At 42.4% G+C, this 70,855-nt stretch overlaps 5 protein-coding genes and 2 non-coding genes across 11 annotated transcripts in view; 4 read left to right on the plus strand and 3 right to left on the minus strand.

Annotated features, from left to right (window-relative positions):
• The first annotated feature begins 5,725 nt into the window (after positions 1–5,725).
• NKAPL (NFKB activating protein like) lies at positions 5,726–7,120 on the plus strand. The gene is given in 4 exon segments (XM_060023435.2): positions 5,726–5,889; positions 5,891–6,604; positions 6,606–6,943; positions 6,945–7,120. Coding segments are annotated over 4 exon segments (1,230 nt in total). The 5' UTR covers positions 5,726–5,775; the 3' UTR covers positions 7,009–7,120.
• Positions 7,121–11,234: 4,114 nt separating this feature from the next.
• Positions 11,235–25,389, plus strand: LOC132432691 (zinc finger and SCAN domain-containing protein 26). Its single transcript, XM_060023419.1, has 4 exons — positions 11,235–11,315; positions 16,220–16,705; positions 17,021–17,138; positions 20,571–25,389. Exons 2-4 carry the CDS (start codon positions 16,286–16,288, stop codon positions 21,470–21,472), a joined length of 1,440 nt encoding a protein of 479 aa, XP_059879402.1. The 5' UTR covers positions 11,235–11,315; positions 16,220–16,285; the 3' UTR covers positions 21,473–25,389.
• On the minus strand, positions 13,291–13,352 carry LOC132432988 (U7 small nuclear RNA). The gene has a single exon (XR_009521042.1). It is a non-coding gene; the product is annotated as a U7 small nuclear RNA (small nuclear RNA).
• On the minus strand, positions 14,022–15,148 carry LOC132432950 (protein BEX3-like). The gene is made up of 2 exons (XM_060023808.2): positions 15,137–15,148; positions 14,022–14,395 (listed from the first exon to the last, which is right to left on the minus strand). Exons 1-2 carry the CDS (start codon positions 15,146–15,148, stop codon positions 14,072–14,074), a joined length of 336 nt encoding a protein of 111 aa, XP_059879791.1. The 3' UTR covers positions 14,022–14,071.
• A 127-nt stretch (positions 25,390–25,516) lies between the features above and the next one.
• PGBD1 (piggyBac transposable element derived 1) lies at positions 25,517–41,392 on the plus strand. Of its 4 annotated transcripts, XM_060023395.1 has the most exons (7): positions 25,517–25,907; positions 27,749–28,158; positions 29,740–29,896; positions 33,439–33,527; positions 35,478–35,607; positions 36,237–36,333; positions 39,510–41,392. In XM_060023395.1, the coding sequence occupies exons 2-7, from the start codon at positions 27,763–27,765 to the stop codon at positions 41,065–41,067; spliced, it is 2,427 nt and encodes an 808-aa protein (XP_059879378.1). In that variant the 5' UTR covers positions 25,517–25,907; positions 27,749–27,762; the 3' UTR covers positions 41,068–41,392. The 4 variants fall into 4 exon arrangements, with proteins under 4 accessions (XP_059879378.1, XP_059879379.1, XP_069397192.1 ...); XM_060023396.1 differs by lacking the exon at positions 29,740–29,896; XM_069541091.1 differs by lacking the exon at positions 25,517–25,907 and having other exon boundaries at positions 27,464–28,158.
• A 10,790-nt stretch (positions 41,393–52,182) lies between these two features.
• On the plus strand, positions 52,183–52,255 carry TRNAD-GUC (transfer RNA aspartic acid (anticodon GUC)). Its single transcript has one exon. It is a non-coding gene; the product is annotated as a tRNA-Asp (tRNA).
• Positions 52,256–59,481: 7,226 nt separating this feature from the next.
• Positions 59,482–70,855, minus strand: part of LOC132432697 (zinc finger and SCAN domain-containing protein 12) — a 49,250-nt gene continuing 37,876 nt past the window's right edge. The window contains exons 2-4 of one of the 2 annotated variants that reach the window (XM_060023434.1): positions 62,974–63,447; positions 62,012–62,162; positions 59,482–61,492 (exon numbers count right to left, since the gene is read on the minus strand). In XM_060023434.1, the coding sequence (XP_059879417.1) occupies positions 60,717–61,492; positions 62,012–62,162; positions 62,974–63,354 (1,308 nt within the window). In that variant the 5' untranslated portion in view covers positions 63,355–63,447 and the 3' untranslated portion in view covers positions 59,482–60,716. The remainder of the gene's footprint in view (positions 61,493–62,011; positions 62,163–62,973; positions 63,448–70,855) is intronic. The other variant, XM_060023404.2, reaches the window with a different exon arrangement.

Genomic DNA, 70,855 nt, shown 5'->3' on the forward strand with positions numbered 1-70,855 from the left:
CATTCAGGTAAATAAAAATCAATTTATCAAGTCAGATCAAAACTATTATGAATCTTGATGAAAATCCTATGATGCGAGAATTCCCTGGCTGTCCAGTGGTTAGGACTTCACACGGCCACTGCTGAGGGCCAGGTTCAATTCTTAGTTCGGGAACTAAAATCCCACAGGCTGTGCAGCCAAAAAAATTTAAAAATTAAGAAAAAAAAAATCCTATGATCCTCAACAGCTTGTTTCTCACCTTTCGGTTGTCTTGGGCCTAACCAAATGCCAAGACACCATCCATATCCCTCTCTCCCAACTTAAAGCCAAGTGTGCATGAAAGCTCATGCCAGCTAAGCTTCAACTCCCTCCAGGTCAGAGGATTCACACCAAACGTTTATAACAAGTATTGTTCATGTTTTTAAAACTGCCCTGTGGTTGGGGAGAGGGAGATTGGGTCAGAGGCAGCCAATGTTGATAGAGACCCAAGTATGGGCAGTAGGAGAAAATGTATCTTTTCAGAAACACATTGGGAGTCCTGGGTATCTGACCAAAACGATTCCACAACATTCAAAGTATCAACCTGTGAAGTCAAGACTCTCAAGAATTTCATGATATCTCCTGTTTTCACCCAGATCACCTTCTGCTAAGTTCTTCAGAGACTGCTACCTTCTTCGTAGGTGCCTGAGTGCCCGTCCCCAGCTTCCAGCTTTAACAAGAATGGGTTCTGCCTCTGAGGAAATCGTCCCCAGCATAGCGTTTTCTTCTGTTCTCAAGTACCCTTGCTGGATTCCTGCTCTGAAGTACCCCTGGCTGACTAGGGACTTTGCAAACGGTGGGGCTCTTCCTTTATCATTTCCCTACAATCTTTCATTGCCTTCATTATCCCCTTGTTGCAGTATAATTTAAAACTTTAGTGTTCTAAAATCCTGTAGACGTCCTCCAGTTAATCTTTTCTAGCCTTTTAAAATTTCCTTTTAAATTAACCGTATTTTTGTTACCTCCGCAAAGCTAGCCATTTCCTCTTGTCTCCTTATCTTTATTTTTCCTAAATATTTGCTAATAGCCCTGATCTTAAACATTGTTCATTTTTCTTTGGTGTTTGTTTCTTATGTCATGTAAAGAGATACATATAAAGCCTTTTACAAACCAGAAAATATTATACACTTAGTAAGTATAATTTATTGAGATCAACAAAGGACCACTGCACCTCCTTTCACTCTTTCTGCTCCTTCCAAACCTAAAAAACTTCTCCGTAGAGGAAGGAAAGATTATAGAAAAATACTTTTGAGTGCCTACTATGCCTGACAATGAAAGCGATAAAGCATACACACACACATACATACATACTTGGGCTTAAGCTTTCAGTATAGTAATATTGATAAGACTTGCACATTAAAATAAGACAGTGCCATGGTAAATAACTTGTGAGTGGTGAACTGAATGCTGTGGAAGTTCAGAGGAGGGAAAGGTTACTTCTGGCTGTGTGCTATTGCATGGACAGGGTGACATGTTAGCTGAAAAGACTAAAGGAATTTGTCAAATTTAGTAACTAAGGCAAGTTTGAAGAGATACATGCATTGTAGCGGCCTTCAATGCCAGAGCAAGGGGTTGAAATTTTATTCAGTAACACTGGGGAGCCACTGACATTTTATGATAAAAATATTATTTAGGAAACTATCTGGCATTATTGTATAATTTCAGATTAAAAAGTTACTTTGCTGATAGTCTTTTAGACACCCCACTTTTGTATATAACAAATGTGTGTTTATAAGTAAGTGAATTATAAAATGGGTTTAACTCTAGCCTATTTAAAAGGATGGTCAAAAAATTATTTTCAGATGAAATTAGACCCCATAGAATAAGCTGCTTAGTTAGATATAAGCAGTATATAAAGTGGAATAAAACGTCACTTTTCATGCTTTTAAAAATTGTATTTAGGAATTTTAGTGTCAATTAGCCATTCTGTTGGATTGGCCAAAAAGTTCATTGGGGTTTTGGAAGTTTTTGGCCAATCCAATACTCCACTTCTCCAATTGAAACAATGCTGAAATCCCCCATTTTCTTTCTTCTTCCTTTTCATTAATAAGTAACTAATTATAGTTATTTTTTCTACTTGGGTAGAAAAAGAGATTTTTGATGAATAGCCCTCCTAGATGGGTTCTTAATTTCGGTAAAGATGTGTGTATTCCTGCAAAAGATTCTGTTTCTTTTCCTTCTCCGGCTGCGTTGGGTCTTCGTTGCTGCGCACGGGCTTACTCTACTTGCGGGTGAGCGGGGGCTACTCTTTGTTGCGGTGCATGGGCTTCTCATCGTGGTGGCTTCTCTTGTTGCAGAGCATGGGCTCTAGGCGCCCGGGCTTCAGTTATGGTGCAGGGGCTCAGTAGTAGTTGCTCACGGGCTCTAGAGCATAGGCTCAGTAGTTGTAGCACACGGGCTTAGTTGCTCCGGGGCACGTGGGATCTTCCCATGTCCCCTTCATTGGCAGGCGGATTCTTAACCACTGCGCCACCAGGGAAGTCCCTCTTCCTCCTCCTTTAGTGGGAAAAAAAATAGTAGGAGTGCCAACTTACCTGACAGGCTTGTGAGGATCTGCTCATACAAATAAGAAGTGCTGGATAAATAATCTGAAAACGTTAATATTGATAGAGAAATGGAGGTTAAACACTTTGTTAGCCAAAACCTCTATATATTGGAATGACAATTGTTTAGTAGTAAAGGCTCTCTAAAAAAAGTGTCCTGACACAAGCGTGTGACAGTGTTGATCTTATCTTGTAGTGATGTCCCAAATCATCTGTGTGGTTCCATCTCAATTATTCATAATGAGAACTTTACTCAGTAAACTTAACTTATCTACTTTTCTCTAAACACACTTTTTAGTCTATCTTTTGTTACTCCTTGTGATAGCTAAAATTGGGTCTGACGAATTCAAATGCAGGAACTTTTTTTCAGTCAGCTCTGTAGATGTGGTACCTGTTTTGTACGTTTTAAATGGAGTTGCTGCTACAGAAATATCTGGGGATGACTACTTTCCTGTGGACTTTTTTTGTTAACATAACATTTTATTGTAGAAATATCCTTTTATTTCTGCATCTACCCACATTTCTCACTTTGTCTGTAGCATTAGCAAGTCCTTTCTATTTACCACATCAATCTAAGACCTTGGAATTTGAACATAGCAAGTGCTCCTGGTCTCCTTTCCCAATTAATGGCTGAATACTGTGATATATTCCTGCCTGTTCCATGTATTTTGTTTATTAGGAATTGGGTTGTCATCCAAAATCCTCTGCACAACTTTCCAAATTCCCATTTTTATTCAAATTTCTAAGCTACTTCAAGATTTTTAAGGGTCTAGGAAAGAAAAAATCTGAACAACCCTAATGTAACTTATTTGTATAATAGTAATAAACCATGTGATTATTCCTTTCATCTGAGCGAATTCTTAAACAGCTAACACATTGCATAATTTCCAAGCTGTCAGAAAATAACTATAGTTTCAGGTATTAACTAAAGTGTTAAAAATTTTAACCGTTTTCTTCCCTCTGTTCCTCACCAATTCTGCCCATCAGCATTGGGATCCTCGGAAATGAAGTTTGTAGCCTTTCAGACCCGCTACAGCAGGGGGTATAGAAGGGCTGAGACATATGTGTGAGATAAATGACAGGCTTACCAGAGCATCCTTAGCCCCTAGCAGAGTTCCTATTAAATGAGTGAATCTGGAAATTGATCCAGCTTGTTCTTTTGTATTATTTGTGAAATAAAATTCATATTTTATGGCAAGACAAGGAAAACTTAAACATAAAAAATTTTCTCTGGGGACTTCCCTGGCAGTCCAGTGGTTAAGACTCTGCATTTCCACTGCAGGGGGCCTGGGTTCGATCCCTGGTCGGGGAACTAAGATCCCTCATGCCACGTGGTGTGGCCAAAAGAAAAAAAAATTTTTTTTTTCTCTGCCCTTTGGCCTCCTCTCTTTCCTCTACTGTGCATTGTGTATCTGCATTATGCATCAACCAAACCTCCCCATCAGCAGAAATACCTGTTCAACCATAAAGAGAAACATTCTAGCACCAACAAGGTACTCCTTAAAAGGTAACATTCCTTCTTAATGGGAAAAAAAGCTCCTTAAAATGAAATGTAGAGAAAAGCTCTCTCTCCATGTTTGGGCCTCTGTCATCTTTAGAAAAATTCACTCTGGAGTTAGTTTATAAATGTGATCATATTGTCTATGGCGCTGCTTTTGCTCTACAATGGCAGCACTCCAATTAAGCAAAATGTTATTTTCTCAAAAAATTCTTTTCATTCTTCCTATCAGAAGACCTGTATTACGAAAAATTGTACTCAATTATTATAGTTTGAATAAGATAATTATATTTCATTAATAAAAATGTGTGGAAATTTGTTTTCTGTCTTATTATATAAGTGCGTATGTAATATCCTCAATTTTGTCTCTTGGTCCACAAAGTCTAAAATATTTACTATTGGCCTTTTACAGAAAAAGTTTGCTAATCCCTGTTCTAGATAATAGTTTTCTTAAGGAACAAAACTATATTCTAAAACTAATTTTCCCATATATTATCTGAAAGAGATATTCCATCAATCAATCAATATTTGAAAACCCCATCTAATACTAAGTGGCTTAATTTTATCCAAAAGAATATTTTTTTACATATAATATGACATTTTTACTTACAGAGAATCTGTAATACTTTATCCATTGTGATATTTTCACCATACATGTGACCATTCATTTTTAATACTCCCTCCTATTTGCCAGTTCCTAAGGTAGCATAGTTTATGGCAGGGCACCATGCCAGTCCTTGTCTCCTTCAATCACATTACTAAAATTTTACTTAGATCAAATGACCTCATTTGGTTCTATTTAATTTCTCCATTTTATTCATTTAGACGCCTAGCATCAGGAAAGCACCATTCCTAAGTTCTGACTTAACTTTTCTGTCACTTTCCAAGTCTGTCAACTAACTGAGCAGGTCAACTTAACTATAGAGAACCAAGATGACGGTAATGTCTATGCACATTTAAGATCCAGGGGAAGTAATCTTGCATGAAATGTTTGCCATTTTAGAGAGTGAACAAAGTGTCTGCAGAACGTGGTTCCCAAACAACAGTTTCTGAAAAGCTCAACTAGATAAGGAGACATCTACAAGCCTGGGTTAGATGCTTCCCTGTGTTTTGCGAATTTAAGAATACAAATCATGACTCCAGTCCTCACTTAACTCAGGCTGAGCTCAAGCTTTGATTTTAAAATAAGTTCTGGGTCTTGCTTCCAAGTGGGATTTGGTAGTCATTAATAAACGTAAACGTATCTCTGCCATGAAGATGGTGGACAAGGTCCTTTTTAAGGAGTTAACAAGAGGAGCGTGAGAAGTAGGGAAACTTCACCAAGGGGTAAAGATAAAGAGGGCGGAAGTGAGAATGATAGGAGAGAGGGTATCAAGATGCTTAACGGCAAGTAACCATGTAGAGAAGGGAGTGTTTGAACAGTAGAGGGATTCATTGATGCGAATTCCTCTTTTTACGTTCCCACGGGGCTCAGGATGGGGAATGTAAATCCTGACAACAGGCGCGGCCACGCCCCCTTTATCCGCTCTTGCGAAGAGGCCATCACGCAGCCTCAACCAAAACAGTGGCCTCACAGCCCACATGCTGATTGGGTTTTCTTCTGGCAAGCGCCGGAACCGGAAGTCGTGCGCCGGACCGTTGCTAGAGCGCTTGCGTGGTCGGGGATCGCCGTCAGTCCCGGTCTTTGTAGTAACTGCCCTTGTGAAAGCGCGGCTTATGGTGCCAGTGTCCCGGTCGCGCTACCCCGAGGACACCCCAGCCTCTAGGAGACGGCGACGCAGCTCGTCGGGGAGCCTGCCTTCCGCGCAGACCAGACCATCCCCGTGGGGGCAGCCGTTCCCAATCCCACTCGCACTCCCGCGGCCGCGAGGGCCTCAGGCCTCAGTGGGGTGGGTCGGGCGTCGGCGCTCCTTGTACCTTTAGCTGCTCTGGATCTCGGGAGCGGCCCACCAGGCTCCGCAACTACGCTTTCTCGTCCTCTTCTGTCTACTATGGCAGATACCGCTACCATCACCACCACTATGCGGGCGACAGGCAGTGGGTGGAAGACTATGAGAAGGAGAAGGAGGAGAGCTATCGTCAGGGGAGGCTGAAAGAGAGAGAAAGGACTGGGGAGTTGGGAGCACCTGAGGTGTGGGAGCTGGGAGCACCTGAGGTGTGGGAGCTGTCTCCAGAGTTTCCTGAGCCAGATTCTGGTGAACACACCCCAGTTGAGGATGAAGAGGTAAAGACTAAGAAGAACAGCAGTTCACGTTCCCGCTCCGAAGAAAAAAGGAAAAAGGCCAGTAGTTCAAAAAATAAGAAAAGAAAGAAAAAGTCCAAAGGAAAACAGAGGAAATATTCTGATAATAGCGACAGTAATTCAGACTATGACACTAGCTCTGATGATGATAAAAAGAGAGCAACAAAAGCCAAGAAAGAGAAGAAAAAGAAGCACAGAGCTAAAAAGCCCAAGGAAAAGACGAAGAAGACGAAAAAAGAATCCAGTGTCAAAAGGTGTAAGGATTCAGAAGGGGAGTTGCCAGAAGATATCTGGATTGAGCAGTCAAAAGATTGCAGATAACATGGCTCTAATAGGTCCAGAGGCACCTATAATACACACCTCTCAAGATGAGGAACCTTTGAACTACGGCCATGCTCTGCTTCCAGGTGAAGGTGCAGCTATGGCTGAGTATGTAAAAGCTGGAAAGCGTATCCCACGAAGAGGTGAAATTGGGCTGAGAAGTGAAGAGATTGCTTCTTTTGAATGCTTAGGTTATGTTATGAGTGGTAGCAGGCATTGCAGAATGGAGGCTGTGCGACTGCGTAAAGAGAACCAGATCTATAGTGCTGATGAGAAGAGAGCCCTTGCATCCTTTAACCAAGAAGAAAGACGGAAGAGAGAATAAGATTCTAGCTAGTTTCAGAGAGATGGTGTACCGAAAGACAAAAAGGAAAGATGACAAATAACTTTTGTTCTATAGCTGGACTTTTAAGAATTTTATCTGACCAAAATTAAAAGGCTTTATGATGCTGCTGTACCTACTATAAGTTCCTCAAGAAAAAACTGCTTTTTGAGATCTCTTTAGCAATTTATTTTTTGTTATTTTTAATTCTAAAAGTAAAATGTGCACGTTTTTAAAAATATTCAAACACTACAGGAGGAAAGTCAGTAAAATGTAAGTCTTTTACCCCAGCCCCTGATCCTTCTCCCCAAAGAAATCTCTTTTTGGAATCTTCTATATCTGTCCATAAGTTCTGTGTATATACAAGCATGTATGTTGCAGGCTAAAAATTGGATCTGTTAACCTGAAGGGTTTTTTGTTTTTTTCCCTGTTGCTCCGACTTTTCTCTCTTTGAGGGCTTCATTGCCTCATGGAGCCGTTCATTTACCCCAGGGAGAACCAGAAGAACCCCAGAAAGAACAAAGGATTCAATTGAGTGTATATTTCTGGTTTCCATTTAACACTGAGTTAAAAAGTAGAGGTTTATTGGCTCATTTTCCTCTTCAGGCTGGTTTCCCTTAAATAACGAAAAGGCTGCCAAAGTTCCTGAGTTTGGTTATATATTTTCCTGGTCCACCTATGAAGAGAGAACATTTTTGTCCTGGCATTCCAAACAAGAATACGAGATGCAGCCTAATTAGATTAGCTTAGGTCACATGCCCTTCCTCACAAAAGGAATTGTTGCAAGGGAAATAGAATGGCCTACTCCTGAATCTGCAGGTTTTGTCACCCTAATGGGCTACATGGGCAAGGAATGGATACCTGAGTGAAAATCAGAGTAATGTTGGGAAGGGGGGGTAGGCAACCAACAAATGCCCACTACAGTTTTGAATGATTTTTTTTTAAATATAGACTAGAGAGTACAGGTGCTGAAAGCCAAAGTTTTCTTGAAGAAAAGCTTGGCTTTGACTTAGAAGCTGAGTACCTGATTGAAGGGGTGATAGGATTTATCCATAAAAATAGACATAAAAAAGATAACGATCCAGAGTGCTTGAGTATTCCAAAGAGTAGATTAGGCACCAGCTAGACTAGGAGGAGAAAGAACAAAATGAGAATAAAGGAGGAGCTCATGAAAAGGAGATCAGATCAGGTGGGACCAGGTGGGCAAGAGAGTTAGCATTGAGAGACTGGCTAGCACCAATGCTGGAAAAGACTTTTAGAGTGAGCTCCACTCATGTTCTGTGGTAAGGCTTTTGTTGTCATCCAGTGACATCTTCCTGAACTCTGAGACTTCAGCGCTAACCAAGCTAATTTGGATAAGCCCCTTTTCAAGGCTCCAGACCCTGGTAACCCCACAGAGCTGAAGGAGAAGGAGTGCAGTTCTAGAATCTGGCAGGGCAGAGTGATGTAGAAGGGCACTTTTACCCCAGTATGTGACTTGATTGACTCTGGACCACACTAGCTTGAGATTTTCCCCAAAGAGAGTTGGGTGAAAGCCGCCTTGTTACATATGTATATTTCCATTTTTAGAAACAAACCGTACCACACTATACAGATGGATCTATACCTTGCTTTTTTCACTAAACAATATATATTGGAGATATTTTATATCAATGCATGTAAATCTATCTCTTTTTAATGACTTTATAATATTCTATTGTATGGAAGAACCATGTTTTATCCAATGTTTAAGATGTTTTCTGTATTTTGGTATTATACAATACTTGCAGTGAAAATCTTTGTGGATGTATGAGAGTATTATCTGTATCATACTCATCTAGAAATAGAATTAATTATTGGGTCAAAAGTCCTTTGGGTCATCTAAAAATGGCCATCTAGAAGTGGAATTATTGAATCAAAGGGAAGATATTTATAAGTGCTTTCTATGTGCTAGGCACTATAGCAGATATTAGGGATAGACCAAACAGCAAGTTAGGCTTGATCCCTGCCATCAAAGAATTTTACATGCTACTGGGATACTTGTAACTCATGGCTGTAATGCAACAGTGCCTCTGATCATATAGAAAAGGAAGCTTTTATTTTAAATATCCTATGAATGGACCTGATGGAAACATATAGACGACAGTTTTGTTTACAAAAATGAGGATAATCCTGGAAAATGAAAATCTCAAGTTCGAAAATTGATTCGTATTATTAGTGAAATGTAGCTCTGTCCTGGTAAAAATTGCATTTTGATTTGTTCTCACCTTTTCTACCTCTACCCCTTCCAAAAGATACAAACAGACTACATAAAAATGCACACCTTGAATTTTTGTTGAAAAACTCTTGTTTGTCAAGCTACATTAAGTGTATTTATTTTCATGGGATAAACAACGCAATGCCAATAATCTCAGCCTTGATAATATGAGTGACATTTAAGAAGCCAGCCATGGTAGGGAGTTTGAAAGCGGGTAAATGAATTAGAATACATTTACTCCCTTTTAAAATTAAAATTTATGTTTACTCCTTGCATAATTTTTGGGGGGGAAAGCACTAATTTATAAATTTGAAAAATCAGTTGTATGTTTTCCCTTCAGGACAGAATATTAACTTCTAATTAGTAAAATATTTGCATTGACTAGATTTGTTAGCCTAAGGAAAAGTTTGTTTTTTGTGTGTGGTACGCGGGCCTCTCACTGTTGTGGCCTCTCCCGTTGCGCAGCACAGGCTCCGGATGCGCAGGCTCAGCGGCCGTGACTCACGGGCCCAGCCGCTCCGCGGCATGTGGGATCGTTGCGGACCGCGTCACGAACCCGTGTCTTCTGCATCGGCAGGCGGACTCGCAACCACTGCGCCACCAGGGAAACCCAGGAAAAGCTTTTAAGTAAATATATTTTACTTCATTTTTTTTTTTTTTTTTTTTTTTTTTTTTTGCGGTACGCGGGCCTCTCACTGTTGTGGCCTCTCCCGTTGCGGAGAACAGGCTCCGGACACGCCGGCTCAGAGGCCATGGCTCACGGGCCCAGCCGCTCCGCGGCATGTGCCACCAGGGAAGCCCTACTTTAACTTTTAAAAGATATTTTCGAGCTCTGACCCTCAAGGAGAAGATAACTCTCCTGATGATAGAATTTTTTTTTCTTTCCTGTTACGAAAATTTCAGGCTGGAAACAATATGAATTATGTCATAAAACCATGGTTAGTATGATATTTGTTTCAAAATTATCAATGATGAAACCAAAGTTTGTTCAGGTTTTTTAAAGGGTTTATTTTGTTCACAGACTATAAAAATACAGTCTGTGATGAGGTGGGCAAGAGAGGGAATATTTGTTTTCTTCTGCAGAATTTATTTTTGTAGTGATATATGATCCCCTGCACCACCCCTTCACCCCCATACATTGCAGAGAATAATCGTTGATTATTCTCTCCCATAGTAATAGACTGTAACTGAGCAGGACCCTATGGGGCCTCCCCAGGACAGACACCTCCCCCATATCCTCTGCTGTGGCTCCTCTCTGAAGTATAGATACATAGATAATAGTATCTGATGCATTCTTCCTGAGTTGTTTTACAGATGCTAAAATTACCACCAAATGGAAGAAATTAACTACTTGATGATCATGAGCCCCCAGACCTACAGGCGCCTAAGAACTGATAATGTTAACCGCCTTGTTACCGCAACACCAACCAATCAGAGAAGTGTGCAGGAGCTTGACCACCGTCACCTGGCTTTTAAAAAAAATGCTTTGCTGAAAACCTTTGGCGAGTTGGGGGTGTTTTGAGCACGGACCGCGCGTTCTCCTTGCTTGGTCCTGCAATAAACCTTTCTCTGTTCCAGACTCCGACGTTTTGGTTGGTTTGGCCTCACTGTTCGTCCAGCTCACGAACTTGCGTTTTGTAACAATTCTGAATTTTTTATTACCTTAAACCCTTCAATACAAATATACGTTCATTGTTAAATTTAATCTTCAAAATACTTCGACATTTATTTTTTCCACTGTATTTGATGACTTTTTAAATTGGGAAGACATGGTAATATATGTGTCCGTGTTTTAATTACGTGAGTAAGCAAAGTGGAACGCCAGCTGCTTGTGATAACAGTAAAGTGAGCTGGCCCGTTTTTTACATGAATAAAATAAATTTCGGCTTAAAAAATGAAAAAACAGTAAGCGCACAACGGGACGCCCCTCTCAGCTGCGGGGCTTGGAGAACGTTCAGCCAACCGTTGGGAGCTTGGCCGCCTCCTGCGAGGCGGGAGCAGAAGGCCATCGAGCCGCGGTCCTCCGGCAGTCCTAGAGCGACGCTAAAGTGAACCGCGGAGCGAGAGTCGGAGATCAGCAAAGAGCTAAGGAGGGGGTTGACAGCGTTTGGCCCTTCCTGCCGGTCGTTGGAGCGGTGAGTGGTGACTGTGCCCCAGCTTGGGGAGGAACTGCAGCCCGTGGGCTGGGGATTAACTGATTCCCTGAGGGTGGAAGTGCAGGGAAGCCTTACCCGACAGAGAGGCCGTGTGGACTTGGGGCGGGGGCGGGCGAGAGGTGTCAATCCTGGGCCCTAGGAGGGGAATGATGCTGTGGATCTAGTTATTGGGGCACAACCTTCTGCTGCATATTTTTCATCCACTGAGCTCAATTTTAAATACCTATTAAAGGTAAACCTTGGTAACATTTGAGCAGAAACCTGAGGGAGGTTAAAAGATCTGTGTGGCCTTTGGGGGTACGAATTTTCTAAGCAGGGGGAAACAGCAAGTGCAAAGGCCCTAAAGCGGGAGCTTGCTTAACATGTTCGAGGAATAGCAGGGAGACCAGCGTGGTTGGAGCGCAGTGAACAAGGGGGAAGTGTGTAGAAGATGATATCAGAAAGATTGGGGGGTGGGAGGAGGCCTGTAGAAAAAGTGGGCATTGTATTGTGTAAGGAATTTGGTCATTTCTTGGCGTGAAGAGTTGTCGGAAAATTTTAAGCAAAGGAAAAACAGCTGACATGTTTTAAAGCATCTACAGCTGGGAACTCATGATGAGAACAGACTGTAGGAAGGCAGGAAAAAAGCCGGTCCCAGTTTGAAGGCTGTCAGGCAGGGAGAATTCTCTCTTACTAGGGGAAAGTCAGCATTTTTTTTTTTTTTCCTCTATTATGGCCTTCAGCTGATTGGGTGAAGCCCACTCACATTAATGAGAGCGATCTGCTTTACTCAGTCGACTGATTTAAATGTTAATCTCATCCAAAAACGCCTTTACAGAAACACGAGAGTAATGTTTGGCCAAATATCTGGGTACTCGGTGGCCCAGTCAAGTTGTCACATAAAATTAACCATTTTTATTTTCTGTCTAAGAATCATTACTTTCGCAGACTTTTTTTTTCAGTTTCATTAAGAGTTCCATTGCCCCTTGAACAATGCCGGGGTTAAGGGCTCCTACCCCCAGTGCAGTCGAAAATCTGAGTATAACTTTACAGTCAGTCCTCTGTATTCACAAGGCCGCATCGCAGATTCAGCCAACTGCAGATTCAGCCTATTTATTGGAAAAAAAAAAAAATCCATGTATCAGTATAAGTGGACCTGCGCAGTTCAAACTTGTGTTGTTCAAGGGTCAACTGCAGCAGGATTGGCTTTTTGAATTATAAGTCCATTTTTGACAGAAAAATATCAGCTGGGAGTGCTACTCTAATACACATCCAGGAATATATAACAGCTGGGTGATATTTTTCAGCTAGCTGTTATATATTTGGAATTTGGAACCTAACTGGCCACAGCCACTAACTGAGCCTCACGCATATTGGTTCAGAAGTGTGTGCCAGCAATTGGCAGACACTAGTCACTGATTTCTAGAGTCACTCAAGAGTTGTCAAAATCAAGAATGCTGACTCTACACATACCAAGAGCCTGTTTCAAAGGACGATGGTGGAATTCTCTGAGTTCAGTTTTGACATGTTGGGTTTGAAAGGCTTTTGTAAGGTATCCAGAAACCAGATAGCCAGAAGGAAATATAGATCTGGCACTCTTGATGTATCTGGGCTGAAAAATAAAGAAGTCATCAGCATAAAGATAGTAATTGAACTTACAGACATACCTGTCCTCTACATTACCCCCTCCTATCTTATGTCCTATTTCTCTCCTTCCTTTCAATGTCCTATTTTTTGAAAGTAATTTTTGCTTACTCTTGCCATTTTCTCATTCTCCTGTGGCAAGGTGACTGTCCTCCCTATCCCATGACCAGAATTGCCTTCACAGAGGTCACAATGACCTCTTTGTTTTTTAATTAAGTGCATATGTCAGTTTGTAGGTGAACGCACCTTCCTATAACATTTCACTCTCGAACACTGCCTCTTTATAATCCAGTTATAAATCAGTCAGTTGCTATTCTTTTTCTGGGGGTGGGGGGATGTTCCAGTGCGGACCAGAAAACCTGCTAAACAAATTCTAAAAGAGCTGTACCACTATTTAGTTACTATTCTTTACAATTATTATCTCATTTACCTCAAAACATCTCTGTGAATTAGATATTACCTTCATTTTACAAATGAGTAAACAAACAGTGTAAGTGACAGAGCTAGACTAGAACCCAGGCCTGTCTGAGGCCCAGGCTCTTTCCATCACTCCACACTTACAGAAACAGATCCCCTTGGCCTTCTAGATACTACTATCCTTGTTTTCCTACCTCTGCAGTTGTTCCTTCTTACTTCTCTTCCTTACATGTAGGTGTTTCCCAGGGTTCCAGCCCACTTAGCCTTTTCCCAGCCGTAACTAACAACTACCCTGAACATGTGAGGTTTTCCAACAGTTCTGTGCTCAGACTTTTCTGTCTGAAAAACCCTTTCGCGATTTTCTTGCCTAACTTTCACTTGTCTTGTAAGAGTCAGAAGGACTCACCTCCAGAAAACCTTTTCTTTCTTTTTTTTTTTTTTTTTTTTGCTATTTAATTGCTTTATTAGCTTTACATTTTCCCATGCAAATGGGTGAAACTCTACTGTTGACAGAAACTTAGATTGGGTGCCCAGGCAACCTCCAGTGAGAAGCTGGTAACACAGAACCCACCTGACACATGGAAATTACATAAGGTTCACAGCAAACGGATCAGTAAAGGCATATCAGGAAAATGTAAGGAAAAGGAGAATGAAAATGGGAATCACAGTATTAATCTCGTGGAAAATGGCAGGAGTCAAGGCATAAGGCAAAATTCATCATGATGGTCATGGTGATTAGAGAGCTCCCCCATAAGGATACGCAGACAGTTCCTCAACTGCAGCTCCCTAAGTTTTCTCCTGATTTCTCTCATCTCCATGAACATTTCCATATCATCTCCATCTCCACCCATCCCATCGTTGACCTGCCTCTTGGGTATGGCCCATGGGAAATTAGGGGCAAGTCGGCGAGCCTGTCCCTGTCTATTATTTCCTGCTGGCTGGTGGCCTTCGCCCCCTCCCAAAGGGCGGTCTTGCTCTGCATTCTGCACAGGCTGCTCCACTTCTCCGTTTTCCTGGACCTATCCTCGCTGCCTCCTGCTCTTGATTCTTGCCACGAGTGCGCCTCCTAGACGCTTAGTCCCGCAGACCTGCAAGGGGCCGGGGTGGGGGCAGGGGGCTTCAGAAAGCCTTTTCTGACCTGCTAATTCACTTGAGATTTCTTACGGAGCAGAGAGCTGTAAAGGCCAAGGAGTTCTTTTATCTCTGTGTCTCAGCAACTAAGAGAGTCTGGCACATTGTAGACAATCTGTAAATGAGATGAGTTATGAATATCCATATATTCTTTTAGTTAATTCTGAAACTGGCTTTAATTAATGAACCTACAAGCAGTTTTACTCATTTTGTGTCTTTTTTCCCCTCTCAACATTTGGAGAATTTTCAAATCTACTGAAAATTTGAAAGAGTAGTATAATTAATACAATATACCCCTCATATAGCAGCAGCTGTGAACTTCCTGCTACATTTGTGTTCTCTCTCTCTCTCCACACACCACCCCCCATAATCCCCCCTCCCCAAAACATTTGAAAATAAGTTTTAGTACCATCTCCTGAGAATAAGGATATTCTCTTACGTGACCACCTGAGAAAACTCTTAAGATCTACACACTTTTTCTGTAAAGGGCCAGATGGTAAATGTTTTGAGCTTTGCAGGTGATACGATCTCTATGGCAACTACAGTTGACCCTTGAACAGAAGGGTTTGAACTGCATGGGTCCACTTATGTGCGGATTTTTTCAATAAATATATCAATAGTATCAATACCTGTGTTTTCATTTTATAGGTCTTTAAGTGTGGGGAAAAGTTTGTATTTGATTAGAGATCACAATATGTGGAGTCAAAAGAACTAGAGTTTGAATCCTGATCCTATCCAAGCTGTTTCAGCTTCCTACCCTTGGTCATCTACCAGTTCCTTTTGTGTTTGAGGCAGAAATAGTAAGTAGTATACGGATTTTTGACTACACAGGGGTCAGTGCGCCATTGTTCAAGTACTCAGTCCTGCAGTGTATTGTGAAAGCAGATGTAAACACTATCTAAACAAATGGGTTTGGCTGTATTCCAGTAAAGTTTTATGTACAAAAACAGCCTTTGGGCCCTATTTGGTCGGCTGGGCCATAGTTTGCATATATATATATTATTCATATTCAGATTTCTGAATTCTTCAAAACATATTTGTATCTTTTTTTTAACTTAAGAGCAAATTTCACACATTGCATTTTGCTGTATCTCTTTAATCTAGAAAAATACCTTCCCCACACCTTCTTTTTATTTTCACGATATTGATTGTTTGGAAGAGTACATGCCTATTGTAGAGAAGCTGCATTCTGGACATTCTGGATTTATCTGAAAGTTTCCTCATTGTTAGATTCATGTTAAACACTTTTAGTAAAAATGCTACCTAAGTGATAAGGCACAAGCTCAGTTGTCTTGCTGTTGGTGTTACTAGGTTTCATTTGATTAAGTTTGTGACTGCCAGATAGCTCCACTCTTCCCCTTGTAATTCATAAGCAATCAGTGTGGTGATTCTCTGAGACTATAAGCTTGTCCTTTCCCCCTACTCCTGTCACCCAATGATTTCACCCATTTGTGGTCCTTGATTGAAACAGTTATTTCCTCAAGGGCTACAAAATGGTGATTTTTTCAAATCTGTTATTCCTGCTATGTTAGCTGGTAGTCTTCTGTAAAACAGAGTCTTCTCATTTTGTATGGTTGTTTCAGAGAGAAAAAAAAAGGATAGTAATTATTGGAAATGTATAAACCCAACAAAGGGGTGTTGCTATTGTTGTTATTATCATTACTACTACTATACTATTACTGTTTCTGTGATTCTTGTTATTGCATTTTCAGGGGTATCCCTGAGGAGGCAGTCAAAAGAAAGTTCTCCAGAACAGAGAGAGCAGTCTGAAGCTGGGGATGGCAACAGTATTGGTAACCACTCCTTCCCCGGCTCCTCTGAATCTGAAGAAGGAGGGACTTCACTTAGTGAAGGAGGATAACCGCTCTCCTCGGGAACAGGGGGCCAAGCTGCAAGGAAACGGCGCAGGCCTCGGGCAGGAGCCACTGTGCAAACAGTTCAGGCAGTTGCGCTATGAAGAGACCACAGGACCTCGAGAAGCGCTGAGCCGGCTCCGGGAGCTCTGCCGACAGTGGCTGCGGCCCGACGCCCACACCAAGGAGCAGATCCTGGAGCTGCTGGTGCTGGAGCAGCTCCTGACCATCCTGCCCGAGGAGCTGCAGGCCCGGGTGCGGGAGCATCACCCAGAGAGTGGGGAAGATGTGGTTGTTGTACTGGAGGATTTGCAGCCAGAACTGAGAGGAACAGAACAACAGGTGGTAAGGGTCAGATGTGCTCTTTTGTAGGAAAGCAGGAATTGAGACCTCTGGCCAGAGCGGTGGCCATGAGCTCACCAGTGGGAGAATCGCTAAGCTTTGGTTCAGCCAAGCTTTCTTTTCAGTCTGGCTGTTCATTGCTGAAGGTCTTACCTCAGCCTTACCCGTCTCTGGTGGGAGGAAACTGAATGTGCTCCAGCTTCTCCAGCCTCTTTTCTTTGCCCTTCTGTGGTTTCTCTTCGCTCTCTTTTCTAACACAGAAGTGTTTTTCTGAACAGCAGTTTCCTCCTAAACCCACGTGTACCTAATCATCCCTAGGACCCAAACCAGGCAAAGAAACAGAAAATGCTTGTGGAGGAGACGACCCCTCTGAAAGCAGTGCTGAAGCAGCAGGTCCAGCCTGAGGGTGAAATTCCCAAGCCCAAGAGACAGAAGGGTAAGAAGTAGACTGCATCTTCCTGCATGTGAGATGTGGTGGGCTTCATGGTCCCCCCCGCACCCGAGGCCCTGCTCAGCACACTTGGCATTTTGCGTCTTATTCTTGTTTTGAGTCAGGTTTACTGAGGTGTAAATTACATGCAGTAAAATTCACTCTTTGTAAGTGTACAGGCCAATGACTTTTCACAAACATGAAATAATTGTACTTGTCTAATGATCACCACAATCAAGATATAAAAGTTTCCATCACCCCAGACATTTCCTTTTCCCCTAATCCTTCTTTCTGTTTTTGGATGTTTCTAGTTTGGGTGTTTTTTGTTTTGTTTTGTTTTTGCGGTACGTGGGCCTCTCACTGTTGTGGCCTCTCCTGTTGCTGGAGCACAGGCTCCGGACGCGCAGGCTCAGCGGCCATAGCTCACGGGCCCAGCCGCTCCGCGGCATGTGGGATCTTCCCAGACCAGGGCACGAACCCGTGTCCCCTGCATCGGCAGGCGGACTCTCAACCACTGCGCCACCAGGGAAGCCCTGGGGTTTTTTTTTCTTCAGTTAAAACTGAATGCTTCTCCTGTGTAGACGTTCACCTTCCTCTTCTCCCCATTACTGTCGGGGTGAATTAAAAAAGGAGTGCTAGTTTCTTACCCAAGGCAAAGAATTCCAGCCACATGATTCATTACTCATTTTTTCTTACCACATTCAAATTACTGTAAACGACTACTGTCTTTTACTTCTAAATGTTACCTGAATTATTTTATTTTGCTCTACCATATTTTCGTTGACTCTGAATTTCTCTTTCTAATTTCTATCCCTTTCATTTTCTCCTCTTTCCAGTCTGATACAAGCCCTGCTTCTCTTTTTGTTTTACTGTCTGTCATTTTAGTGCTTCCACTGAAGTTAAATTACCTCCTGTTCATTCTCTGTCATTTAAACACATTCATTAATGTTGCTCTCCTCGTTAAAGCCCTTCAGTGAGCTAAGTAATGTTATTCTTTCAATTTTTTTTGATGTTTGAAAAATTCATAATAAAAAGTAAAAAATAAAAACCAACCCACCACCTTCAGTGACTCCCAATAGCCTTTAACAAAGGCCTCACACGGCATGTTCTGGCATTTGCAGACCTTGCAGCCCCATGTCCACTAGCATCACCAGCTTGCTCCGATTTGCTTGCGACTTTTAGCTCCAGCTGTTGCATGTGCTGGGAAACCCCTCAGTCCTAGACACATTGGGCTAATTAATCACCCTTTGTCCCACCTGATCACACTGTGTGTTCCCCTCATGTTGAGTTGCATTCCATTTCCCATTTGCTCCTCTTCTGTCTGGAATACTTTTTCCTCACTCTCCCTGGCTAATTCCTCCTCATCCTTCAGGACCTAGCTCAGATATCACTTTCTTTGTCCTTCCCTAATTTCTCCAAGTCTGGATCAGTTTCCCCACCTCTGCTGCTAGAGCTCCAAGTTTTCTCCTACCACGGAACTGATCGTATTATATTAGAGTTGCTGGTTTACTTCTCTTTTTCTCCCACCAGACCAAAAGGGCATGGGCTTTGTTTTGTTTCCTGAGTCTGCTACTGTCCCTGGACTAGAGTAGACCTTCAGTAAATGTCTATTTGATGAATGGCTGATTTCAATTCTAAAGGCTCCTTTTACCTACTACCTACTCCCCCTGCTCAATTTCTGAGTCTGCTTCAAAAGTCCTCTTCTTCTGGAAGCTTTCTGAGTAAAGCCACTGAAAGAGAGAGGCCTACCTTTTCTAAACAGCCTTGCAGAAATGAATTTATGCCGTGTAATCAGTGATGGGTGTTTAAGTATGAAAAGTAGATTTAGCAATAGTAGATTCTTGAAACTGTTCCTTACCCTCTAGATCTGTTGAAAATGTTATTTTATATTCTTCTTTTATTTATTTATTTACTTTTGGCTGCGTTGGGTCTTCGTTGCAGCATGCGGGCTTTCTCTAGTTGTGGCGAGTGGGGGCTACTCTTCGTTACGGTGCACGGGCTTCTCATCGCGGTGGCTTCTCTTGTTGCGGAGCACAGGCTCTAGGTGCGCGGGCTTCAGTAGTTGTGGTGTGCAGGCTCAGTAGTTGTGGCTTGTGGGCTCTAGAGTGCAGGCTCAGTAGTTGTGGTGCACGGGCTTAGTTGCTCCATGGCATGTGGGATCTTCCCGGACCAGGACTCGAACCCGTGTCCCCTGCATTGGCAGGCAGATTCTTAACCACTGCGCCACTAGGGAAGCCCCATTATTTTATATTCAAGTTCAGGTTGTTTTTCAGTTTTGGAGGCCCCTGCCTCCCCTTTTAGTTGTGTATGTCATTATAAAATCACTGGAAAAGAACTTCTCTTGTTCTCATCCCTTAACTCTCACTCCCTCCCCCATGGAGCCTACTTCATCCTCTTGCAAAAGGCCTTTACACATAGTACATGTTTTTAATCTTCTCTCTCCCACATGTGCTTTTACTTTCCCTGATGTCTCCTTCCTACACCCTTCACTTTCTCATCTACTCTCACTCATTAAATGATCTGCTGCCTTTATCTTGCTTACACGGGGTAACCCTCATTTGCTTGTTATGAGTGCTGCTTAGATGCTCCCTCTTCTGTTTTCTCCATCCATCTCCCCTTTTCCTCTCTCATTCTGACTTTGCATCCCCTTTCAGGCTCCTGGACTTAAAAGACTTATCCTATCTACTCTTCCCTCTCACCCTCTTCCCTGTGTGTCTGAGCTAAGGTTTCATTCAGCACACATTGTTATAATTTGCTTATATGTCTTATGTTCCAGACATATAAGCAAATTATTACAGCACTGAGATATAATAGCTCCATTGAACCACACAGGAAAGCAGTTACTGCCATCCAAGGAGATCAGGAAAGGCTAAGACATTTTTGTGGACTTCATGTTACCCTCAAGGCCTTGTGGCCCAGTGTTTTTGATTTATTAGTGAGGAGACTGAGCCCAGAGGAATTACCTAAGATTACGCAGTTAATCATGATAAAATTGGCACCACGTCTGCATGTCTTCATTTCCAGTTTATTTCTTCATTTCTGGTGCTAGCCCTTTCTTATTGGCCCCAGGGTACTCAGTTGACCTAGCTTTCTAATTTTCCACATGAGGCCATTATCAAGAACATACAGCCATGCCCTTTATGACAGTTTGCTTGCTTGCTAATTTCTGTTTGTGTGTATGTATGTATAGATGTGCGTATCACATGATAAACCTCAAACCATTTAAAATAAGTTGCCTCTCACCATAATCCCCCAAAGGCAGCCACTGTTAAACAGTTTCTTATGTATCATTCCATGTATGTTCTATGCAAACACCAGCACCCACAACATTTCCACTTTGCACACATGGCTTGATTCAATTTTTTTCCTCCTAATTGTAGATTCCTTTTCCTAAGCACCAAAAAACAAGTAACTGGTGGTATATATTTAATGTTTCAGGTGAGGAGACAAGGATTGAGAATGGGAAGCTGGTTGTAGAGACAGACTCCTGTGGAGGAGTGGAATCATCTGGGAAAATATCTGAACCCAAAGAGGCTTATTATGAGGACTCTAACTTGGATAGGCAGCAGGCCAAGGCCAAGGAGAAGACTGACTATAAATGCTCAGAATGTGGGGAGGGGTTCATCCAGCACTCAGACCTGATTAAGCATGAAGGTTCACACAGGGGAGAAAAGCTCTGTGAATCTGAAGTGTGTCAGAGTTCTAGTCTTACTGGACATCAGAAAATCCACTCTAGAGAGAAGGGTCATCAGTGTCATGAGTGTGGGAAAACCTTTCAGAGAAGTTCACACCTTGTCAGACATCAGAAAATCCATCTTGGCGAGAAGCCTTATCAGTGCAAGGAGTGTGAAAAAGTCTTTAGCCAGAATGCAGGCCTTTTGGAACATCTCAGAATCCATACTGGAGAGAAACCTTACCTGTGTATCCACTGTGGAAAGAACTTTCGGCGCAGCTCTCACCTTAATCGACACCAGAGAATTCACAGTCAGGAGGAGCCCTGTGAGTGCAAGGAGTGTGGGAAAACCTTTAGTCAGGCCCTACTCCTCACCCACCATCAGAGAATCCACAGCCACTCCAAAAGCCATCAGTGTAACGAGTGTGGGAAAGCCTTCAGTTTGACCTCAGACCTTATTCGACACCACAGGATTCACACTGGAGAAAAACCTTTCAAGTGTACCATATGCCAGAAGGCCTTCCGACTAAACTCACACCTTACTCAGCACGTGAGAATCCACAACGAGGAAAAACCGTACGAGTGTAATGAATGTGGAGAAGCCTTCAGACAGAGGTCAGGTCTTTTTCAACATCAGAGATATCACCACAAAGACAAACAGGCTTGATGAGGTGTCCTCTCCTTACGGACCATCAGAGACAGTACATTAACAAGCAAGCCGGCACTTCAGGAAAGGCACTCTAGCCAACTCTGGCAGAGAACTCTTGGGGACCAAGTTGGAGGCTATCTGCCTCCTCTCTCTTTCCTTCGTTTTCCTTGTTGTCAGCTTTGGGCCACAGTAATTTTCACCCTAGACCCTGGGGGATCAAAGGTAAATAGCATTCTTTACTGCAGGACTTCTCAGAGCCTTTAGCATGCTAAATGCATAGCTATGCATCTCCAAGTAGTAGAGAGCCTCATGATTGAGTGAGGGCTTTAAGTCAGCAATGAATCAAGTGTCCACAGATTTACAGGCTTAAACAGAAAAAGAGCAGGTTGATATTTTCGCATATGCTACAGCAACAGACTCCTATACAATAAAACCAATGACGTTTGGAAATATATGACACTCAAAGGTATCTTAAAGCACAGGTTAATGGTAAACATTTTCGCCCACTGGTTTTATTACCCTGCCTGCCCCTAGCATTATCCTCTCCTTCCCTACCCCCAATCAGCATTTTGGAAAGCAAAGATGATCTAATTTTACCTTTTGCAGCCCCATCCCTGCCATAATACCTCATTGATTCAAGTTAGAGAGTAAGGTTTTATTTAGACTATGGAAGAGATTTCATAAGCCATTTGAATGAACTGGGCTGAATTAATCCAAGTAGCAACTGTCTTACTTCATAACTCCAGTGTCAGTATAGTGGCTGCTGCATAGAAACTTCAAAAAATGGGGAAAGAAATTGGACTTTTTTCCTTTAATACTGAGGACAGAATTTTAAAATGCTGCTTGTTCTGGAATCTTGAAAGTCAAATCAGAAAAACAGCTTGGAAGAGATCATGATCTTCATGTTGTGAATGCCAAAATGTCATGGTAATGATGAAGAATATTAAGCTTAGGGAAGTCCACTTCTGAATATATCACCAGGATGATAAACATCACTTGCTGATTGGTGGTAGCTGCTTGGGGTACTTCTCACTCTGTCACGTGAGTGGGAAGACTGGTGAGTCCTCATATTTTGCTGAGGTTTCTGTTCAGCTGAGTATAGTTTAAAAACAACAAAAAAAAGTGGGAATGATGTAATAAAAGTTCGTTTTTCTCTTAAATAGAAAAGGCCAGAGACAGCAGTCCAGCACTGGTAAGGTGGTTTCATGACATCACTAGGGAACCCAGCTTCTGCCTTTCATGCCATCATTCCTTAAGGTCATCATCCTTGATGGCTGCTGAAGCTCCAGCCATCACATGCAAAATGTGGACAAAAGGCAGAAGGACAAAAGAGACTCCTCCTGGTCAGTCAGCTCCCTTTAAGCAGCCTTCCTGTAAATCACTTCAGCGGTTGTATCATAGGCCAAATCTTAGAAAAGGGAAGCTGGAAAGTGTGTCTTATTCTGGGTTGCAGAATGCCCGGCTGAAAATCAGTCTTCTGTCACTAAGAGTAAAGGGGAGAGTGAAGGCTGAAATAGGCATTTGGGGGCCTTTTATATAGATATAGATTTTTTTTTTTATTATTTTTGGCTGCGTGGGGTCTTCCATTGCTGCGCGCGGGCTTCCTCTAGTTGAGGAGAGGGGGCTACTCTTTGTTGTGGTGAGCTTCTCATTGTGGTGGCTTCTCTTGCTGCGGAACATGGGCTCTAGGCGTGCGCTTAGTTGCTCCACGGCATGTGGGATCTTCCTGGACCAGGGATCAAACCAGGGTCCCCTGCGTTGACAGGCAGATTCTTAAGCACTGCGTCACCGGGGAGGTGCCTGGCACTTAGGAGTCTTTGGCCCACTTCCCACTCGGATCTGAGTGGATGCAAGCTGAGCAGAGCAACAGTTAATACCATTATCTGGAGGAGGACCAAATCAGCAGGAGAAGCAGCTGTAATTTTTTGAGAAATTAAAGAATTTCATGGAAAGTCAGTCATGTTCCATTGCTTAGGAAACCATAAAGGTATGTGTCTTTATTCTGCCTTTATGAGTAAAATTAAGTTGATAACAGGGATTTTCCAAGAGTTTTGATGGGTGTGCTGAGGTTTGTACCTAAACATTTAGCTCCATGTCATAGTTTAAATCTATTTGATTCTGTTCAGTTTAAGGAAAGAACATGGAATATCTTTATTATTCTCATTAAAAAGCAAAGATAATTAAAAGATTCAAAATATGAACAATTGATATATACCTTAAATATATGGAAAATTTATTTTGGCTTTCTCTTTTCATGATGATTCCATAGTATAGGTATTATAAGCATTCTAAGTTCATTGACACCTTAACCTAATTCTTCCTTATGGTTCCAAAGGAAATGGTGTTCTCATCTGTACCCTGGGGCAGATCCATAACCACCTGGGCAAAATTTTGGATACAGATATATTTAAATAACATGTTTTCCTTATTTATTCCTGAAAATTATAGAAACGTTGAACAAAGGGCAAATGTTATAACAGATCTTGACTGGGGTTTTGCTTGCAATGTAAGACATCCTAGACACCCTAAAAGGCAGTTAAAAATCTTTTCAGAGAGCAGAAGTCCAGGAAGACTAACTGTATTGCAGCAGTGTCTTCTACTGGTCAGCCATTTCTGTTTGGGTCTTTTTTTTTTTTTTAATTAATTAATTACTTATTGGCTGCGTTGGTCTTCGTTGCTGCGCGTGGGCTTTCTCTAGTTGTGGCGAGCGGGGGCTACTCTTCGATGCCCTTGCGGTGTGCGGGCTTCTCATTGCGGTGGCTTCTCTGGTTGCAGAGCATGGGTTCTAGGCACATGGGCTTCAGTAGTTGTGGCATGTGGTCTCAGTAGTTGTGGCTCACAGGCTCTAGAGCGCAGGCTCAGCAGTTGTGGAGCACAGGCTTAGTTGCTCCGCGGCATGTGGGATCTTCCGGGTCCCCTGCATTATCAGGCAGATTCTTAACCACTGCGCCACCAGGGAGGTCCCTGGGTCTGCTTTTTTTTTTTTTTTTTTTTTTTTTTGCGGTACGCGGGCCTCTCCCGTTGCGAAGCAAGGCTCCAGACGCGCAGGCCCAGCGGCCATGGGTCATAGGCCCAGCTGCTCCGCGGTACGTGGGATCCTCCCAGACCGGGGCACGAACCGGCATCCGCTGCATCGGCAGGCGGACTCCCAACCACTGCGCCACCAGGGAAGCCCCCTGGGTCTGCTTTTTAAAGAGTTTTTAAAGAATAGTTTTACTGTCAAAATTGAAAGTCTTTTCACATGTTAATTGGTTGGTAAGTAACATGTTAATTCTGATTTTGAACCGCCATGTTCACCTTGGCTGAATTATTCTATTAGATTCTCCTTTTACTCTTAAACAGCAGTGCCCTTAAAAATTAAATAAGGGAGCTGTATATCAAAATTTAAATGCACATGCCCTTTGACAAATAAATTTCAGTGTGTAGTATTTACCCCAGAAATATACTCATAAAACCATGTAAAGATATTCAATGGTGTTCTCTACTTAACAAAGAAAAAATATAGTAGGAATAGTTAAGTAAATTAACTCATACAATGGAATACTAATTAGCTGTTAAAAGATAAAGTGGTATGGAAAGATCTCCAAGCTTTCTTAACTGAAAAAGATAAGGTGCAAAATTACATTGTGATGCCAGAGGTGTTTTAAAATACATACTTATTAAACAGATGTTTAATGAGCGCTACTATGTGGCTGTTAGCGTCCTGGGAAGATATACACAAAATATTAACAATGGTTAAATGGGGAGTGGGATACTTTTCATTTTATAGTTTCTATGCACCTTGTGTTTTAATTGTACATATATGATCTGTATATTTAAGTTTTTAAAATTTGTGCTGCTTGCTGTATTGTAATCGTTATTAATCTGTTCCCCCAGCAGCCTGTGAGGACTCTAAAGACAGAAACTCAGTTTTGTCTTCATCATCGAGTTGGTTTTTAATTGAAATGATTGCAGAAATGAGGGGCAGGCTGGGAATATCCCCATGGCCTGGTGGGGACTCAGCAACTGAGCAGGGCGGGCGGGGGCTGCGGGGGTCCGCCAGGCGCACCAGTGAGACGTGCGGCCGCATTCCTAGAGAGGCATGGAGCCGGCCGGGCTGAGGTTCGGCTGCTCGCGCGGCAGGAGGGGAAATCTGACCCCGGGTCCCGACGGCCGGAAGCGGCAGACGCCCGGGCCCTGCGGGGACAGGCGACTGGCTCATCCCGACTGTGGAGAGCCGGGCCTCCGCCCTCCGGTCGGCCATGTCTTCGTTGTGCATGTTCCTTGAACTTTTGGTCCGTTAACCAGCAATTAGACGCTCACTCACCGAGTGCCCGCTATATGCCAAGCGCTAGGAGCTGGGGGGCGATCGCAGTAAGATGCGTTCTGGGCCCGTCGCAGGTCCCGGCTACCGACATCCCAGTACATCTACGTGCCTCCGGCAAGACGTCCGCCAGTATTTGTTGAATACCAGGTAAGCCTGGGCTCGCTGAGGTCATGCAAAGATAAACCCCTGTCCTCAAGGGGCAGGGGTGGTGGCGGTGGTGCGGGGTGTGATCCGTAATGCGGGTTGGAGAGGGAAATGGGTTGGTGAGGCAGGTTTGGGCTCACTTCCATGGGAACACCCTCCACCTGAGTGGCTCAGAGGACAGAAGACTGTCTGTACATTAGGTTTGGGGGTGGCATTTGCACGGAGCCTTGGGAATATACCGTTAGAAGACTGGTCGTGGCCATAAACTACAAGGTTGGTGGAACAAATCTGAGTATCAACTGGCAGTGTTACGAGGCATTTGGGAGGACGATGGCTTTCTTGGAGGTAGGGTCTATGTCTTTTATTATGGGGTTAGCGTTATGCTTGGAAAATGACGTGCTTGATAAATGTTTATCGAGTGACAAACACACAAGTCAAACTCAGTTAAGATCAGATCCTGGGGAGTTTGAATTTAGTTCAGCCCGCTTTTTGGTGGGACAGGTGTGTCGAATATGTTTCGAATTGTGCTTTAGGAAATATCGATCCAGTGATGATGGAGTGTGTGGTGCGGCAGGAATACCACACAGAAAATTATTGTAATAGTGAATGTAAATCGTAAAGCAGGAGTAAAAAGGAAGGAGTGGCTGCAAGAGGCGTTGTGGAGGAAGAATTGACTGAACTCAGGGTGATTATATATAATATATGTAAGCTGGTTTTGAGCCTGAATGCATGGAAGGTGGTGGTGATGCCAGTAGAAACTGAAAAATACAGAGTGAGTGCAGCTTTGAGGGGACTCTGATTTCAGTTTGGGGTGTGTTGAAATTACAGTGCAGGAGAGGCCCAAGATGTGAGTTTGGAATACGAAAGGCAAGTCAGAGCCAGACAGAGATTTAAGTGTTCTTAGAATAGAGACATATTGAATTTTGATTGCGATCACAAAAGGAACAGGTGAGAAGAGAAACAGAAGTTGAAGTATTTCTACCGTTTGTTATCTATTGTTACATAAAAAAATAAAGCCCCAAACTTAGTGGCTTAAAACAACCTCAGCTTATTCTTATGATTCTATGGGTTGACTGGGCAGTATTACTGGAGTTACTCATGTGGCTGCTGCTCAATCAGCTGGGGACTGGGCCCAGCTGGGGCTCCGTGGTTCTCTTCCACGTGACCTCTGCATGGCTAGCTTGGGCTTTCTCACAGCATGGAAGTCTCATGGCTGTGTGTCTGGCACTACAAGAGCACTTCCTCTTACACTGTCATTTCTGCCATATTCTGTTGGTTAAAACAAGTCACAGGTCAGCACAGACTCAAGGGAAGGAAAAGTAGACTCCACCTCATGATGAGAAAAGTGACAAAATCTCATCATAACAGGTTTTAGGGGATGGAGGCTTTGGAAACAGTCTACCTCACCTACATTTAAGGTGGAGTATTCTGTGAGAAATATGCAGAGATAGATGAACTTTAAGGGTATATTAATCTGTCCATAAAGGCAGCCATCTGGCTCCTCCATGGATCAAATTATCCCTTCCCTCCATCTAAAGTATAAGCTGCTCAAGCATTCTTATTGTTAACCCTTCTTCCCTGGTGTCCCTTACCTTACATCCCTTGCCTCTGGGCTCAGCTCCCTTAGGATTCAAGGTAGACTTCTCATTAATTTCACTGATAATATTGACAAGCAGGCTCAGTTTTTGAGCATCACTTAGAGTGGGGACAAAAATATAAGTATGTTACATAGAGTTTTGAAGCTCTTATAATTTTTATGTTACTGATCAATTCTTATGCTTCAGATGTACATTTGGAAAAACATTTCTGGAGCATAGACCTCAGCTAAGTGAACCTTTTTCTAGCCTTTAAGGTCAACATGGATGAAGCTTCGCCAGGCCCCGCTCCTGAGAATGGAGACAGCCTTGTGAAAGTGAAGGAGGAAGATCCCACATGGGAGCAGATGTGCAGCTCACAGGACAGCAGCTCCCACACTCTGGAGCTTTGCCGCCTGCGCTTCCGGCGGTTTTGCTACCAGGAGGTAACCGGGCCCCGGGAGGCTCTGGCCCAGCTCCAAGAACTTTGCCATCAATGGCTGCGGCCGGAGACCCACACCAAGGAGCAGATCCTGGAGCTGCTGGTGCTGGAGCAGTTCCTGACCATCCTGCCCCAGGAGCTCCAGGCCTGGGTGCAGGTGTATCCTCTGGAGAGCGGGGAAGATGCAGTGACAGTGCTGGAGAATCTAGAGAAAGACACAGGAGCCTCAGGACAGCAGGTGGGAAGAGAATGTGCGTGGTGGCCTGGGAGATGTAATGGCGAACATTTGTCTGTTAAGTTTTAACTTTTTACTTTGAAGTAATTTACAACTTATAGAAGTTTTGGGAGAGTAGTACAGAGAACTACTGTGTACTCTTCACCCAGATTCACCAGTTGTTAACATTTGTTACAGGATGTGCCCCTCTCGTGTGTGAGCACATGCTCCCTCTCTCTCTCTGTATATGTACATATATGTGTACACACACACACACACACACAGGCTCACACATTTTTTTTCTTGAACCATTTGAGATTGGAGTTAGTTGGAGATACCATACCCCTTTATCTCTAAACACTTCAGTGTGTATTTCTGAAGAAGAAAGATATTCTCTTGTATAACCAGAATACATACTATCAAGTTTTGGGAAATTAAAATTTTTATGATACTATCACCTCAACAGTAGTCCTTGTTTAGATACATCCATGATAGCCCAGTAGGATTCTTTATGACAATTTTGCCCCAATCCAGGATACAGTCCAGCATCACACATTACATTTAGTTGCCGTCTCTTCAGTCTTCTTAGATCTGGAAAGGTTGTTCAGTCTTCCTTTGTCATAACAATGACATTTTTTTTTTTTTTTTTTTTGCGGTACGCGGGCCTCTCACTGCTGTGGCCTCTCCGGTTGCGGAGCACAGGCTCTGGACGCGCAGGCTCAGCGGCCATGGCTCACGGGCCCAGCCGCTTCGCGGCATGTGGGATCTTCCCGGACCGGGGCACGAACCCATGTCCCCTGCATCGGCAGGCGGACTCTCAACCACTGCGCCACCAGGGAAGCCCAACAATGACATTTTTGAAGAGTACAGACCAGTTATTTTTTGGAATGCCCCTCAATTTGGGTTTGCCTTGTATTTTCTCATGATAAGACCCAGGTTGTGCATTTTGGCTAGAATACCACAGAAGTGACATTGTGGTCTCCTCAGTGCATCACATCAGGAGGCACATGGTGATGGATTGTCCCATTACTGATGAGGTCAAGGTGGTATCTGTCAGATTTCTCTACTATAAAGTTACCATTTTCCCCTTTGTAATTAATAAGAAATTTGTGGGAGACATTTTGAGACAGTGTACATATCCTATTTCTCATTGAACTTCCACCCACTAGTTAAGCAACCATCTGGGTTTTTGTTTTGTTTTTCTAGGCAGGGATTTTTGCCTGTCTTGTGTCTCTTCTTTGGCACTATATCCCCAGCACATAGAACAGAGCCTGGCTTTTAGTAGGCATTCAGCCCATATTCGCCAAATGAGTGAAGCAAGTCTCTGTCTTGCTACTCTGTCTTACTTGCTGCTCCTTAAGGATTAAATGGAGCTTCTCTGGTGTTCCCTTGAGGATATCCCTAACTGCTGTTGGGTCCAGTTCCCACCAGGATGCCTTTTCTTTTCTTTTCTTTTTTAATATCTTTATTGGAGTATAATTGCTTTTCAATGTTGTGTTAGTTGCTGCTGTATAACAAAGTGAATCAGCTATATGTATACATATACCCCCATATCTCCTCCCTCTTGTGTCTCCCTCCTTTTCAAAGTGAACCTTTTGTCCCCAGGCTTCTGTCTACACTCAGGGACAGGATATGCACCTACCGGTGACAGAATATCAAGGAACCTCTTTGGGGTGTCAGAGGCCCCAGCTACTGCCTGGGGTAACCACCTTGAAGTGTGAACCCCCAGAGCCCCACCAAGAGGTCGCCCAAGAAGTGAGTGGTGAGTGCCGGAGGGTGAGTTTAGTAAGGACACTGGGAGCAGGCCGCTGGCAGGTGCATGGCCTTCTAAGTAAAGCTTGTTTATCTGTGGGGTTTTTTTGTTGTTGTTGTTAGCCCTATACCTAAGCAAACTTTTAAAAACATTTGGAATTGTAAAATGTTAGAAGTCTAAGATATTCTTATCCAACACCCTTAATAGTTAGGAAAACCAAAACTCAGAGTTTAAGTGACTTGACCAGGGTCAACAGAGGCAGAGTTAAGTCACGTGACCTTCTGACCAAGATTCTCTCTTTACTATATATCTCTATTCCACATTTCTAATTCTACACTTGTGAATATTTTAAATATTTACTTGGTAGCTTTCCATAAATTTGTCTTTTCCCCATGGTAACATTTTCTTCAGTAGCCTCCCTGCTTCTAATCTTTCAGTAATTTACATACAGCTTTAGGTTTAAACAGGTTCTCTCCTTCCTGCACTTGGAGTGTACCCTCCTGTGTGCACGGCTCTCTCACTTTCCGTATCCATCCCAGCTACTGGTTATATTTCAGCTGTGTGCAGTAAGATAGGTCGTGCAAAGAAGGCAAAGTCTGCGGCCTGCAGTTTGCAGATGGTTTGAGAACACACAGAAGTATACAGATCGTTCAAAAAGGAGACCTCAGAACTCCGTAGTGCAATGTTTTTTAACCTTTGTGGTGAGGGATGCTATCATTTTCCCCCAGAATTTATTGAAAAGGATTAACTCTCTTCCCTAGAAAAGGCATACAAAATGACACACACAACTTCATGATTTACCACATTGGTTTACAGTCACCACATTGGTGATCTGTGAATACTGATATTTTGATATTAAGTGCAGAATAAATGGTTCATATAATAAATGATTTAAAAACATTCAAGGGAGATAAAAGAAAATGTATGAGGCTCAGATTACTTGTGATATTTACCCATTGGAGCATAAATAGAACTTGATATTTCCCTACTTACTTGATTGATAGTTCTGTCTTATTTCTTTGGTTATTAAAAACCACCATGACATGAAGCCCAAATGTTTTACGTGAAGAAGTTTAGACGTGGTAGGGAGCCTTACGGCCCTGGGGTTGGGAAAGCTTTCCTGGAGTCATGAGCTTGCATTGAGCCTTGATACATGAGGATTTGCATTGGAGCAGGCATAGGGTGAGTATTCCCATCTACCTATGAGATGATGAACATGCATCTGCTGAAATCAGTTTCATCTCACTTTGACTGTGGAGGGGGAGGGGGTAATGAAGAATGGAGGTACTTGTCAGATTGGTGATGATAATTGACAGAAAGATAACAGCGGTCATAGGATATAAGATTCTTTCGTGTGAGCATGAGCTGGCTCTCAGAACTGGACTCCAGCAGCATCTACTGGGCGGAGGGGGGGCTTCTTTGGTTCTCTAGGTCCCCGTGCGATGCGCCACTGCTGTGGTGTGTGTAATCAGGTTGCTCTGTTGTCCTTTAGGAAGCACACCCTGTCATTCTCAAGGGCTTTTTATACCCTCTAAGGCCCTCCCAAATATTCTGGAGACTGGCTAAGGGCCTCCCTGCTTACTAGTCATAACCCAAGCACATTTCTCCAGGATACCTGCGACCAAATGAACTGAAGATCAGTTTCCCAGGCTACCTGCATTCCCTCCTCTCCTGCTAGTATTTTCAATGGGGTACTAAGTCAACCAGCATGACAGGATGGTGGGGTCTGTTTAGGGGAAAGAGTGGGTGGGGGGAATGGGAAGGTCAGTTGGGGCCAGGAGGTTTGGACTTTATCATTAAAAAGTTGGGTGCCACTGAAGCCCTTTTTTAAAATCAAAACTATGATTTATAGTGACTGTGTTATTTGTGTGTATATAGTATTTCATTCTCACCTGTCGTGGAACACTAGATTTAAAATGAAAACTATTGAGTACTTTATTTTTGCCAGTCTCTTAATGCTCAAATGTGATCGATTCTTAGGGTCAGACACATTGGTAAATTTTCGATATGTTGATGGAGAAGTAGAAAAGACCTTGAGATCATTTTATTCATTGCAACTTAAGCCCATTTTCTCTTGTTCTGTCTTTGGCAGAGATACAGAGCAACAGATCAGTGTGGTATTTGTAGTGAACTTTAATATGTTTGAAAACATTCCTCCGCCTTCTTCCCAGGCTTAACCCTAATGCTTTTCCACCTCAGGAGGATTATAAGAGGCAAACACAGAGTCTGATCTGACCTTTGCTCTCTCAAATTTCCCATTGCTCTTGCTCTCTTTCCTCACTGCATTATACCGTTGCCCCCTTCCATTCTCTCTTGCCATCCTGCCCCTCCTCAGCTTAGCCCTTTCTCTGACAGCAGACCTGCTTTACACTGCGCTTTTTAAGCTGTTGGTTGTTTGGCATGTATGCGTTGTGGGGAGGTAAGGTAGTAACAGTGAATCAGGGGCAAGGCTATTTTATTGTCCTAGCAAGCCTTATTTGCTCTAGATACGAAACAACAGCAACAGAAAGATTACACAGTGATCCACTGTGTCTGGAGCAAGGAAAAGTGGTACTATGTTCTGTGTTATATTTTGGGTTAGAATTATCCCCTGTGCTCTTCATTTAGTAATTTTGGGCTCCTTATATTGTTGCCATCTTGAAAAATAATGATACATTACCTTGTGTGGGGTCTTACAACTTACAGAGGGCTTTTACAGAGAGTTTTTATGTTACCTCAATCTTCATTAACCTTGTAAAGTAGACTGTGTTCTCCCCATTGTACAGATAAGGAATTGGAAAGAATCTTTTTAAGTAACAGTGCAGTGCCTGGCACCTTGCAATCATTATGACTGTCTGAATTATTGTTACAGTTTCCAGTGTGGCAGATTCTCAAAAGTTCTCCTAGCTCAGGGTTAACATCTCTTCTATGTATGTATGTATGACTGTTTTTGTGTGTGTGTGACTTTTTTTACTGATGTACAGTTGATTTACAATGTTGTGTTAGTTTCAGGTGTACATGTATGACTTTATTTTTTTAGAGCAGTTTTATGTTAAGCAAAATTGGAAGAAAGGTACAGAGATTTCCCATCTACCCCCTGCCTCCCCCCATACGTTGCCTCCCCCACTATCAACTCTATTTTTTGTATCTTTATTTTCTCTTTTCATCTTCCTCTTATCTGCTTTCCTGTTTCCCCTTTGCCTTCTCTCTCTGTTCTCCACTTCTTTTCTTTCTTCTTTGTTCTCTGGTTAATGTTTCCTTTATCACCAAGTTCTGCCTTCCCTCTCCTTATTTTCATCAATGATTTCTAATTTTTCTTTATGAATGTGAAAGTGCATCACTGTAGAGCACCTCATGAGTTCATAAACACCACTTATTTTGTGGGTAGGGACCCTAAAGTTTTAGAATTCTGAAAGAATGAAAGCAGATATGATGTTCTAGCGTAAGATCTGTATCTTAGTTCCTGGATGTTTAACAAACATAAGAAGAGTTGGGGTCTGGGTCGCCCACAAAGGGCTCTCTTGTAAAAGCCATTGTGTCTCATTCAGGACTCTTGTCTCCTCCTTCCACAGGGCCTGCTCCCCAGGGACCAGCCCCTCCCCAGGAAGAGAATCCCAGAGACCAGGCAGCAGTACCGGGGTTTAACTCAGCCAGGTCCCAGGTGAGCACGGTGCCCGGGCTATGCGAACCTCAGTCGCAGCCCTGCTTCCCTCGACCACCTGTCCCTGCCCTTTTCTCGGCTCACACTGCTCACCCTGGAGCCTTCCAGGTGGCACCGTCCCTCTGCGTTCACCTTGTCACAGAATATCACAGACCACTTATGCCTCATCCGGGGAGCTCACATAGATCACATAGATTATGCAGTGGCCTCATTCCATACCGTATGTAGGAGGCACATCAGATCTCAAGGTATGAGAATAAGGGGCAGAGTTGGGCCCTTGGTTTCAGAAAGTGCCTCTACTCATCTGATGCTCAGTGACTGATGTTTTATCTTTTGAGGGGGTCTCTGGTTTCTCTCCCCAGTCTGAGAGGCAGTACTCTTCCTCATGTTACCTTATAGTCCCAGTGTTCTGCACATACCCAATTAATATTTGGTGATGATAATGGAAATTCTGTGTATCCAAGGCAAAAACTTCACATCTTCACAAAATAGACTCTTGGTTTTTTTTCCCCCTTATTCTCTTAGTGGTCCAATCATTTTCCTAGTCATTTAGTTAAAAAATATTTAAGTCTCCTATTTAAGTCCTCTGCTGCTGAGTCAGTTTCCTCAAGAACAGGGTCTTCATGGAGTCCTTTCCTCACTCTGTGACTTTTTTTTTTTTTTTGTGGTATGTGGGTCTCTCACTGTTGTGGCCTCTCCTGCTGTGCAGCACAGGCTCCGGACGCGCAGGCTCAGCAGCCATGGCTCACGGGCCCAGCCGCTCCGCAGCATGTGGGATCTTCCCAGACCGGGGCACGAACCCGCAGCCCCCGCATCGGCAGGCGGACTCCCAACCACTGCGCCACCAGGGAAGCCCCACTCTGTGACTTTTAATTTGTTCTTAATCCTATCAGACCCAGTGCCTCCTGTTCTTAACAAATACTTCACCTTCTTGAAAAGAAATGTATAGCAAGTAAAACTTACCTATATGTATATTTAAATCAATATAATTATCTAAAATGCTATATAATGGAGAAACAAAAAGCAATTTATTAAAAAAAAAAGTATTTCAAAAATGTAGGGCTTCCCTGGTGGCGCAGTGGCTGAGAGTCCGCCTGCCGATACAGGGGAAGTGGGTTCATGCCCCGGTCTGGGAAGGTCCCACATGCCGCGGAGCGGCTGGGCCTGTGAGCCATGGCCGCTGAGCCTGCGCGTCTGGAGCCTGTGCTCTGCAACGGGAGAAGTCACAACAGTGAGAGGCCCGCGTACTGCAAAAAAAAAAAAAAAAAAAAAAAGCAAATGTTTGGACATGATCACACCAAGAAATAACAAAGTAGTTAAACGTTTGCACTGATGTGTAATCATTAGGTTTGAATTAAGGAGGAATAAGAAGATCAAAAGGCTAGGAAAATGAAAGGGCAGAGATGTGGGTGGACAGTAGAATGAAACTAGCATTGAGTCGAATGAAAGACCAGCCAGAGAAAGAGAAAAATAACATTAATTGAAGTAGACCTAAGATGAAGTTATGGCTTGTATTGTGTCCCGAAAAGATATATTGAAGTCCTAACCCCAGGTACCTATCACTGTGATCTGATTTAGAAATAGATTCTTTGTAGATGTAATCAAGTTAAGGTGAGGTTCTACTGGAGGAGGGTGGGCCCAGCATCCGACGGTCGATGTCCTTATAAGAAGGCCATGTGAAGACAGGGAGACACACAGGGAGGAGGCCATGTGACGGCAGAGGCAGAGACTGGAGTGATGCATCTACCAGCCAAGGAACACTCAGGACTGCTGACAACCCCCAGAAGCTGAGAGAGGCAGGACAGTCGTCCCGTAGACCTTCGGAGAGAGCAGGGCCCTGCTGGTTGGCTTGGTTCGACTGGTCTGCAGTGTGGTATTCAACACCGTTCACACCTAGACCCCTTATCCTTACCACAGTGAAGACTGAGAGGCCATTTTTTGCCTTTTTAGACATCAGTGAAGACTGAGGAAGCAGCAGCCCAGGGCCTTGTCCCAGAGCAGTGGCCACATCTGAGTCTGGCCCAGAGGAACCTCTGTGGAAACTCGGCTCAGGAGAAGGTTACAAACATCAGTCTGATGCGTAAGGACAGGCCTCTGGCTGGTCCCCAGCTGTGCTCACCTTTCCCATCATTAACCCTGACTCGGCCCTTGTGAACCCACATTTCCTACATGCCCTCACCCTTCCTTCCCCTTCTTCTGGCCTCTGCTTCCACACTTCTCTCAGCCCCTGCCATTTTGAATCCCGCCCAGTCCCCTTATCTTCTTCTGTTGCTACTCACTACTGATTCTTGCTGTTATCTTCTCTGATCATGATTCCCTCAACATCTTCTCCTCTGCTCCCTTTTTTCTTCCCTTTTCAAGGGTCCCATATAATTTGTCATTTTCAGACATCCCTTAATACCTGAAAGTTCCACAAACACCTCTGCCTGATCCCTTCTTTACCTCGGAGGAAGTTTTCTTCACTCTCTGTGAGCACTACTGTCCATATGTAATATGCTTTGCCCTGTTAGATACTCTCCCCTGCAAATTGACCTTTCTTATTATCTTCCCATACTCTGCCACATGTTTAGGACTGTTGTGACTGCACTCCTGGTACACCTGTTGATTTTTTGTTTGTTTTAATTTGGAACATCCTATTCCTTAGCCTAGAGATTGTTTTTCTAGATTCAGGCAACAAATGACATTTAAATTATTAACATATTATTTTAGCTGAAGAAGTTGTAACTAAAGATGGATTGTTTAACACAAAGCAAGAAACTTCTGAAGAAATGGAACGAGGTGCTGAGGTCTCAGGAATACCCAACAGGTGAGTGTCCATGGTCCTAAGTAGAACAAATCCTATAGATGTGAGAAGAAATTGAAATGAAACTAGAGAAACCAGTTGGTAAAAGCCTGCTTCCCTGGAATAATACAGAAAGAGTAATGCTCACTTCTGTGATCGTAGGAGGTCCCACGCCAAGGAGGTGACCTGTCAGTATATCATAATTATACAAAACTTCTATTTGGTACACGGTTGCCTCCAAGAATCCTCTCTGACTCAGTTTACCTTGCCTGATCACTCTTCCCCTGGCTCCCTTATGTTGTGGGGCTACAGATACTGAAGCCAGAAAGAAAAGAAGATAGAGAAGCAGAGGATTTAGACAAGAGAGTGAGGTCTGCAGGTAAGGTTTGTTGCCATGATGGTTAAGAAAGAAATATCATCAGACCTGGAAGAGGACTTGGGAAGACAGGTAGGGTATCTTCGACCTCCATTAGGAGAATCCTGAGCAAGGATTAAAAGGAGAGTAGCTGATGACAAAGGACAAATTAAAGATAGTAGTGGGTGCTTAATGAGTGTTGGTTGTGGAATGACTGTCTAGCATAGGTGCTCCTAAAGCAGAAAGAGAGGGACTGGATCATGAGCAAAGGTTGGGTTCTGGTGAGGCCATTAACTCCTTGGAGACGTGAGGAAAGAAGAAAAAGGAAACAGCGTGCGATAATTACACTGAAGAGTAGGGCAGGGGATGAGGATTCTCCTTATTGACATTTGTTCATCTTAGGGAAACAGGGAGCTAAATCTCAGTTAAAAGAGAAATGTCTTGAAGCCTAAGAAGAGAAGTAAGATCTTTCATAAAGCTGGTGAACTCCGAGCCAAGCTGCACTAAAGTAAGAGAAAGAACACTGTGACTTAGCTCAGAGTTGTAACTGGAGAATAGGAACCTGCTGTTGTGTCTGTCAGGTACGTTTACCTGAAACCATCACTCACAGTGCCTCCGAGAATCAAGATACCTTACTGTTTCACGTGACAAGAAGTCTGAAGGGGTAGGATGTTCTAGGTTTGGTGTTCCATCATGATGTCAGAGACTGAGTGTACCCCCCCACCGCACCCCCAGCAACCTCCCCACTCATTCAGCAAGCATTTTATCACTCATATTCAGTCATGTATAAGACAGAGACCCTACCTTCAATAAGTCACATGAGGGTACAGCAGATGAGAAAACACAGAACACAATGCAGTATGATGACGTGCCCTGTAGCTATGATAGAGCTTGCAGGAGAGGACCCAACAGAGATCTGGATACTGGAGAAGACCTCCCAGAAGAGGTAACATTTGAAACAGGCCCTGATGAGTAAGCAGGAATTTACCAGCTAAAGAGGAGGTGGATCAGAGAGAGGCAGAGAAAGAAAATGCAAATGCCTAGAGAGGACAGGAGAAGACTAGGAGAGAAGAGTTACAGGAGCCACAGAAGATCATTTTATTATTTTATTTATTTAGCCGCGCTGGGTCTTAGCTGCGGCATGCAGGATCTTCATTGCCGCATGCAGGATCTTTTAGTTACGGCATGCGGGATCTAGTTCCCTGACCAGGGATCGAACCCGGGCCCCCCCTGCATTGGGACTGCAGAGTCTTAACCGCTGGACCACTAGGGACGTCCCAGAGGATCATTTTAAAGAGCAAGTTTCTGCTTGAAAAATTCTGGGTCCTCTTTGGAGTAGGAAAGGAAGTCATGTTTGGAGATAGACTGGTAGCTTTGAGAAGAGTGATGAAACACCTGTTGTGGGGAACAGGGAAGAAAGGGATGAGAGGGCATGAGAAGGATTTCTGGGCAGTGTTGAGTAACTAGGTGAGTTTTGGAGACCATCATATTTAGCAGTGTCAGTCTACCTCGTTGTTTGATTTCTCTGGCACTACTCTCTCCTGGGTGAGGAACAGAGACGACTAAGGATGGGGTTGATCTGGTGCTGAGTTTTGCTGGCCCACCACTACAGAAGGACACTGGGCCAGGGTGATTGATGATCCTGGCAAGAGAAGGACTAAGGTGGTGATGGATCACGAGGTCTAGACAGAATAGGAAGGGAGGTAAAAGCAGGAGGAAACGGAGGAGTCAGAGTGAGATGGAAGAACAGGTGTTGTGGGACAAGAGTGCAAGGAGGCTAGAGTGAAAAGGAATTGGCTACAGAGTGAGATGGAAGAACAGGTGTTGTGGGACAAGAGTGCAAGGAGGCTAGAGTGAAAAGGAATTGGCTACAGAGTGAGCTCTTGGAGTTCAGTTTTCACCAGTGGAAAGTTCAGTGTAGTGACAGGATTCAAGCAGGGCCCCTGAAGTTGAAGATGTCAGGGAACTCTAAGATGGATCTACTGAATGGATCATACATGCAGACATTAAAGACACCCAGGATGATAAATGCTCTAAGCAAACAAGTATATATAGTGTAAATTATATTACAACATACTCTTTTCACTGCTTTTTCCTCCCTTACGTCTTCTTAAATTGGTCTAATTTAATGTACCAACAGGACATTTGTAAATGACATGCATATTTCTAGAATTAAAGAAGTTTGTGTAAAATAATAATTTCCATCTTAGTAACTTCAGCTTATTTCCTTGAAAACTGCATAAAAATCAGTCCAAGGGCAATAAGTTTGAGTTTCTCTTTTGTTTCTCCCCAGAAACAGTGCGTCCACCAGATGAATGCAGAACTAGGGGAGGCTAAGTTGTTCCATGTTCAGAAATTCTGTGAGAGGTGAGGGGGCTCAGTAAATAACAACCCATTTCCTTGTCCAAATTCAGAACCAATTGATAAAGACACAGCAGTAAAACAGATGATTCTGGAAACCTCTGCTTTATGACTGACAGAAGCTAGACTGATAAAGCCACTCAGAGGCAGAGCTAAGTGGCCGCATAGTGACAGCATAGGCCCCGCGCATAGGCCTTCCTGATGCATCTTGGGGGAAAAAGGAACACGGAATGTCTGCAACTGGCTTCTGAAGAGGACAGCCCAGTTCTTTCTCCCAGATTCAACAATTAGTTAAGTCATGAGGAGTGAGTGGGAAGTGGGAAGAGGCCAGAAATGTTCAGTCTGGCCAAAGCCTTCCCCATGGAAACATGAGGAGTGAGAAGGAAGTATTCCCCACAAAAGAATCCTTAGGCGTCAGTGGATTTATCCTGTATCAGTGAATGAGACAGAATTTTTATAGCATACGTTCTTTTTTCTTTCCCAGAGATTGGGTACCCCAGGCCCCTTGTAGTACCCCTGTTCCTGCTGAAAGAACAGTTGCACATTTGAACACTCTGAAGGACCGTCACCCTGCTGACTTGTGGGCTCGGATGCACATCTCATCCCTGGAATATGCTGCAGGAGACATTACCCGAAAAGGGAGAAAAAAAGACAAAGCTCGAGTGAGTGAACTGCTCCAAGGCCTCGCATTTTCTGGTGATTCAGATGTGGAAGAGGATGACGAGCCTGAGACTCAGCCTGCTCCAAAAAGACCAAAGGTGTCAAGCGTCCCAGAGAAGAACTGGACTAAAAGAGACATTAAACCCAACTTTCCAAGCTGGTCAGCACTGGATTCTGGACTTTTGAATCTCAAGAGTGAAAAGTTGAACCCAGTGGAGCTCTTTGAGTTATTTTTTGATGATGAAACATTCAACTTGATTGTCAGTGAAACCAATAATTATGCTTCTCAGAAAAATGTCAACTTGGAAGTCACAATTCAGGAAATGAGGTGTGTGCTTGGTGTCCTGCTTTTGAGTGGCCTTGTGAGGCGTCCCAAAAGGGGAATGTATTGGGAAATGTCTGATGCCGATCAGAACCTGGTTAGAGATTCAATCAGAAGGGACAGATTTGAATTGATTTTCTCATACCTGCATTTTGCAGATAATAGCCACCTAGATCAAAATGATAAGTTTACAAAATTGAGGCCTCTCATAAAGCAAATGAATAAAAATTTTCTCCTGTACGCTCCCCTTGAAGAATACTATTGTTTTGATAAGACAATGTGTGAGTGCTTTGATAGTGACCAATTCCTGAATGGGAAACCTATTAGAATTGGCTATAAAGTCTGGTGTGGTACAACCGCACAGGGTTATCTGGTTTGGTTTGAGCCCTATCAAGAAGAGTCAACTGTGATGGCAGGTAAGGATCTTGATCTTGGTTTAGGTGGAAATCTAGTGATGAATTTTGCTGATGTTCTTTTAGAGAGAGGTCACTATCCCTATCACCTGTGTTTTGATAGCTTCTTTACAAGTGTCAAATTGATGTCAGCCTTGAAGAAGAAAGGGGTGAGGGCAACAGGAACAATTCGTGAGAACAGGACTGAAAAATGTCCCCTGATGAGTGCAGAACATATGAAGAAAATGCAGAAGGGGTATTTCGATTTCCGAGTAGAAGAAAATGATGAGATAATTCTGTGTCATTGGCATGGTGATGGTATTATCAGTCTGTGCTCCAACGCTGTTGGCATAGAGCCAGTCAATGAGATATGTTGTTTTGCCGATGACAAGGAGATCCCTCAGATAAGTCAGCCTTCCATAGTGAAACTGTATGATGAATGCAGGGAAGGCGTAGCTAAAATGGAACAGATCATTTCCAAATATAGGGTGAGAATAAGAGGCAAGAAATGGTACTCAGTTTTGGTGAGCTACATGATTGATGTAGCCATGAGCAATGCATGGCACCTGCACAGAGCCTGTAACCCAGGTGCCTCTCTAGAACTTGGGGATTTTCGGAGAGATGTTGCCCATTTCTACTTGGCACATAATGCAAATATGTCAGATTAAGGCAGGTAAAACAGATACAATGCAGACATTAGTAAGACACAGAAAAATCAAAACTACATCAGATTGTACCCAAAACAAACCTGATGTATGTATACAATGAAATTATTAATTAAATGACTAATATTTCTTTTAAAAAATCTATGTAGAGTTTCAAAAACTGTTATAACAATGTTAATGATCTGTAAAAATGTTGAAATCTATTGGTATCTTTTTCTAGGTCTAATTTTGATATCAAACTTGGGAACTCCTTTATTAGTTGAATTGAATTGATTAATTTGTGCATTTAAAGAATGAAATCCTGCCTCCTTTTCTTTTTTTCCTGGTAGTTTTCTCTGGGGAATGCCTTTTTTTTTTTCTTTTTTTGGCTGCGTTGGGTCTTCGTTGCTGTGCAGGGACTTGCTCTAGTTGCGGCGAGTGGGAGCTACTCTTCATTATGGTGTGTGGGCTTCTCATTGCGGTGGCTTCTCTTGTTGTGGAGCACGGGCTCTAGGCACACAGGCTTCAGTAGTTGTGGCACATGGGCTTAGTTGCTCCACAGCATGTGGGATCTTCCCGGACCAGGGCTTGAACCTGTGTCACCTGCATTGGCAGGTGGATTCTTAACCACTGCACCACGAGGGAAGCCCCGGGAATGCCATTTTAAAATGCAGGCAGAATTTAATGCCATCCCTATCAAATTACCCATTAACACTTTTCACAGAACTAGAATAAATAAACCTAAAATTTATATGGAATCATAAAAGACCCAGAATTACCAAAGCAATGCTGAGGAAAAAAAACAAAGTTGGAGGCATAACCCTCCCAGACTTCAGACAATACTACAAAGCTACAGTAATCAAAACAGTGTCATACTGGCGCAAAAGCAGACACATGCATCAATGGAACAGAACAGAAAGTCCAGAAATAAACCTACACCTATGGTCAGTTAATCTTCGACAAAGGAGGCAAGAATATACAATGGAGAAAAGACACTCTCCAGCAAGTGGTGATGGAAGAGTTGGACAACTGCATGTAAATCAATGAAGTTAGAACACACCCTCACACCATACACAAAAATAAAATGGCTTAAAGACTTAAATATAAGGCATGACACCATAAAACTTCTAGAAGAGGACCTAGGCAGAACATTCTCTGACGTAAATCATAGCCATGTTTTCTTAGGTCAGTTTCCCAAGGCAATAGAAATAAAAGCAAAAATAAACAAATGGGACCTAATCAAACTTACAAGCTTTTGCACAGCAAAGGGAACAATAAGGCAAAAAGACAACTTATGGACAGGGAGAAAATATTTGCAAATGATGTGACAAGGGCTTAATTTCCAAAATAGACAAACAGCTCATACAAATCAATAACAACAAAAAACCCAATCAAAAAATGAGAAGACCTAAATAGACATTTCTCCAAAGACGACATACAGATGGCCAAAAGGCACATGAAAAGATGCTCAACATTGCTAATTATTAGAGAAATGCAAATCAAAACTACAATAAAAAGATGCTCAACATTGCTAATTATTAGAGAAATGCAAATCAAAACTACAATGAGGTATCACCTCACACCAGTCAGAATGGCCATCATTAAAAAGTCTACAAATAACAAATGTTGGAGAGGATGTGGGGAAAAGGGAGCCCTCCTGCACTGTTGGTGGGAATGTAAATTGGTGCAGCCACTGTGGAGAACAGTATGGAGATTCCTTAGAAAAACTAAAAATATAGCTACCATATGATCTAGCAATCCCACTCCTGGGGATATATTTGGAGAAAAAACTAATTCGAAAAGATACATGCACCCCAGTATTCATAGCAGCACTATTTATAATAGCCAAGACACAGAAGCAACCTAAATGTCTATTGACAGATGCATGGCGAAGAAGATGTGGTACATATATACAATGAAATACTACTCATCCATAAAAAAGAATGAAATAATGCCATTTGCAGCAACATGGATGGACCTAGAGATTATCATACTAAGTGAAGTAAGTCACACCGAAAAAGACAAATATGATATCACTTATAAGTGGAATCTAAAATAGGCTACAAATAAACTTATTTACAGAACAGAAACATAGACAGAGAAAACTTATGGTTACCAAAGGGGAGAGGGTGGGGAAGGGGTAAATTCGGAGTTTGGGATTAGCAGATACACACTACTGTATATAAAGTAGGTAAACAACAAGGTCCTACTGTATAGCACAGGGAAGACTAGAGCAGAACTGGCCCAGGTGCTCTATACACACCAGTACCTGCTCAGGAAGTGATGGAGTAATAAGCTAGAAGGAACCTGGTTCCCTAAAGGCTGGAATAGAGCCCTGGAAATTGCCTCCCTCCAAAATTTACATGTGAGGACATAAACATATCTTGGTGAAGTCACTGCTACTGGGAGGTGGGAGGGGTTGGGTCTTTGTTACTTCCAGATCTCGCAGAGATGGCTCAGAGCCAAGGCCCAAGGAAATCCTGGTAGCAGAAGTGCTATCTGCAGATTTCCTGGTGTAAAGGACTCTTTCCTAGCAGGCTAGATTCCTGATTCTATGTGAAGCTGTTTTTCTCCACCTTGGTTCCTGTAGCCCTTTTTTGTTCTGGAGGGAACTGGCATGGCCACAACTGGGACTTCTCTTGCTTCTCCAGATAGTCCAGATAATTCAGTAGCAGGTTCACTCTGCCTGGAGCCTGGGATTCAGCAGGACTCCAATTTAGCATCTTGGCTTCAGAGGTAGTCCTATTTTTTTAATGACACGTGTGTGTGTGTATATACACACATAACTGCACACACATATTAATATGGATTAACTAATCCATATTAATTAAGGGGTTAATATACAGACTATAAAGAATTTCTGCCAATCAATAAGGAAAAGTTAAAAAGCCCAAAAAGAAGCTGGACAAAGGATATGAATAAGGAATTCAAAAAGGAAGAAATGCAAATGGCCAATAAGCATATAAAAAGATCATAATTCTATTAGTATTTGGAGATTAAAAATAAAAACAACACACCATTACACACCTAAGAGATTGGCAACTATTTAAAAGTTTGATTAATATTGGCAAGGATATGGGATATGGGATGTAAACTGGCAAAGCCAATCTGGAGTTACTTTAGTATCTATTAAAATTTTAAATGCATAAATGATGTCTTTTTTTTTTTTGCGGTATGCGGGCCTCTCACTGTTGTGGCCTCTCCTGTTGCGGAGCACAGGCTCCGGACGCGCAGGCTCAGTGGCCACGGCTCACAGGCCCAGCCGCTCCGCGGCATGTGGGATCGTCCCAGACCAGGGCATGAGCCCGTGTCCCCTGCATCGGCAGGTGGGCTCTCAACCACTGCGCCACCAGGGAAGCCCGATGTGATATTTTAATTTTATCATCCCACTGTCCTTGGTAACTAGAATTCTTGACATGGGAGAAAAGTGTGGTAGGCAGGCTGTAAGATGTCCTCCAATGATCGCAGTTCCCAGTATTCAAAGCCTTATATAATCCCTCACCCCCTTTAAATAGCTTGCTTCTAACCAATAGAATACAGTAATGTTGAGGGGATGTAACCTCTGTGAATAGGCTAAAAATTATTTTGCTAAACTGTGATTTTTGCTTGATAGCTGATGCTCTTCTCTGGGGATTTAGATGAAGCAAGCAATCATGTTTTAAACAAAACGAAATGACAACTTATGGACTGGGAGAAAAATATTTGCAAATGATGTGACCGATAAGGGCTTAATTTCCAAAATATACAAACAGCTCATACAACTAAATAACACAACCACAACAAAAGCCCAAACAACCCAATCAAAAAATGGGCCAAAGATCTGAATAGACATATCTCCAAAGCATACAGATAGTCAAAAGGCACATGAAAAAGTGCTCATCATCACTAATTACCAGAGAAATACAAATCAAAACTACAATGAGGTACCACCTCACACCAGTCAGAATGGCCATCATTAAAAAGTCTACAAATAACAAATGCTGGAGAGGGTGTGGAGAAAAGGGAACCCTCCTACACTGTTAGTGGGAATGTAAATTGGAGCAGCCACTATGGAAAACAGTAGGGAGGTTCCTCAAAAAACTAGAGTTGCCATATGATACAGCAATCCCACTCCTGGGCATATATCCAAACAAAACTATAATTCAAAAAGATACATGTACCCCTATGTTCATAGTAGCACTACTACAAGAGCCAAAACATGGAAATAGCTTAAATGTCCATCAACAGATGAATGGAAAAAGAAGATGTGGTGTATATATATACAATGGAATATTACTGAGCCATAAAAATGAAATAATGCCATTTGCAGCAACGTGGACCTAGAAATTATCATACTAAGTGTAGTAAGTCAGAAAGAGAAAGACAAATACCATATGATATCACTTATATATGGAATCTAAAATACAACACAAATGAACGTATCTACAAAACAGAAACAGACACACAGATACACAGAACAGACTTGTGGTTGCGGGAGGAGGGATGGAGGGAAGTATTGGGAGTTTGGGATTAGCAGATGCAGACTATTATGTATAGAACAGATAAACAACAATGTCCTCAAAACTCTGCAACTCAGTTGTGGGGAAAACCTAATCTTGACTGGGAGACAAGACAGCAGAGTAGAAGGACGTGAGCTCACCTCTTACATAAACACCAAAATTACAACTAACTACTGAACAACCATCAACAAAAAAATGCTGGAACCTACAAAAAAGATACCCTACGTCCAAAGATAAAGAAGAAGCCACAACAAGACAGTAGGAGGGGTACAATCATGATAAAATCAAGTCCCATGCATGCCGGGTAGGCGACCCACAAACTGGAAACTAATTATACCACAGAAGTTCTCCCACAGGAGTGAAACCTCTGAGCCTCACATCAGGCTCCCCAGCCTGGGGGTCTGGCAATGGGAGGAGGAGCCCCCAGAGAATCTGGCTTTGAAAGCCAGTGGGGTTTGATCACAGGAATTCCACAGGACTGGGGAAAACAGAAAGTCCACTCTTAGAGGGCACACACAGGGTCTTGTGTGCACCAGGATCCAGGGGAAAAAGCGGTGACCTCATAAAAGACTGGGCCAGACTTAACCTGCTAGTATTGGAGGGTCTCCTGAAGAGGCAGGGGGTAGCTGTGGCTCACTGCAGGGACAGGGACACTGGTGGCAGCAGTTCTAGGGAGTACTCATTGGTATGAGCCCACCTGGAGGGCACCATCTTCTCACCAAGATGTGGCCCCACCCAACAGCCTGTAGGCTCCAGTGATGGGATGCCTCAGGCCAGACAACCAACAGGGCGAGAACACAACCCCAGCCATCAGTAGACGGGCTGCTTAAAGTCTTCCTGAGCACACAGATTCCTGATAAACACACTCCCTGGCAGGGCCCTGCCCACCAGAGGTACAAGACCCAGCTCCACATACCAGTGGGCAGGAACCAGTCCCTCCCACCAGGAAGCCTGCACAAGCCTCTTAGACAGCCTCATCCACCAGGGAGCAGAGAGCAGAAGCAAGAAGAACTACAATCCTGCAGAATGGAAATCACAATCACAGAAAGTTAGACAAAATGAGATGGCAGAGGAATATGTCCCAGATGAAGGACCAAGATAAAAACCCAAGAAGAAAAACTAAGTGAATTGGAGATAGGCAATCTACCTGAAAAAGAATTCAGAATAATGAGAGTAAAGATGAGCCAAGATCTCAAAACAGAATGGAGGCACAGATCAAGAAGATACAAGAAATGTTTAACAAAGACCTATAAGAACTAAAGAATGAACAAACAGAGGTGAACAATACAATAACTGAAATGAAAAATACACTAGAAGGAATCAATAGCAGGACAACTGAGGCAGAAGAACAGATAAGTGAGCTGGAAGACAATGGTGGAAATCACTTCCATGGAACAGAATAAAGAAAAAAGAATGAAAAGAAATAAGAACAGTATGAGAGAACTCTGGGACAACATTAAATGTGCCAACATTCACATTACAGGGGTCCCAGAGGGAGAAGAGAGAGAGAAAGGATCTGAGAAAATATTTGAAGAGATAATAGCTGAAAACTTCCTCAACATGGAAAAGGAAACAGTCACCCGAGTCCAGGAAGTGCAGAGAGTCCCAGGCAGGATAAACCCAAGGAGGAACATGCTAAGACACATAGTAATCAAATTGACAAAAATTAAAGACTAAGAAAAAAAATTAAAAGCAATGAGGGAAAAGCAACAAATAACACACAAGGGAACTCCCATAAGGTTATCAGCTGATTTCTCAGCAGTATCTCTGCAGGCCAGAAGGGAATGGCACAATATATTTAAAGTGATGAAAGGGAAGAAGAACCTACAACCAAGAATACTGTACCCAGCAAGGCTCTAATTCAGATTTGACAGAGAAATCAAAAGATTTACAGACAAGCAAAAGCTAAGAGAATTCAGCACCACCAGACCAGGTTTGCAGCAAATGCTAAAGGAACTTCTCTAGGCAGAAAAGAAAAGGCCACCACTAGAAACAAGAAAATTATGAATAGAAAAGCTCACTGGTAAAGGCAAACATACAGTAAAGGTGGAAATCATCTGCACACAAATATGACATCAAAACCAGCATCTGTGAGAAGAGGAGAGCACAAATGCAGGATATTAGAAATGCATTTGAAATTAAAAGACCAGCAACTTAAAACAATCTTGTTTATATATAGTCTGCTATACCAAAACCTCATTGTAACCATGAACAAAAATCTACTATAGATACACACACAAAAAAGAAAAAGGAATCCAAACACAACACTAAAGTTAGTCATCAAATCACAAGAGAAGAGAACAAAAGAGGAAGGGGAAAAAAAACCACCTATAAAAGCAAATCCAAAATGGCCATACAAACATATATATTGGTAATTACCTTAAATGCAAGTGGATTAAATGCTCCAACCAAAAGAAACAGACTCACTGAATGGATTAAAAAAACAAGACCCATATATATGTTCTGTATAAGAGACCCACTTCAGATCTAGCGATACATACAGACTGAAAGTGGGCAGATGGAAAAAGGAATTCCATACAAATGGAAATCAAAAGAAAGCTGGAGTAACAATACTCATATCAGACAAAACGGGCTTCTTTTTTTTGGCCGCACCATGCAGCATGCGGGATCTTAGATGCCCAACCAGGGATTAAACCCATGACCCCTGCAATGGAAGTGTGGAGTTTTAACCATTGGACCTCCAGGGAAGTCCCCAAAATAGACTTTAGAATAAAGACTGTTACAAGAGACAAAGAAGGACACTACATAATGATCAAGGGAGCAATCCAAGAAGAAGATGTAACAATTGTAAATATATATGCACCCAACATAGAAGCACCTCAATAGATAAGGCAAATACCAACAGCCATAAAAGGAGAAATAGACAGAAACACAATAACAGTGGGGAGTTTAACACCCCACTTTCATCATGGACAGATCATCCAGACAGAAAATCAATAAGGAAACACAGGCCTTAAATAACACATTAGATCAGATGGACTTAATTGATATTTATAGAGCATTCCATCCAAAAGCAGCAGAATACACGTTCTTCTCAAGTGCACCTAAACATTCTCCAGGATTGATCACATGCTGGGCCACAAAGACAGCCTCAGTAAATTTAAGAAAATTGAAATCATATCAAGCAACTTTTCTGACTACAATGTAATGAGACTAGAAATCAACTATAGGAAAATAACTAAAAAACACAAACATGTGGGGGCTAAACAATATGTTACTAACCAACCAATGGATCACTGAAGAAATCAAAGAGGAAATAAAAACATACCTAGAGACAAATGAAAATGAAAGCATGATGATCCAAAACCTTCTGGATGCAGCAAAAGCAGTTCTAAAAGGGAAATATATAGCAATACAATCTTACCTCAAGAAACAAGACAAATCTCAAATAAATAACCTAAACTTACACCTAAAGGAACTAGAGAAAGAACAACAAACAAACCCCAAAGTTAGTAGAAGGAAAGAAACCATAAAGCTTAGAGCAGAAATAAATGAAATAGAGATGAAGAAAACAACACAAAAGATCAATGAAACTAAAAGCTGGGTTCTTTGAAAAGATAAACAAAATGGATAAACCTTTATCCAGACTCAACAAGAAAAAGAGAGAGGGGGCTCAACTCAATAAAATTAGAAATGAAAAAGGAGAAGTTACAACAACGGACACCAGAGGAATACAAAGGATCACGAGAGACTACTACAAGCAACTGTATGCTGATAAAATGGAAAACGTAGAAGAAATGAACAATTTTTTAGAAAGGTACAATCTCCCAAGACTGAACCAGGAAAAAACGGAAAATATGAAGAGAAGAAATGGAAAATATGAACAGACCAATCACAAGTACTGAAGTTGAAAATATGATTTAAAAACTCCTAACAGGGGTTTCCCTGGTGGTGCAGTGGTTGGGGTTCCACCTGCCAATGCAGGGGACACAGGTTCGAGCCCTGGTCCAGGAAGATCCCACAGGCCATGGAGCAACTAAGCCCATGCCCCACAACTACTGAGCCTGCACTCTAGAGCCCATGAGCCACAACTGCTGAGCCCACATGCTACAACTACTGAAGCCTGCGCACCTAGACCCCATGCTCCACAACAAGAGAAACCACCGCAACTAGAAGCCTGTGCACTGCAAGGAAGAGTAGCCCTGCTCACTGCAACTAGAGAAAGCCCACGCACAACAACGAAGACCCAATGCAGCCAAAAATAAATTAAAAAAAAAAAACTCCTAACAAACAAAAGTCCAGGACCAGATGTCTTCACAGGTGAATCCTATCAAACATTTAGAGAAGAGTTAACACCTATCCTTCTGAAACTATTCCCAAAAATTGCAGAGGAAGGAACACTCCCAAACTCATTCTATGAGGCCACCATCACCCTGATATCAAAACCAGAAAAGGATACCAAAGGAAGGAAGGAAGGAAAAAAAGAAAATTACAGGCTAATATCACTGATGAACATAGATGCAAAAATGCTCAACAAAATACTAGCAAACTGAATCCAACAATACTTCAAATGGATCATACGCCATGACCAACTGGGACATATCCTAGGGATGCAAGGATTTTTCAGTATCTGCAAATCAATCAGTGTGATACACCACATCAACAAATTGAAGAATAAAAACTATATGATCATTCAATAGATGCAGAAAAAGCTTTTGACAAAATTCAACATCCAATTATGACAAAAACTCTCCAGAAAGTGGGCATACAGTGAACATACCTCAACATAATTAAGGCCATAAATGATAAACCTACAGCTAACATCATACTCAACAGTGAAAAGGTGAAAGCATTTCCTTTAAGATCAGGAAAAAGACAAGGATGTCCACTCTCAATGCTATTATGCAACATAGTTTTGGCAGTCCTAGCCATGGCAGAGAAGAAAAAGAAATAAAGGGAATTCCAATTTGGAAAAGAATAAGTAAAACTGTCACTATTTGGGACTTCCCTGGTGGTCCCATGGTTAAGAATCCGCCTTCCAATGCAGGAGACGCAGGTTCAATCCCTGGTCAGGGAACTAAGATCCCACATGCTGCGGGGCAACTAAGCTCACGTGCTATAGAGCCCACATTCCACAATTAGTGAGCCCATACACTGCAACTACTGAGCCCGCATGCTCTGAAGCCCGCGTGCCACAACTAGAGAGAAGCCCACATGCTGCAACTAGAGAGCCCATGCACCACAACTACTTAGCCTGTGCACCACAACCAGAGAGAAGCCTGCGCACCGCAACTAGAGAAGCCCACGCACCACAACAATAGATCCCGCATACTGCAACGAAGATCCTGTATGCTACAACAAAGATCCCACATGCCACAACTAGACCCGACGCAGCCAAATAATAATAAAATTAAAAAGAAAAAACAAAAACTGTCACTGTTTGCAGATGACATGATACTATACATGGAAAACCCTAAAGATGCTACCAGAAAACTGCTAGAGCTCATCAATGAATTCAGTAAAGTTGCAGGATACAAAATTAATACACAGAAATCTGTCGCATTTCTATACAATAACAATGAAAGTTCAGAAACAAATTAAAGAAACAATCCCATTTGCCATCGCATCAAAAAGAATAAAATACCTAGGAATAAACCTACCTAAGGAGGCAAAAGACCTGTACTCTGAAAACTATAAGACGCTGATGAAAGAAATGGAAGATGACACAAATAGATGGAAAGATATACCATGTTCTTAGATTGGAAGAATCAGTATTATCGAAATGACTTTACTATCCAAGGCAATCTACAGATTCAGTGCAATCCCTATCAAATTATCAATGGCATTTTTCACAAAACTAGAACAAAAAAATCTTAAAATTTGTATGGAGACACAAAAGACCCCGAATAGCCAAAGCAATATTGAGAAAGAAAAATGGAGCTGGAGGAATCAAGCCCCCGGACTTCAGACTACACTAAAAAGCTACAGTCATCAAAACAGTATGGTACTGGCACAAAAACAGAAATATAGATCACTGGAACAGGACAGAAAGCCCAGAAATAAACCCATGCACCTATGGTCAATTAATCTATGACAAAGGAGGCAAGACTATACAATGGAGAAAAGTCAGTCTCTTCAATAAATGGCTCTGAGAAAACTGGACAGCTATATGTAAAAAAATAAAATTAGAACATTCTTAAACACCATAGACAAAAATAAACTCAAAATGGGTTAAAGACCTAAATGTAAGACTGGATACTGTAAAACTCTTAGAGGAAAACATAAGCAGAGCACTCTTTCATATAAATCAAAGCAATATCTTTTTTGATCCATCTCCTAGAGTAATGGAAATAAAACCAAAAATAAACAAATGGGACCTAATTAAACTCAAAAGCTTGTGTATAGCAAAGGAAATCATAAACAAAATGAAATGACAACCCACAGAATGGGAGAAAATATTTGCAAACAGTGTGACAGACAAGGGATTAATCTCTAAAATTTACAAACAGCTCATGTGCCTCAATATGAAAAAATAAACAACAACCCAATCAAAAAATGGCAAAAGACCTAAATAGACATTTCTCCAAAGAAGACATACAGATGGCCAAGGGGTACCTGAAAAGATGCTCAACATCGCTAATTATTAGAGAAATGCAAATCAAAACTACAATGAGGGAATTCCCTGGTGGTCCAGTGGTTAGGACTCCACACTGTCACTGCTGAGGGCCCAGGTTCAATCCCTGGTTGGGGAACTAAGATCCTGCAGGCTGCACGGCAAAACAAAACAAAATAAACAAAAAACTACAATGAGAGGGACTTCCCTTTGATCCAGTGTCTGGGACTCCATGCTCCCAATGCAGGGGGCCAGGGTTCGATCGCTGGTCAGGGAACTAGATCCCACATGCTGCAACTAAGAGTTTGCATGCTGCAGCTAAAGATCCCACATGCCACAACTAAAAAAGATCCCATGTACCGCAACTAAGACCCAGCATAGCCAAATAAATAAATAAATATTAAAAAAAAAAAAAAAGAAACTACAATGAGGGAATTCCCTGGTGGTCCAGTGGTTAGGACTCCGTGCTTCCAATGCTGGGGGCCCGGGTTCCATCCCTGGTTGGGGAACTAAGATCCTGCAAGCTGCACAGCATGGCCAGAAAAAAAACCCAAAAAACTATGAGATATCACCTCACACCAGTCAGAATGGCCATCATCAAAAAGTCTACAAACAATAAATGCTGGAGAGGGTGTGGAGAAAAGGGAACCCTCCTATGCTGTTGGTGGGAATGTAAATTGGTACAGCTACTGTGGAGAACAGTATGGAGGTTCCTTAAGAAACTAAAAATAGAACTATCATATGATCCTGCAATCCCAATCCTGGGCATATATCTGGAGAAAAACATGGTTCAAAAGGATACATGCACCCCAGTGTTCATTGCAGCACTATTTACAATAGTCAGGTCATGGAAACAACCTAAATGTCCATCAACAGATGAATGGATAAACAAGATGTGGTACATATATACAATGGAATATTACTCAGCCATTAAAGAGAATGAAATAATGCCATTTGCAGCAACATGGATAGACTTGTAGATTATCATACTAAGTGAAGTCAGAGAAAAACAAACATCATACGATATCACTGATATGCAGAATCTAAAAAAAATTGATACATATGAACTTATTTATAAAACGGAAATAGAGTCACAGACTTAGAGAATGAACTTATGGTTACTGGGGGGATGGGTGGGGGGGAAGGATAGACTGGGAGTTTGGAGATATACATGTACACACTGTTATATTTAAAATAACCAACAAGGACCTACCATATAGCAAAAGGAACTCTGCTCAATACTCTGTAATAAACTAAATGGGAAAAGAATTTGAAAAAGAATAGATACATGTATATGTATAACTGAATCACTTTGCTGTACACCTAAAACCAACACAACATTGTTAATCAACTATACTCCAATATAAAATAAAAATTTTTTAAAAATCCATAGGAACTGAAATCTAAAAATAAATAAATAAAAATAAAACAATAAACAACAACAACCCAGAAACAAAGTCCTATTTATAGCACAGGGAACTATATTCAATATCCTCTGATAAAGCATAATGGAAAAGAATATGAAAAAGAATATATATATATATAACCGAATCACTTTGCTGTACAGCAAAAATTAACACATTATAAATCAACTATACTTCAATAAAAATTTTAAAGTATATAAAGGCAGTCATGTTAAAGAGGCCTACATGGCCCTCTTGTCAACAGCCAGCAAGTAACTGAGTAAATAAGGCCCTCAGTCCAAGAACCCTCAAGGAACAGAATCCTGTCAACAACCACGTGAACTTGGAAGCAGATCCTTCCCCAGTCAAGCCTTCTGATGAGACACTAGCCCTGTTTAACACCTTGATTTCAGTCTTGAGAGACTCTGAAGCAGAGGACCCAGTTGAGCCATACCTGGATTCCTGACACATGAAAACTATGAGATAATGTGTGTTGTTTTAAACTACTAAGTTTTGAAATAGAAATAACTAACACAAAAGTAGATACAAATGTAAGAGAAGTAAACACCCTATAGTCCTGAATTTTAATTGGAAGTATCAATAAAATATAGATGCCTTAGGTCTTTCTACTAAAAAGGCTTAGAAACAGTGAACATCCCCTGGCATCCAATTTGTGGTCTTGAAATTCTGTTTCCCCAAGAAGAAACCAAGGCTCCTTGGAGAAATGGCTGAATACAGATCTGAGGCAGGAATTATATGACATAAGCCTGAAACATCTTGTCACCATAAAGCAAGGAAGTTCCTGACTATGAGGGTCTAATGTCAGAAGCCAACTTGAAGAACTTCCCACTTGAAGATGGGAAAATTTGAGCATCAGTAAAGATAATGACAGCAGTGGATTGAAACACTTTAAGGATGTTTACATCCATGAATTCATAATTACTCTTATTTTAAAAAACTGGATTGGTCACCAACTAACTATCCTGAAAACTGGTAAATAAAAGGAAACAATCAAGGATTTATCCTGCCTTTTCCATGTGAATTATAACACTTGGTAACCAAATAGATGATAAGAAAAAGTTTCTTTTAATAAATGTATTCTTCTAGGGAATTCCCTGACGGTCCAGTGGTTAGGACTCTGTGCTTTCCCTGCCAAGGTCCCGGGTTCGATCACTGGTTCGGGAACTGAAAACTCCCGCAAGCCAGGCCACGCAGCCAAAAAAAAAAAGTATTCTTCGAGTGAATAAAGAAGGAATGATATAATTAGAATATTGTGATTTTGCCACCAATTATGAATTAGTGGATAGAGACACTATTCATCAGTGGTTGCTAACATCACAAAGAGAAACCAGACATTCTTTCTTGATGGAAGAAAGTGACACCAGGATTAAGTGGTCTTGCCAGAAAGGCTGAACCTGAATACGTTCAAGCCTTCAGACTGAACTACCAACTCCCAGGAAGTAGAAACAGAGAAAGGTGTGAAAGTACACTACAGGGAAGCATTTATCAAAATGCATACTGGGGGGCAACTACAGGATAAACAACCCCCATGCCCAGGAAATACAATGCAATGGGAAGAAAGAAATGGAGCAGAAATCCAATTAAAAGAGACAAGAGGGATTTCCCTGGTGGCGCAGTGGTTAAGAATCCGCCTGCCAATGCAGGGGACACAGGTTCGAGCCCTGATCCGGGAAGATCCCACATGCCGTGAAGCAACTAAGCCCGCGAGCCACAACTACCGAGCCCACACGCCGCAACTAGTGAAGCCTGCGCGTCTAGAGCCCGTGCTCCACAACAAGAGAAGCCACCGCAATAAGCCCACCCACCGCAACAAAGAGTAGCCCCGCCCGCCGCAGCTAGAGAAAGCCCGCTGGTAGCAACCAAGACCCAATGCAGCCAAAAACAAACAAAAAAATAGACAAGACCTACCAGTCAAACACATTTTGTAGACATAATGGGGAACCTGATTCAACTAAACATTTAGTTGAACATATATATATATGATATATGATATATATATTTAACATATATATATGATATATGATATATGATACATATGATATATACATATATATGATATATGATACATACATATATACATATATGATACATATATAACATATATATATGATATATGATATATATTTAACTAAACATATATATACGATAATAAAAATTGGAATGTAAGCACTTACTGGATATGTAATGACATAAGGAATAACTATTAAGCTTTTATGAGATAAAGGTATTATGCCTATGTTTTAAAAAGTATTTGTTAGAGATACATACTGGAATATTTACAGGTAAAACAGTATGTTTTTGCTTCAAAATAACAAGGGAAGGGAGTGGGTGGATGGGGACACACATGATACAAGACTGGTCAAGAGCTGCTAACTGTTGAAGGTGGGTGAGCATGTAAGGGTTCATTATATTATTCTTTCAGTCTTTGTCAACGTTTTAAATTCTTTGTAATTAAAAAAAAAAGCTTTTAAAACATGTGCATATGCTATGGTTCTGCACTTAACACTTGTGCTCAAGGAAGCAAGTGCACGACCTGGCACTGCAGTGTTGTTCCTAATAGTGAAAACAGGACACAACCTCAATGTCTATCAGTAGAACTGCTAAAGAAACGGGGCTCTCAATTCTAAATAGGGTAGCAGTTAAAACGGAATCCAGTACAGCCTTGACAGCACTGATGTAATACTTTATAGCTTCTTACTGAAATGGGGTCAAGAGCACAAAGGGGGCCTTCAAGCTGTGTGACCTTGAGCGAGTGACTTAACCTCTCCGTGCCTCAGTTTCACCCTCTTTAACATGGAGTTGATAATAATCATATAGATTTTGGGGGGGGGCCACGCCCCTTGGTTTGCGGGATTTTAGTTTCCCAACCAGGGATTGAACCCAGGCCTTCGGCAGTGAAAGTGCGGAGTCCTAACCACTGGACCGCCAGAGAATTCCCGTATACAGACCATTTTTTGACGATTAAATGAGTTACTACCTGTTAAGCGATTAGAACAGTGCCAGGCTCGTGGTGAGCGGTACAGAAGTATCTATTAGTAGTCGTGGTATATCTATTCCTGGAAGGCCGGCCTTCGTTCTTGGCGCAACCCGCACTGCGCGCCCTCTTTCCTGGATTTTAGCCTGGAGCCCGATGCACCGCCCCCGCCCATCCCGCTCGCCCAGGGACTCACCTGAACCCGGCCGACCCGCGACCGAGACTCTTGAAACGCCGGTGGGGCCTTGGGACTTGGGCCGAAGGAGCACCGCGGACCCTCTCTCCGCTCCGCTAGGCTGACACTTCCGCTGTCTCTTTAGGCCGCTCGGAAGCTGTTTCATGTTGTCGGCCTCCACGCTTTGGGCCCATCCAGTGCAAAGAGGCCAATAGGAAACTGTCCCCCTTCCCCCGCTGCCCCCAAATCCTGGGACCTCCTGTTCCTGTTCCATACAAGCCTGGCTCTTCCCTTCCATTTCGTAGCCCCACCCCATCCTGCCCCCGACTTGCCCCACAAGTGAATTTCATTTGGCCATCTGAGGAGCAGCACCGAGAGACCCAGAGAAAGGGTCGCCTGCATTGCCTTACCCCTGAGAGCTCCACACACCCGCCTGGCCTTCTTGTCTTTCCACTTGGGCACAGAGAGGTGAAGTAACTCGTCCACAGCAACACTAGTGGACAGGGACAAACCACAGCAGCGCCCTGCTACCAAGACACTCAATCTCCCACCCCGCGGCTTTCCCCGCCCTTCCTTCCCATCAGGCTCTAGCTGCCTGCGGAGTGCCTGCACCTGGCCACCCTCACGCCCCGTGTCTCCCACCCCACATTAACATCACCTGACCTCCAGGAGTCTCTCCATTTCTTCCTCTTGTGCACCAAAAGGGTATGTGCACCACCCCCTCTCCCAATACTTTCAGGACACAGCTAGTCACACAAAATAATTACTTGACAACTAGTTATGTGGCAACACCTATGTTTTCTAGATAAGGAAGAATAATAACTTTCCAGGTAGGGAAACAAAGTTTCTGGATGCTTAATAGGAAAGAGCACTAGACAGAGAGTCAGTCTCAAATACAGACAACTGTCACCTCCCAGGCATGCGACGTTGGGCAATCACTTCATGTCACCAAGCTCAGTTTACTCAACTGTAAGTGTGAATGGTAAATACCCACGCCTTGCTCTTCTCTGGGTGATTGTGAGGAGCATCTGAGAAACCCCATGGGAAAGCTTTTTAGTCTATACCTTGAGGCCTTTTCACCAGCTGGTCCCACTTCCTGGATTACCCTCCCAGGTAGCACTGAGCTGACTCCCTCATCTGCTCTGTATCTTAGCTCAAATGCCTCTTAAGGAAGCCGCCCCTGACCACCCTAGATAATGAAACCTCACTCCTTTAACCTGCTCCACTTTCTTCTGTTTCCAAAGCACTGTATCACCTATATATTACACTATATCGTTTACGTATTATACTTACTGTTTTTCTCAGGCAGGGTTCTCTGCTGTGTCCCAAACCCCTGCCGAGTGGCTGAGTGCCCTGTTCACTGCCTGAACTTCCCTTCTTCTCTAGGTGCTCCGCTGATCACAGGCACTGAAAATCCTTCATGACACTGTCAATGAGACTGAATGGAGGGGAGTGGTATCAGCGCCTACAACACTTTGGTCTAGATTGATGAAAGAGAAACTGAAAAAAACCTGCAACATTCCCAAATTCTCCCTTCAACTTTCTCTTTGCTGCAGGCTTACCCTATCAGGCCCTCTCTTCTCCCCCCTCTCTCCCTTCCCGTCTCGAGGCCTCTCCTCCCCTTTGCTTTTCTCCTTTACTCCTTGGGCCTCTTTTGTGACTGCTTTCTCCTCTGTGAGCTTTTCTTTGCCTTTCTGGGTAGGTGAGAGAGGAAGGGGCTGTCTGAGCACTGGGGTTGGAGTCTCAGAGAGACCAAACTGAAATTCAGGGTTGAAGGTGAGTGTGGTCTGTAGTAGCAGCCTAGATAAGGACACGGCGGCTGAGACTTTGTCCCTGTGTCCTGAGATGCTCAGGGAGCACAGGGAGGACTGCAGGTCTGCACTGTGCTCTAAACATGCAACAGCTGCTTTCCCCTCACCCTGGGAGCTCACGTGAAGGGGAGGGAGGAGGCAGAGCGGAAGCTCTGTAGCAGCGGCTTTTTCCTAAAGCAAACGTTTACAGGAATTGCTTAGACTTCCCAGATAAAGATTTGGCTGAATCTGCCTATGCTAGAGGAGAGAACACTGCCTGGTTTCCCAAACCCACCTCAGCCCACCTGCCCATTGCACTTCTGGGGCATCTCACTCCTCTGAGGGTGGGGTAGGCAGTGGGGAGCACAGGTATAGGGGCAACATGCTGAGGCAGAGGTTGCAGGTGGAAGAAGGATGGGAAGGAAATGGATTTGCTGGCACCTCTAACTGATTACAAGGACCATCAGGACTGTCTGGGGCCTTGATACTCAAAGTGTATTCCATGAACCAACAGCATCAGCATCACTGGGAACGTACTGAAAATGCAGATTCCTGGGCTACCTTCTGAATTAGAATCTGTATTTTAACAAGATCTCGGGTGATTTGTAGATACTCTAAAATTCAGTAAGCACTATTCTAGGGCCTTCCCTGGTGGTCCAGTGGTTAAGACTCCATACTTCCACTGAAGGGTGCACGGGTTTGATTCCTGGCTGGGGAACTAAGATCGCACATGTCACGCAGTGCAGCCAAAAAACAAAACAAAACAAAACAAATTCAATAAGCACTATTCTAGGTAGTCTGCATTTAGCCACTGTTCTATTTACAAATGAAAGGGTCAAGGAATTTTAGAGTTTTTTGGTTGTTGTTATGGTCCCTAAGCTATAAGGAAAACCAAATGTATATACATATGCATATACATATATACACACATATATAGACTTCTTTAACTTTTTAAAAATAGACTTTGAAGACATATTTAGTACAGTATACTTTTAGGTTGAACTTTTATTTCCTTTCTTTTGAAATTCTGATTCAGATTTTGACTGTGGAGAAAAGTATAATGAGACTGTCAGCAGAGGCGTTTAACATTCTATTTCGTTCAAGCATGATACTTACAATTCCACCTACATTCATTAGATGGTATTATTTCTTTATGTAAATCATAGTGCACGTTTATTGAGAGTTATGTTTTCAGTGCTTTACAAGTTTGTATTAATTTATTCTTATGTTCCCTATGAGAAAGGTACTCTTATCCCCTATCTTACAGACAGGGAGACTGTAGCATAGGGGCATTTAATTAAACTGCCTGAAGTCACACAGCTCACAGATGGAAAGGCAGGTAATGAACCTACACAGTGTGGTGCCAGATTTGTGTGTTTAACCCTGACAGTAAATGGCCTGAGAAAGCTGGACTCCCCAGTTAAGCAGCAATCTGCCCGAGGTCAGAGGCTCCTTTTCTTGATAGAGTCTCAATGATGCTGCTCGCAATGGCCCTCCAAGTTGCTGACTAGCCTTCAAAAGGCAGTGGCAGAAAAGGCTATGAATAAAACCGGCACACTGCAAAGGTTTTAAAGTATCATCTTATTCGTTGTTTATAACAAAAATGGAAACCTTAATATGGTAATGACCTGCACTGGGAATTTGGAGTTAGATATCAAAATGGGACATGGATTTCTAAACCATCAAATCTATAGGTTTCACACCATGGGTAATGCTGCTTAATAAATGAGTTTGCCACCCATTCCGATGAAAGCAACAAAGAAATCATCCATTAAATCCCTGGGGAGACTGTGGCAATGATTTCCTATGGGAATGGGAATGACTCTTATTCCCCCAAATCTTAATTGTGTTTAAAATGTCACTTTTACAAAAAAAAAAGGCTCATCTCTGAATATCTTTTGAATGTACCCAATCTTAAAAAAAAAGTATACACAATTGCTAGTCATTTAGAGTTATTCAATATTAAATATTACTCAATAACGGCCCATCCATACCAATTTATCTCCAGGTAAGATTTGGTCCCTTTAAGAGAAATTGTTAGAAATGAACCAACGGATAGGGAAGAAGGAGGTTGCCAAGCAACTGCCAACAGTCATCCACCCAGGAGACAGCAGCACTTGGTCTGCAGAAAAGCCACACACTCCAAAGCAAAATAAATTTCACAAGAGCAAAATTAGCCACTTGAAAATCTTACTTTCCAAGATCACCTCATTTAGGGGCCCTGGTGGTTCATGGGATTAGTCCAGTTTGGCAACAGTATGGATTCTAAAATGCCTAATGAGGTTGCAATGATGACTGAAGGCTTTTCCACACTCATCACACTCATACGGTCTCTCTCCAGTGTGGCTTCTCTGATGTTTTATAAGGAGTGTTCGCCTACTAAAGCTTTTACTACACTGACTGCATTGATAGGGTTTCTCACCAGTGTGGATTCGGAGGTGCTGGAAAAGCCCCGCATTCTGGCTGAAGGCTTTACCACACTCGTTACAGCGATAGCGCTTCTCTCCAGTGTGTATCCTCTGATGCTGAACAAGGTATGAGCTCAGGCGGAAGGCTCTCCCACACTCTTCACATTCATATGGTTTTTCCCCTGTGTGGATCCTTCTGTGTCTAATGAGGCCATTGCTGGCACTGAAGGCTTTCCCACAATCCTTACATTGATAGGGTTTCTCTCCAGAGTGGCTCCGCTGATGTTCAACCAGGCCTGACCTCTGGCTGAAGGTCTTTCCACATTCTTCACATTCATATGGCTTCTCCCCAGTGTGGATTCTCTGGTGCTGAATGAGAACTGAACTCTGAGTAAAGCTTTTCCCACATTCATTGCACCTGTGACGTCTCTCTCCAGTGGGATGTCCCCTCTGCTTTTCTACCTTGCTCTCACGTTTACAAGTTTCTCTGTACTTAGAATCTAAAGGAACATCTCTTTGGAGTCTGCTATTCTCAAAATGTCCCATTTCTTTTAAGACTTCTTGTTTCGATGCCAAATCCTGGTTTTCAAGTACAGTTTCACCATCTAGAATAATAAATAGATCAAACAATGTCATCTCTTTCTTTTATGAAAGAGTATAACCACAGGATGGGGAACAGGAAAATCCATATCAAGCACACATATTCTAGGAATCCAAAGAAGACCTAAATGGAGATATTGAGACCAACAGAGTAAGGGGTCATCAGTACCTGCTGAAATGGCTGGAGGGGGTCACCCAGAGAAGGCGAGGCTTCCAGAGAGGATGTACTCAAGCAGGCACTGTGGAATGCTTACTAGGAAGCAGGAACTGTTCTAAGTGTTTTATGTATACTAATTTATTAAATCTTCAAATGACTCTTTGACTCCATACTATGATTATCTCCGTTTTTACAAATGCATAAACTGAAGGCACAGGAAGGTTACTTGACCTGCCCAATGTCACACAGCTTCTAAGTGGCAGTGCTTAAATTCCAACCCAGGCAATTTGGTGCCAGAGTCCACAGTCTTTACTACCCTATACTGAACCACCAGAGATCCCCTGAATGGACCTGTGAAAGTCCTTACCTTGTTCTCCAAATTTGTGGGACCCAAAAGATTCACATTTGAGCTGTGTCACCATGGACTGAACCTGGAGAGCTGTTGATTCCTGCTTGGCCTTCAAATGCACTGCATCCCCTGAGAGCACTTCAGAATGTCCATATTCACAGTCTGGGGCCTGAAGGCAGGTAGGTATATTTGGGTTCATAAGAGGAGGATTAGAGGAATCCAGGCTAATACTCAATGAAAGAGATCATATGGAACCATATGAGACATTTTGTAGAGCAATGGCACAGTGGAAGACCCAGAGTTTAAATCCACACCCAAAAGCAGAAGGGGGAGAACAAGAGTGGCCCAGTGTGATATGGTGGTTTAAAATATGTTTATAAGTTCTTTGATGCTCCTTCCATTAACTCCTCTCTCCTTGAGTGAGAGCTGTACTTAAAATGACTCATTTCTACTGAATAGAATGTAAGGCAGAAGTGACGGTATATAACTTCTGAGACTAAGTAGTAAAAAGGATGTGGTTTCATCCTTATTCTCTCTTTCTCTATTTCTCTGTCTGTCTCTTGGGGAAGCCAACTGATATGTTGTGAGGACACTCAATGAGCCCTAAGGAGAAACCCATATGGTAAAGACCTCCCGCCAACAGCCAGTGAAGAACCGAGGCCCCCTACCAACAACCATGGGAGTGAGCCATCTTGGAAGTGGGTCCACCAGCCGTAGTCAGGTCTTCAGAGGACTATAGTCTTGGTTGACATCTTCACAGCAACCTCATGAGAGGTCCTCCTAAGTGGCTCCCAAAACCCTGACTCAGAAACTGGGAGATAATATTTGTTTTTTCAAGCCATTAAAGCTTAGGGAGGCGGGTAACTTGTTACCCAGCAACAGAGAACTAATACATGAGGCTATGGCCAACCAACCTGGGTCACCAAACTTCACCCTTCGTTTAATATTCTGTGTCCAGGAGCCTATCTTCCTCCTCTCACCTGGTTCTCTGGCTCACTTAGCTCTCGCTCCAGATCTTCAACTGCAGCCACCGCCTCCTCCCCACTCTCGGGATGGTGCTTCTGCACCCAGGCCTGGAGCTCCTCGGGCAGGATGGTCAGGAACTGCTCCAGCACCAGGAGCTCCAGGATTTGCTCCTTGGTATGTGTGTCTGGCCTCAGCCACTGATGACAGAGTTCCCGGAGCCGGCTCAGTGCTTCTCGGGGACCAGGAGTCTCTTGGTAACAAAAGTGCCTAAAAAGTTGGCGGGAGGCCTCCTGGCCAGAGAAGCTGTTCTTCTTAAGGTAGGTTCCTTGGTCCCAGATAGGGTCTTCCTCCACCTTCACAATCTTAAGTCCATCCTGTTCCCCTGTTGAAGCCATTCTGGGATTAACTTAGAAGGGCTCACTCCAGCCTGAGGCAGAGGGGTAACTGATTTAAGATCCCCTGATTTAACCTTCTTTAGGAGGATGTACCTGATGAGAAAAATATGTCTTAATGGAAATTAAAAAGTAATGGGGAAAAAAAACAAAGTATAAGAACAATAAATATTATGCTATCATTTATGTTAATAAAAGGTATATATAGTATTTTACTTCTGTACGTTTAGAAATTGGAAGAAAAGGCATATGGCAGAATACATTACTGACCCCAATTCTTCACCCTTCCCTGTAGACATGTACTTTGTTGTGCCCTCCCACTGTGATTCTGGGCTCAGCCATGTGACTTGACTTGGCCAGTGTGTTACTAGCAAGTGTGATACAAGCTAGACTTGAAAAGTACTTGTGTGATTGGGCTTGCTTGCCCTTGCCTGCTATAATTACTAGGAGGATATGCTGGCTTTCAGATGATAAGAAACATGTAGAACAGAGCCAAATCACCCCCAGAGGGGCAGATGAGACCATCCTAGGTCAGCTAACTGCCAGCTAATCCCCAGACATGTAAGTGAGCCTAGCTGAGATTTGCAGAGCTGCCTGGAGGATTCACAGCTGACTGCAGATATACAAGTAAGCCCTACCCCTATCAGCTGAACCCCAGACTCATGTGCTAAATAAATGTTTATTGCTATATGCTGCCAAAGATTTGTAATTGTTACACCACATTATTACACCAATGAAAAACTAATACAGAGGGGTGGCCTCTGGGGAGGGAACTAGGTAACTCAGAATAAGACAGGAAGGAAAATAATACTGTCTGTATTTTTTCTGATTGTTGAGCCATTTCAAATAAAGTACTTATTCCAAGAAAATAAACAAATAAATAAATTGTAGTGATTTAAAAGCCTCATAGTCAATATATGGTAGCTTTAGGGGAAGAACAGGACATAGAAAACTAGCCATAATATCAAATGATGAGTGCTATATAGAGGCTTCAACAGAATATCTAGGGAGTGATGAGCAGGAAAAACATAATTCTGACAGGGTATGGAGCAGTGAAAGAATGTGGCTTAGGGGCAAGTACATTTGAATTAGGCCTAAAATAATGAACAGAAAGTTGTCAGGCAGAGAAAGGGTCACGGGAGGAGATTCAACATGACAGGCCAAGCAAACAACAGAATCAAAGGTATTTAAGGTTACACGGCACAGTGACTCTAAGGACAGGCAGGGGGTCCTGGTGGCTGAACTACAGAGTATAGCGTGTGGGGAGAAAATGCATGACAAGAGATAAGGTTGGAAAGATGCATTTCATCGGAATAGAGAACAACCCTGAACTCCAGGCTAAGATGTTTAGACTTTACGATATGGAAAACCGAGGGTCATCAAGGTTTTTATTCCACTGTCATAGAGTTAGAGCTGTATTTTAAAGGCATATTGAGTAAGATTCAGGAGGGAAATGGTAAGAATATGCTGTAGGGTTGTGGCAGTTTAAGTTGGCAGGTTTAATGGTGGTTACACTGATACAATGTTTACTTTAGCGGTGGAATTTAAGTTTTATATATGACTTTAGTCCTGTTTTTTGTTTGTTTATTTTTTGCAGTACACGGGCCTCTCACCGTTGTGGCCTCTCCCGTTGCGGAGCACAGGCTCCGGACGCGCAGGCTCAGCGGCCATGGCTCACGAGCCCAGCCGCTCCGCGGCGTGTGGGATCTTCCCGGACCGGGGCACAAACCCACGTCTCCTGCATCGGCAGGCGGACTCTCAACCACCGCGCCACCAGGGAAGCCCTTTAGTCCTGTTTTAATAGAATCATTAAGGTCTGAGAGAACTGAGAAAAGTTTCTCAGTTATACTTTATTGGGGGAAAATGTATTTATCCCATTCATTCAAATATCATGTGCCTACTAAATGCCTGGCATAGTGTGGGCACTTAGGTCAAAGCAGTGAAAGGGAACAGACCTGGTCCTTGCCTTTATGGGATTTGCAGTGGGAGAGACAGACTTTAGTACAATATTCACATCAACTTACGTTGTAGTGTTAAGAATAGAGAGCGTTACAAAGATTGTGGGTCTTATTCTTTGTCCACGTCCAGCATCAACCCTAATTTTTTACTCCTTACTGCAACATCTGGGTATCAGGTTTGTTGAATCTTCAGTCCAGGAAGATTTGTAAGCCTGAGAATTCTTATGAATTTACATTGGATTCCACTATTATTAAAAATGTGGCAAAAATTGTTCTGTGACTATAGGCTCTGAACCTGAACGCTACTGAGAAACCATGGTGATCAGGTTTTTCTCTTGAGTACCACAGGCAACCCCTCACAGACCCAAAGCCCCAGGTGGGGCAGCCTCTGCATTTGCTGTGCTGCTCTCCCCCCAGTTGGTGGACTTAGGATTTACCTCCTGATCTTGTGCCACCATGAACTCTGTCTTTATCCCTGTTTTCTGGATAAATAAGTGAATTCTCCCTACCTACGTCCCTTTTCCTTTCATCAAGCCATGGCAAGGGCAGGGAAGGGAGAAGGCAGAGAAAATGCATTCTTCGTATTCTCCCCTATGCCACCACTGCTCCCAGGATCTGTATGTGTTACCCTATGTTACCAGCTAGTCCTCCCTTGTTTCCTGTCTCCTCTCCCACCCATGTCTCAACCTGCTACAGATCCCAGACGCCTCTTGTACTTGATACACCTCTGATAAACTGAATGGACTGAGTTTTTAAAAATCATCTTTAGAGAAGCACTGCAAGGTAGAGACTAATGTTCAAATCATGTGGCCTCTCTAAAATGGGACTGACCAAAGCACCCCTCTCACAGAACTGTGATAATTATATAAGGTAATGCATATAAAAAGCTTAGCATGGTACCTGGCCCATAGCAATTGCTAAACATTAAAAAACTACCAGGTATTATTAGCAAAGCAGTACTAATAAGTTGAATATCCTCTTTTTATAAAGGAAATAGACCCTACAAAATAAACCATTGAATTCACAGGCCAAATTCAGTAGACAATTGAAAATCTTGGAAGAAATATTTTCTGATGCTAGAGGCTTCAGTGGACTTCCACACTCATGAAAGGGGATAGGAAAAAAAAAAGACTGTAGGCTACTGACTCAGGCTACGGCTTTATCAGAAACTATGGACCCAGGGGCCAAGGGACAGGACCAGTCTCATCTGCAGTAACTAAGCCCTGAAGCTGCTGGCCCCATACTAGGTCTGCCCGCCCTAAGAACTTCTTGGGGCAGCAACACTCAAACACTGGGTGTAAGTCCCAGAAAGGGTCTTAAATATAATAAATATAATGCTGAATGAAGAAGAGAGAGAAATCTAAAACAGAAAGCTGCCCACACAAAATAAACCTACAAACTAAATTCCAAAATGCATGAATAACTCTAACCCTAAGAAAAATAATCAACAAATCAGAATAGAAATTCACTTGGACTATAAAATTCATTTTATAGTCCAAGGAGTTTTTTAAATAAGTGATTTTGAGAAATACATGAGATAATGAAACCAAAACAGGCAAACAATGCAACATTGGGTAGATATAAAAAAGGACTAATGAGAAATCTTAGGATTTAAGAAAAAACTTTGACATTTAAAATGCATTAGAGGATAAACAACAGAACGGACACAGCTGAAGAACAATAGTGATTTTTAAGACAATACTGAAGGCTTTACTCTGAATGCAGCAGAGATGAAAAATATGAAAGAGCAGTTAAGAAGAAAGAGAGAATATTTCATATATATATATATCTTCTTAACTGCTCTTTCATATATATACACATATATAATAAATATATATATATACTATATATATAAAATGTTAAGAAAATACAACATTAATATATAGGAGCTTCAGAAGATGAGAATGTAGTGAATGACTGAGAAATAATAGTTGAGAAAATAAATTAAGAATTTTCCAGAAATGAAGGCCTGACTTCTCAGATCAAGAGTGCACACCTAGACATAATATAGTGAAACTGCAGCCTATTGAGGATAAAGAGACAATCTTAAAACCTGCCAGAGGAAAAGAGACAGATTACCTACAAAGGAAACACAGCAAAGTGCTCATTAATGGAGTCCAGAAGGCAATCAGAGTGGGGAAATGACTGTGAACACAGAATTTACTCCCAGCCAAATATAAATAAATAGAGCAAACTGAAGCCATTTACAACCCACGAACTCTTCCTAAGAGAGTAACTGAAGGATGTAGTTCAGCAAACAAAAGTGAACTCAGAGAGAAGGTATGAAACAGAGGAAACAACATAAGTCCAAAAACTGACAAAATATGGCAATAAATTTAAATGATTATGGAAAAAAAACCTCCTGTAAAGTAATATATTCATTCACATGTAAAATGATGTACATAAAAGGTTATTTACTGTAGCACTGTTTGTGAGGCAAAAGGTTGGAAACAACCTAAATGTCCACCAATATGGGACTGGTTAAATAAATTAGAGTAATCCATATATTGGACTACTACTATGCAGTTTTTAAAAATGAGGAAGCTCTTTATGTACAGATATGAAAGCACTGGCAAGATACATTTAGTGAAAAAAGCATGGTGAAGAACCACTGTGAAAAATATTATCAGTTGTATTTAAAAAAGGGAAAAAAAAATATATATATATTGGATACCCAAGCAACATTACCTGTCTCTGGGGATGGGAAACATCCCAGAGGGAGCAGGCATGATGTGGAATTTTTCAATGGATAACCCCTATTACATTTTTTTACATGAGAATGTTTTACTACGCAAAAGGGGAAGAATATAAAACTAAAATTCTTTATAATAACAAGATGTGGTAGATGGTCAGTTCAGTAGAAAGAGTGTATTAAGGCCCTTGTTGTCAGGAGAATAGAAATACTGAACAGACCTCATTTTAAAAATTTCTAAAAGTAAATACACATCTTATAATTTAAGGGTAAATCAGCAAGGAATTGGAGCAAATGAACTCTCATACATTAATATGATAGTTTAATGGGTACAACCACTTTGGAAAATTCTTTAGAACTATCTCTTAAAGCTTGAGAATAAAAAAAGTTCTGCAGCTGTGGTATCAAGTAGCCCAGAACTGACCTAAATGGGAAGGAAATCCAAAAAAGAGGGGATATATGTATACGTACAGCTGATTCATTTTGCTGCACAGGAGAAACTAACACAACATTGTAAAGCAACTATACTCCAATAAAAATTAATTTAAAAAAATAGCCCTGAACTGGTCTGTTCAATCAATCAACAATTCACTTCAGAGAACATGTTTTTGTAAGTCCATCAATTAGTGGCAACCCATAGCTTTTGAAAATCAGCCAATCTGCAATGACTTGTTCCAATAAACACAGCTCTGAGAGCCAACTAATCAACAACAGTTTGTGCCATGAAACCAAGCCCCCAGAGATGATGTCAGCCCACCGAACTCCATGCTTCTCAAAATGCCTGTGTAAGAGCAGCAATCTCTTCTGTACCTAGTGAGGTGTTCCTAGTCAGGATCTCTCCAGCTCTCTTTTCATTTCAGATATTGAGTGATGGCCTCATCATTCTTTGACAAGCTGAACATATGTGTACGCCATGACCTAGTAATTCCACTCCCGGATATGTACCCCAAAGAAACAAGTGCTTTCGTCCACTGAAAGCTAAAACTACAGGAATGTTCAGAGCAGCTTTATTCAAAATAGCTCCAAATTAAAAACAACCCAAATGTCCATCAACTGCAGGATAAACAAACAGTGGAACTGTGGTAGGCAGAATTCTAAGATCGCCACATTATCTCCGTCCTCTATGATTGTCATCATGTCACTTAAGATTGTTAGTTTACATGATAAAAGGTGTAATTAAGATGTAATTAAGGTACCAATCAGTTGACCTTAGGAGATCTCTAGGTGGGCCTAACCTACTACATAACTCCTTTAACAGCAGAGTTTTCTCTGGCTGGTAGCAGAAGACGAAGTCAGAGATTTGAAGCATGAGGATTAGATACACAATTGCTGACTTGCTGATGGAGGGAGCCACCAGTAAAGGAATGCAGGCAGCCTCAAGAAGCTGAGACTAGTCCCACAGTGGCAGCCAGCAAGGAAAGGGAGACCTTGGTTCTACCAGGGACTTCAGTTCTACAACTGAAAGAAATTAAATTCTATAAATGGTTTAAGACTCTTGTATTTTTAAAACACAGTCAGTAAATTTGGTGCCATTTATATTAACCAAAGATTTCCTATTTGATTTCCTTTGCTGTCCTGCCTCCTGGCTGTGTTCCAAAGAGAACCAGTCTCTGTGTTGCTAGAGCTTTCATTCTAATGGGGAAGACACTGAGTTATCAAATAAATGGAGGACCTATTAAGATAGGATGGTGAGAGGTGAGCCCTTAAGAACAAAAAGGAGTGAGCCCCGTTCAAAAGCCCTGAGGCAGGGCATGGTGTGGTCAAAACAATGAAAGGAGGCAGAGTGCCTACAGCCATGTGAGAGGAGAGTGGCAAAAATTAGGCTGGGGGCTTCCCTGGTGGGGCAGTGGTTGAGAGTCCGCCTGCCGATGTAGGGGACACGGGTTCGTGCCCCAGTCCGGGAAGATCCCACATTCCGCGGAGCGGCTGGGCGCATGAGCCATGGCCGCTCAGCCTGTGCGTCCGGAGCCTGTGTTCCGCAACGAGAGAGGCCACAGCAGTGAGAGGCCCGCATACCGCAAAAAAAGAAAGAAAGAAGAAAATTAGGCTGGTAAGATAAGGCAGATCATGCAGGGCATAGGAGTTTATTTTTTAATTCTAATTACACTGAAAAGCCACTGAAGGCTTTTAGGAAGGTAAGTGACAAGACTGGGTTTACGTTTTAAGAAGCTCTGCTACTGTATGGTAGGCGAGCTGAGGGAATGAAGGTGGAGGCAAGAGAGTGGAAGCAGAAAAGGCAAAAGTTGAAAGCGTGGTGGTGGAGGCTATTGAACTGGATCCAAAAGACTGCCACTTAGGTATAATGTTAATGTATTCATCAAATTAATTTAACTTTGAAAAATAAAACTGAAAGGCAAAACAGCTTAACTTTTGTTTGAAAAAAGTGCTTCAGTCTTTGGACAGATATTTATGGAGCTGTGCTAAGAGCTGGGTATACACAGGAATTTATAACTCATGGAGATAAAATTATAATAGAATGAAATAAAAGCCATAATCTCGAAGATGTGCATAAAGTACACTCCTGGAGGAAGTAGGACAACTCATCCTAAATTCAGTGCATTACCTGTAACCCGCAAAGGAATTCACTTCAAAAATATTTACTAAGTGCCTATCACGTGTCAGGCAGCAAATACATGATAAAAGAGTGATACAATTGAAGAATTTGATGTGTTCTCATCTCCCTAATTGAACTAAAAAAATTAAAACATGACGTGGCGTAAAGAGCGTTTTCCTTTCTTTCCCCGGCAGGGCCCCGCGGTTTGCGGAATCTTAGTTCCCTGACCAGGGATCGAACCCGCGACCCCTGCGATGGAAGCGCGGAGTCCTAAACACTGGACTGCCAGGGAATTCCCGA

This window comes from Delphinus delphis, chromosome 10 (assembly GCF_949987515.2).
Source record: "Delphinus delphis chromosome 10, mDelDel1.2, whole genome shotgun sequence".
In the NCBI taxonomy this organism is placed as follows: domain Eukaryota; kingdom Metazoa; phylum Chordata; class Mammalia; order Artiodactyla; family Delphinidae; genus Delphinus; species Delphinus delphis.

What these genes read in the sequence shown, in the direction of transcription:
- LOC132432691 (XM_060023419.1), top strand. Translation starts at nt 16,286, where the DNA reads ATGGCAACAGTATTGGTAACCACTCCTTCCCCGGCTCCTCTGAATCTG. An exon ending in GAGGAACAGAACAACAGGTG is followed by an intron (nt 16,706 to 17,020) that starts GTAAGGGTCAGA and finishes AATCATCCCTAG; the next exon opens with GACCCAAACCAGGCAAAGAA. An exon ending in CAAGCCCAAGAGACAGAAGG is followed by an intron (nt 17,139 to 20,570) that starts GTAAGAAGTAGA and finishes TTAATGTTTCAG; the next exon opens with GTGAGGAGACAAGGATTGAG.
- PGBD1 (XM_060023395.1), top strand. Translation starts at nt 27,763, where the DNA reads ATGGATGAAGCTTCGCCAGGCCCCGCTCCTGAGAATGGAGACAGCCTT. An exon ending in GGTCGCCCAAGAAGTGAGTG is followed by an intron (nt 29,897 to 33,438) that starts GTGAGTGCCGGA and finishes CTCCTTCCACAG; the next exon opens with GGCCTGCTCCCCAGGGACCA. An exon ending in TACAAACATCAGTCTGATGC is followed by an intron (nt 35,608 to 36,236) that starts GTAAGGACAGGC and finishes ATATTATTTTAG; the next exon opens with CTGAAGAAGTTGTAACTAAA.